Below are 59,236 nucleotides of genomic sequence, written 5' to 3'. Positions count from 1 at the left end.
CAGTAAACATGGTTGAAATGCACAACTTGACAAGTTTTGACATAGGCAAACACCTAGTGAAATCATCACAATCAAAAGAGTGGGCACATCCACTACCCCAAAAGTCTCTCATGCCTCTGTGTAATCCCTGCTCCCCTCCTCCTCACCCTCCTAGCCCCAGGCAACAACTGATCTGCTTTCTGTCACTATAGATTAGTTTGCATTTTTTAGAGTTGTATATAAATGGCATCATACAGTATATTCTCTCTTTTTTTCTGTCTGTCTGCTCATATTTTTGAAGAGCAATAAGCACTCACCATTGAATGCTGAAATACTGATCTTGGAGCCCAGAGTCCAGGACTGTTGTTCTAGTTAGACAGCAACATGTTGTTTGACCTTGGACAAGCCATATAACCTTTCTGTGCCTCAATTCCCCTTATCTGCACTATGGTAGGGAATAATTGTGTCTGCTCTACCCCCCAGATTTATTTAAGGTGGAAATACTGCATAAGGTATAATACTAAAAAATGGATAATGCACAAGCCATAAAATATTTATGTGTAAGTAGCTAGATGATATTTGGCAATATTAATGTGTGTGTGTGTGTGTGTGTGTGTGTTTTCTACCTAAAATTTCCTATTTCCTTTCCTTCAAGCAAATAGCTGATTCTGCACCTTATTTTGTCAGGCAAGGATTGTACACAGTAGAAAAACAAAAGTAGCCTGCAGATTTTCCTGGCTTTGGCTTTCCCAGACCTAAAGCCTTTAGAAGGGTTCAGGTTTACAGAAAAGGAAAAGGAGAAGGAATCTGTGGGTTCACAGAGATGGTATCTTAGGGAAGTGGAGGGAAGGGTAAAGTGAACACTTCTCAGTAGGCTCTGAAACAGTCCTGCTTCCATCAGCATCCCTCTTGCCCACCTTCCTGCTGATTCCTCCAGTACCTGAGCCTTTCAGGGACTCTTGAGGCAAAGAACTTGCCCCTTTTCAGTTAACCCCCACCTCTCCCTTCCTTGCTCACCCTTTGGGCTCAGGTTTGGCTTCCATCCTCTCTGGTGAGTCCTTTGTCATTCCTCCCTCTGCTGTCTGTCTTCATGTGGGTTACAGATGGTATCTAGTTTCTCTGAGCTACAGTTGATTTTACCATTTCTTATTCTAATTGTTTGCCTGTTGTTTTTAAGAAAGAAGGGTACAGAAAGGACTCAACTCTGCCTTCTTTCAATAAGAAATTAGTGATTTATTTGCCTAATATGTTTTAAAATTTGACTTTATTTTTTAGAGCAGTTTTAGGTTCACAGCAAAATTGAGCAGAAGGGGCAGAGATTCCCATAGATTTCTGGCCCCTAAACACGCACAGCCTTCCTCATTATCAGTATCCCCCACCAGAGGGGTACATTTGTTTTAACGGAGGAAGCTGCATTGGCACATCCTTATCACCCAGAGTCCATAGTTTATGTTAGAGTTCACTCTTGGTGCCCTGCGTTCTACAAGTTTGGACAATGTATAATGACATGCATCCACATCACAGTATCACACAGAGTAATCTCTCTGCCCTAAAAATCCTCTGTACTCTGCCTATTCCGCCCTCCAAAGCCTCTGGCAATCACTGATCTTTTGGCTATCTGTAGTTTTATTTTGCAGAATGTCATTGCCTAACATTTCATGTTGAGATGTAATTTACAGAAAGCAAAATGCTGGGATCTTAGCAGTTTTAATTCAAGAAGCTCTGACAAATACATTCATTCATATAACCCACCTCAATATTGATACATGGAACGTTCCCAACACCCCAGATAGCTCCCTTGTACCTTCTTCCAATTTCCCACTGCCACCCTGTCCCCAACCGGGCATCTACTTTCCTGATTTTTTTAAAACATAGATTAGTTTGCCTGCTCTAGACTTTGTACAGAATGTATCAAATTTGATACAGATACTGATAATGAGGAAGGCTGTGCATGTATAGGGGCCAGAAATCTATGGGAATCTCTGTCCCTTCTGCTCAATTTTGCTGTGAACCTTTCTGCATCTGGCTTCTTGCACACTACATGTTTTTGAGATTCACCTGAGTTGGTGCATTTATCAGTAGTGCACCTTTTTCCATTGCTAAGTAGAATTCCACAGTATGACTACATCACAATTTCTTATTCATTGTCTTGCTTGTTTGGGTTGTTTCAAGTTTTTGCCTATTGTGAATAAAGCTGTGATGAACATTTGCAGATATGTCTTATTGTGGACATACGTTTTTAGACCTGTGAGTGGAGTAGCTGGGCCATACCGAAGGCATATATTTAGCTTTATAAGAAACTATCAAGCTGCCTTCTAAAGTGCTTTGTACTATTTTACATTTATACCAGCACTGTATAAGAATGGCAGTCATGCTACAGCCTTACCAATCCCTTTGTTATCTGGATTTTCATTTTACACATTCTAGTGGATACATAGTGGAACTTCACTGTGGGTTTTGGCATTATTTTTCCTAATGGTCACTAGTCCCTGGAAGACCCTCTTATAGCTCTGAGCAGGGGCTCTTAGCACTCTTTTTGGTTGTCATTTATATTTCACATGTGCATCTGTTTATGGGCAGGAGAAAACCATTATGGTAATACACTAATAGTAATGTGCATTTCATGTTTACAGAGGGCAGTAACTGCAGCTCACTGGGAGATTGCTCCCTAGCAAAGAGAAATATTAATATGTCATTTGTGAACTTAGAAAAGAGGCCTCCAGGGCCGCAAGTGAAGAATTACATAACCATTGACATCTATGGAAATCTAGCTGTCTCCTCATGGCTTTAGTGCTGTAGATAAAAATAATTTGGAGGCAGAGAAGGGATATGAAAAACATTGTATAACTAAAATAGGAAAATGTACTTGGAGATCCATGGAACAGAGAAGGGCACAGGCTGTTTCCAATTCTGGCACCACTGTTTACAAAGCAAACTGTTGGCAAATTATCTGATTTGCATTCTTCTAACAAGTGATGGTGTTCACCAGGTTTTGATTTGGTTTATTGGCATCCATGTATATTATTTTGTAAAGTGTCTGTTCAAGTCTTTTGATTAATTTGAAAATTGTATTTTGTTTGTTTTATATTGAGTTGTAGGAATTCTTTACATATTCTTGACACAGGTCTATTGTCAGATATATGTATTACAAATATCTTCTCCCAGTCTGGCTTCCCTATTTATTTCAACAGTATTACATGATAAGTGGAAATTTGCATTTTTGATTTAGTATAATTTATCAGTTTTTGTTTGTTTTTGTTTTTGATGGAGTCTCACTCTGTCACCCAGGCTGGAGTGTAGTGGCACGATCTTGGCTCACTGCAACCTCCACCTCCCAGGTTCAAGCAATTCTCCTGCCTCAGCTTCCCGAGTAGCTGGGATTACAGGAGCCCACCACCACACCTGGCTAATTTTTGTATTTTTAGTAGAAATGGGGTTTCACCATGTTGGCCAGGCTAGTCTTGAACTCCTGACCTCAGGTGATCCACCTGCCTCAGCCTCCCAAAGTGCTGTGATTACAGGCGTGAGCCACTGCACCCGGCCAATTTATCAGTTTTTTTTTTTCCTTTTATGCTTAGAGCTCTTTACATCCCAAGAAATTTTTGCCTCTCCTCCAACCATTACAATATTCTCCTGTTTTCCTCTAGAAGCCTTATGGACATTGTTGCTGCTTGAACTGGCATGGCCTCTGAGAAACCCATGAAGGGCCTATGGGGGCAATGGTGAGGTCCAGCCAACAGCACTCTGGCCTTCCTCCTCCTCCCCTACCTTCTCTGCCTCTCCCTTCTTCTACCTCCACTTTAATCAAAGCAGCTCCCTTTTCATTTTAGGTATTGGAGTTTTAACTAAAGTTTTCTTTAACGGAAAGATTTCCACCTTTTTAAAAGTCTCTCCACTGAACTGTAAATTTCTTGAAGGTAGGAATCATGCATATATTATTCTCCTTTGTATCTTTAGCTATATACGGTGCCTGAGCACATTGTGAACACTTAATAGAAGCTTTTAATTGAAATAAATCAACCCAAATGTGGACTGGAAAGATGGGCTCTGTTCAGTTTAGCCAAATCTTACGTAAGATATATTCCTGAGTGTCCAATCTGGGTCGGGCTCCAGTGAATGGAGAAAGGCTCCTATTGGGAGTGAGATCAGAGGCCTTCTCCTGCAGCCGGCTCCATAGGAAGCAGTAATGAAAGCATCGCCTTGCTCTTACGTAACCTTTTACTATTTATAAAACACTTTCATATACTTTATCTCAAAAAAGAGCTCCCAAATATCATCCCTACTCACAAAGACACAAAGACAAGCAAACATCCCAGAGTTTCAAATATATGGGAGGGTAGGGGAGAGGAGAAGGCAGGCCACATTTTCAACTAGGACGAAATTCAGCTCTTCTTGCATGGTGAGCAGGGCATCCAAAGGGCCTTTTGATTAAACTCTCCTTTCTCTCCCAAATTCTGACTGATGCTCAAAATCTCACCAAGTATTCTTCCCAGCTTGCTGTAACTGAGGTTTTTGTCTCAGCTAAATGCAAATGTGGCTGTTGTGATGGGCACATGTTAGTCATCCTCCATTTACCATGTAGTGTGGCAGGACTGGCTCTGTGGAAAGGTCAGTAATGAATGGCAGGGATATTTCTAACTGAGCTGGGGACCTCCAGAGCCACCTTCCCCTCCGAAGTCTCATAGCTGTGCCCTGGTCAAAATCCGCAGACACCACCCCCGCCTCTGAGTTAGACAGGCAGGGGTGACCTAAGATACAGGATGCCCTCACTTCCTGTCTGTGGCAGTGGGCAACGCCCACCGCCATCAGTCACCTCCACCCCTACTCCTGGTTTCTGCACCCACATTTTCACTGTTTATCTCTGGGTAACCCCATCTGACCTAAGAAACTATGGCAAGTCTGTTTCTTACCTAGAAAAATGAATATTTGGAGACATTCAATGGTTAGATATTGTGAAGATTTTTTTTTTTTTTTATGTGTATAAAAAGCTTAGCACCATGGCCAGCACATAGTGGGTGTTCAGTATATCTCTGTTTTGAAAATAAATGGCAGCGTTCACTCCAGGCTTTCTGTCTGTATCACAGACCGAATCATGCTACTGGGCTGGGCTAAGTCACAGTTTTGGTAAAAAGAGGTAACTTTCTCCAGCCAAGCCTAACAATCTTTAAAAGGCTTATGGTTTATAAAATCACCAGTGCCCCTAATCAGTCCTCTCTCCCAGCTTCTCTCACCATCAGGGCTCTCCAGAATTGCTGTTCAGTGATCTCTTTTCCCTCCTGGGACTGCTCTGATTGTCCCATTCCCTTGGTTCCATGTGGCACACGGTTGAGAAAAGAGGCACCTGTGTGTGTGACTTGTCACATCTTTTCCCGGCGTTCTGCTCCAATAGCTATGGGGCTCAGGAGGCATGGATGGGAATCAGAAAACTGCTTCCAACCCCATGAAAAATGTCACCTATCTGTCCTACCAATTTGTCAGCATTGAAACTCAAAGTAACACTTTCCCGCCAAATCTAGATAAAGCCATTTCCACTCCAGTTGGAGTGAGTGTACCAGCCAATCTCCCAGAGGGAAACTAGGGCTCTGGAGAGGATATGGGGTTCAGATTCAGCAAATGTTTTTGGAATGTCCACTCTGTGCCCAGCATTGTGTTGGTTGTGAGTGTGTGGGCTTAGTTTACATTCCAAGCATTCCAAGTTGCATTACACAGATGAGAAAAGCAGGGCTCAGTGAGGCTAATCAACTTGCCCACCTACAGCCAGTGAATGAGAATCTCAAGATTTTACAAGATTTTGCAGCTCCAAGTTCAAGTCCAGGATACTTTCCGCCCACAGATGTCATTTCAGGTGCAACCTCAGGCCACCTTCTCCAGTATCCTCCTAGAATATTACAGATCACAGAGTCTCTCTCCCCTCCGAACACCAAGAGCATGGCCATGTGTCCTTTCCATCTGTGAGTGAGCCTCACAAAGGACTGGAAGTCACCTAGGCTCAAGAGTTGTATCTTCTTCTTTCATCCACTGATGGAATACAGGGCACACAGGAAAATAAGAGTGTATTGGGGGCACTGAATAGTCTCCAAGCCTCCTCATATATCCTGTTCCCACAACTCTTAACATAGGACAGAGAAGATTTATTTGCTCTGGGGTGGAGCAGGAGGGTAGAGGAAGGGAGGGAAGAAATGAAGGAAGTTAGTGGGCGATTTAGGATTCAGCCCTAAAGGATCAAAGCACTAGAATCCTGAGTTATAAGAAGCATGATAAGGTCCCTGCTTGGCTAGGAGAGTAGAGAGATTAACTTTATTTTTGAACACCTACTGGATGACAGCCAGTGCATTAGTAGGTCATGATGTACATTATCTCATTTAATGCGATCTCACAATCCCTGCAATCATATTTGTTAATAGACTTTAGTGCACAAAATTGAATTAATCTTTATAATCCTTGGTTCATTTCATGCTATACTTATTGGTGCATGCTTGGGTCTTAAATATTTATTTGTTCTCTCTTTCTATCATTTATTTTAGTGATTTGGTGAATAGCCTTGAACCTATACCCAACCCAGGAATTACACTGATGGTAACTTACATCTATTCATCTGCTTCTTCCCTCCCTTCCCTTACCCAAGCCAACCCCATCCCCAATCATTTCCTTGCTCTCTTTTAGATTTATTCCATGTATATGGAAACCTTAAAATATATTGCTTATTTTGATTATATTTAAATTGTAATAAAATAACTTGCCTTTTTCCAATATTATTTTGCTAAGGTTCATCTATGTGGTTACTATAGTGTCCCTAGAGTTCATTCATTTTCACAGCTTTATGATATTCCACTGTGCACATGTACCACACTTTATCCTTCTCATTCTTCTCATGAGAGCCCTTTGTATGGTCTCCAGTCTTTTGCTATTGCTAACAGTGCTGCTAAGAGCATGTTTTCTGGTGTTCACATAAAAAAGGTTTCTGAGATTTACATATTTAGGAGTGGAGTTGCTGGGTCCATTTTACAGATGAGGAAACTGAGGCTGAGAGAAGTTAATGAGACTGTTCGAAATAATACGGCTAGTAGATAACCAGAATCAGGATTTGAATCCAGGGTTGCTCTGAAGAACAGAAGTTGAGGAAAACATTGGAGCTGGGGGATATAGGGGGAAATCAGAGTGATGATTTACAAACTATGCAAGCTTGAGACAAGATTTTCTGTTTACTGAAGGTTCTGGGCACTTGTATACCTGTTTTCATGTGCCTCTGCCTATGCTGGGAAGCCCCAGAGGTTAGGAAACCTCTGGCCTTGGTTCTGAACAAGAACCCTTTGATCTCCAGGACTGAGGGCTTTGTTACAGAAGGGGCAAATCTTTCCGGGCTTCAGGATGAGCCTGTTCCCAAGACACTTACTCCCTCCCATCAAATAAGGTATTCCCAGGCTCTTCCCCAGCCAGGCCCCACCCTCCCCCACAGTACACTGACACAAAGCCTGAGGCTCCCTTGTTGGAGACCTCTGGCCCTCTAGCCTGGGCTGTCCCCAACCCCAACCCATACATCCACTAACCAGGGTGAGGCCACCCACAGAGCCATTTAATTATCCCTGAGTGCAAGGCCATGCCGCAGGCGCATGAAACAGGAAGGAAAAACAAGACCTGCAGCTGCACTATGATGTCAGCGATGGGGCAGATGGGCATTCAAATAAAAATTAAAATTACCAGGCAAATATGCCCTTGGCACACCAGCTGTCCACTGCCCTCAGGCTTACAGAGTTCACCAATCTGTGTCTATTTACGTCATGGCAGGGCCTATAAAACTCCTCTTAGGAGTCCCTTCAGGCTCAGGGACAGGAGTCTCACTCTTTCCCAAGGCCACAGATCTTCCCTCAGCCTGGCCTTCTTCTTCTGGTGGAATTTACTGAAGATTTTAAGGGAGATAAGGAGAGAGTGTGGATCATAGCTGGAAAAATGACCTAATATTGAAGCCCTACATATAGAGGGTCAGGATATCATCTTCGCACAGAAGGACAGCCCCGCAGAGCATGTAGGTGTTAATCATGCATCCTGTAAGTGTCCCGGCCAGGAGGTATCAGATTTGAGTCTTGTCCTCTGAGAGTTTATAGTCTGGGTAAAAAGGGAGAGAATAAACATTAGAGAGGCAGTGTGGCAACTGTTGGCTCTGATCGGGCCTGCAGGGTAGGCTGCATGTGTCCTTCTGGAGGAGAAAGGAGAGTAGGTTGAAACCCCGGAATTCCTCCAAAGTGGCCTGGCCTCACTAACCTCTGCCCAGCTTCCCGCTAGCTGGCCCAGCTCTGCAACAGTTGCTGCCTCTGGTACAAGGAAGTGGGAGCATGTCTAGGTGTTACTGAGACAAAAAGGTCAGCAAGCAAGGACAGCTAAGGGGTCTCTATGCATGGAACCTCAGCATGCTGAGGGTTCCCTGTGTATGGGACCTTAGGTGGGGCAGGTACCCGGGCCACCTTGGGAAACTAATGGCCCAGGCTAGCAAAAACACACCATGCTCTCTCAACACTGTACCTCCAGCCCCGTATTCTAGGGATCAGGCTCCTATTCTCCTGCTCAGAAAAAGGCTTAGCCTGGGCTGGTGAGCAGGTGGCCAGCAGCTGCTCCCTCGACAGAGCAAGTTTGTCTCCATGACTGCAGAGCAGGACCAGAGGCTGCCCCTCTGCATGAGGATGTGTCCTCCAGGCTGAAACAAGTCTCTCCACAGAGCCACCTGCAAACAGTCATTGGCCAGCAGGATGAGCGAGGGTGCCATAGCTCCCTTCCTCCTCTGCAAGTCACTTTATCACAGCAGCTGCAGTCCCGGAGTCCAGAATGCAAGCCTATTTTCCCTCTGGTCTTGGATCAGTCCTCACTGGGCCTGCCTCATTTCAACTAGGCCGTGGCCAAAATGAGGGCCAAGACTACTTATGAGCACTTGCTTTATATTCATTCCCCAGAAACCAACTCTCCTTCTCCCCATGTTGCAGGGAGATGGGAGAGGAAGCTTGCCCTGACCCAGCATGCCACTGTCTCCTAGGCTGCTGTGATTTGGATGTGATTATGATACACACGGTCCCACAACCCCTTCCCAGCTCCTCACCCTCTCCTCGCTATTTCCTGGGAGATGCTGCCAATCTAGGCTCTGAGGAGTTGCAGGTTTCAATCAGCCTTGTTTATTGGTAAAAACTGACCTAATAAAGCACCTACTGGAAAATCCTGACAATTTCATTTTTAGAACATATGATTAAAACCATTTCTCTTAATATCCAGCAAACCGGCTGGGCACATTGGCTCACTCCTGTAATCCCAGCACTTTGGAAGGCCGAGGTGGGTGGATCACAAGGTCAGGAGTTTGAGATGTGGTGGCGGGCGCCTGTAATCCCAGCTACTCAGGAGGCTGAGGCAGGAGAATTGCTTGAACTCAAGAGGCGGAGGTTGCAGTGAGCCAAGATCGTGCCACTGCACTCTAGCCTGGGTGACAGAGTAAGACTTTGTCTCAAAAATAAATAAATAAATAAATACAAAAACCCCCCAACAAACCTACACACAGCTATTCTGTCATCAAGGTGGGTTCCATTTTAACCTATTCCAGAGCCGCTTACAAACTCTACACCTTGAATGAGAACATCCACATCAGTTATGTTTCCAGTGTTTCCCAAAAGTCAAGGCAAAAGTACAATCCCAGTCCTCCCAGGATAAATGAGATAACAGCATGTCGAAAGTACGTGATCAGTTGATTTGGCTCAGGGATTTTACGGTTTTTTTTTAACTCTGCCAACTCAAATATCCAGTTAATCTGCTTGCATTTTGGGGGTTGCAGGGAAAAGCCTGTGTGAGCAGTGCATCATCCCTGTTATATTTAGCTCATAGGGCATCTAAGGAGGGCTGCTAATACCCTAGTTGGGGCAGAGCACAATTCTGAATGAAAGGCATTTTGTTTTGTTTCTCTCTGACAGAGGGCCTCCTTTTCTGCAAGTACACTTATATTCAACCCAACTCCACTGACTGCTGCTAACTGCTCCACAACATGCTCTGTCCCCCAGACAAGATTTAGAGACCAGCCGGGTGTGGTGGCTCACACCTGTAATCCCAGCACTTTGGAAGGGAGAGGCAGGTAGATCACGAGGTCAAGAGATTGAGACCATCCTGCCAACATGGTGAAACCCCGTCTCTACTAAAAACACAAAAATTAGCTGGGTGTGGTGGTGCGAATCTGTAGTCCTAGCTCCTCAGGGGGGCAGAGGCAGGAGAATCGCTTGAACCTGGGAGGCAGAGGTTGCAGTGAGCTGAGATCGTGCTACTGTACTCCAGCATGGCGACAGAGCAAGACTCTGTCTCATAAAAAATAAATAAATAAAATAAAGATTTACAGACCCAGTGCCAAGATGTCTACAAGCCAGGATATCTCCAATACTCACAGCTTCTAATTTTTGAGTACCTACTCAATACCAGGTCCTGCTCCAGATGCTTCGCACATCATCTCTTATCCTTGGTGATCCCCCTTTTTCTAGTAAGAAAACTGAGACGATGAGCGGCCAAGTACCATCCCCAGCATCTCACACACACCGAGTAAGCAACAGATTCAGGATTCGAACTCAGGCCTGTCTGCATCCAAATCTCACCTCTATTCCTACATCACATGAATCTGGGGAGAGCCCCCTGCCACTCATGGTGCCTGTGAGCTGGTATTAGTGTGAGAGGAGATGGGGGCTACTTCTCTCTCCTTGAGAAGGGCATGCCTGCAGCCTGCACCCCACTGATGTGCTCTCCTTTTTGCAGATTCAGGGGATGGACCAACACTTGTCTTCGGAGTTGTGGGCATGGCCAGGACTCTGCCTCCCCAGGAAGAATGACATGCTCCGAGGATGTGGGACAAACTCGCATGGCTGCACCTGTACCCGCTGCCTGGAAACAAACATCTTGGGCGGATAATTGGCTAGTCCAATTTCCAGCGGGCTTTGCAGCATGTGTGGAAGAAATGGAAGGAAGTTAGCCACCAACATTTCCCACCAGGCCTCCAGCTTCTCCGGGAGCTCACATTTCTGAGCGAGAAAAAGACAGACAGAACTGACCCTCCCATTTCTCCTTCTACCTTCATCTCTAGCTGACCAGCATTGGTGTGGACTCATCCATGACATCCTATGAGCAGTTTAGCTCCAGCACCCCTGACAACACCCCGCCACCCCCATTTCCTTGCCCCCTGGCACCTAGGCACCTGCCCCACTCCCACCCCTTCCCCATATTTACATCTAGTCCGCAGCACAGTAGAGGTTCAGAGCACCAGCTCTGGACTTCTATATCGAGGGTTTTAAATCCCAATTCTGCCCGTACACACTGTACAGACTTGGGTAGATCACTGAAGTACTTCTCTGTGCTTCGGTTTCCTCACCTGTACATGGGGATTAATAACAGTGTCTATCTGTGATAGGCTTAACTGAGTCCCCCAAATTCCTATGATGAAGCCTAACCCTAGCACCTCAAAATATGACTGTATTTGGGGAGAGGGCTTGTACAAGATGATTAAGTTAAATGAGGCCATTAGGATGGGACTTTAATATGACTGGTGTTCTTACAAGAAGCGGAAGGGACACCAAGGGTTAGGGTACAGAGGAAAGATTGTGAGGACACAGCAAGAAGGCAGCCATCTACAAGTCAAAAGGAGAGACCTCGGAAGAAACCAACCCTGTCAGCACCTTAATCTTGCACTTCTAGCTTCCAGAACTGTGAGACAATAAAACTCTTGTTTAAGCCACTCTGTGTGTGATACTTTGTTTTGGTAGCCCGAGCAAACCCTTACATTGCCTCATATAATTGTTGCAGGAGCTGGGGTTGGTGGCTCATCCCTGTAATTCCAGCTACTTAGGTGGCTGAGGTGGAAGGAGTGCTTGAGCCCAGTTCAAGACCAGCCTGGGCAACATAGGGAGAAACTGTCTCTACAAAACAATTTTTTAAATTAGCTGGGTGTAGTGATACACACCTGCAATCCCAGCTACTTAGGAGGCAGAGGTGGAAGGATTGTTGAGCCCAGGGGTTTGAGGCTGCAATGAGCTATGATAGCACCACTGAACTCTAGTCTAGGTGATAGATGAGACCCGTCTCTGAAATAATAATAATAGTAATAATAAACCGTTGCAGGGACCCAACTAGATGAACCATCTAAATTGCTGGTAAAGTACCTGGCCCCTAAGTGTTTCATATTAGTATAGCAGCTTCTCATTACACAGCCATTTACTTTCTATACCACTCATTTGGAAAGTGCCAAAGCTTATAAAGCATTAAGTCTTTCTAAGAATCAAGTAACTTCTACGAGGGTCCAGGTTTTAGATTTCTTGCCTCCACCCCCAATCTACCCCAGTGACTATAAGAGGTGAGGCCGGGCGCGGTGGTTCACGCCTGCAATCCCAGCTCTTTGGGAGGCCAAGGTGGGCGGATCACAAGGTCAGGAGATTGAGACTATTCTAGCTAATACAGTGAAACCCCATCTCTACTAAAAATACAAAAAATTAGCCAGGCGTGGTGGCGGGCACCTGTAGTCCCAGCAACTCGGGAGGCTGAGGCAGGAGAATGGCGTGAACCTGGAAGGCAGAGCTTGCAGTGAGCTGAGATGGCGCCACTGCACTCCAGTCTGGGGGACAGAGCGAGACTCTATCTCAAAAAAAAAAAAGGTGCTCAAAAAATATTTGTAGATGTAATGTTCTTCCAATAAATATTTAGGAACTAGGGCAGTAAACAACAGAGACCCAGGGAGTCTGGGTCTGGAATTACAGTCTCTCTACCTTCAGGGATTTTAGAATTTAGTAGGGAAGGGATGTGATGTTGATTCTGTAATACCATTTGCTTTGAGTGTTTTTCTTTTGCGTTTATCTGAGAAGCAAATGAGCTATGAATGAGGTGCTGGCTTGACTCCCTAGTGATTCCAATATGAGAGAATGATGCCACTTAGCACACACTGTGTGCCTACTAGGTGCCTCGTTCTTCCTTGCTTAATGTTCATAATGACCCCAACCAGTTGACTCTGTTATTATTTTAGTTTTACAGATGGGAAAACTGAGGCACAGGGAAGTAAATTCCCTAGGATCACACAATGTGTAAGAGTTAAAGCTGAGATTCAACCCAATTTGGCATCACAGCCCAAATGATCAGGAACAGTGTGCTCACATAACCCTAGTCAAAGGCTCTCAGGCTTATGGCTTTTCTGTTTCCATGACTGGGCATCCAGCCAGTGACCTGGGGTGTGGACTGGGATGTCCCTCTGCTCTGTGGAATGAGGCAAGAACAGGGGAGGCATGTCCCCACCCTTTCCCTCCAGCTTTATTCTCCTTTCTGGATAGGGGACCAGGATAGACTCTAAAATGGACTGAATATTTGTGCCCAGACCCCAAAACTTATATACTGAAACCATGAACCCGATGGGATGGTATTAAAAGTGGAGCCTCTGGGAGGTGATTAGGCCATGAGGGTGGAACCCTTGTGAATGGGATTAGTGACTTTTATAAGAAACCAGAGAGCTAGGTAGCATTCTTTCCACCATGTGGGGATACAACAAGACATCGACAGCCCACAACCCGGAAGAGAGCCCTCCCCAGAGCACAACCGTGCTGGCACTCTGATCTCAGACTTCTGGGCTCCAGAACTGTGAGGAACAATGTCTGCTGTTTATAAACCACCAGTCTATGGCACTTTGTTACAGCAGTCCAAACAGACTAAGACAGGCCCAGACTAAGAAGCACATCCTCCAGAGGGAGTTATCTCAGTGACCTCTTCTGCCTCTCTCTCTCCATGGCTTTGTTTGTAGATCCTAGGATCAGAAGGGACTTGGCTTGTGTTTCTCTACATGTGCTGCATGTTAGCGAGATGCCAGGCATAGTGCTAAGTGTTTTACATGTGTAAGAGCCTCTGTCAAGGTCTAGGAGAGTGATCTCAGATACCAAAGTAGGTTCCAGACCAAGCCTACACTGCAGGGAGGGAGTGGAGAGCCAGTGAGTGGCACTGAGAACCTGTCCCTCAGCTAAAGATCAGGGGCTGGAGAGAACTTGTGAAGGTTTTCGGAGAAAGCTGTTTGTGTGCTGTGAGTACCAGCCCCCTGGAAGGACGGGCAGGGTGCCTACCTCTCACCTCATTCCAAGGGAGTGTGAGTTCTGTGGGTCCTTGGAGCCTGACATGTGCCCCACTGATGCTTGAGGACCCGGGAGACTGGTGTCTATTCCAGCCTGGAAAATAAAAAATGTGAGCAGTGGGCTGGCTGGTGGCTCAGGCTGCAGAGCAAGAAGAGCAGCTGCTTTCTTCTAATTCTAGGGAAAAATAAGATCCAAGTGGTGCCAATGGGCCTGCTATGGGCCTCTGGAGAGGAGACTACCATGAGTTCAACCTAGGACCTGTCCAAGTGGGCAAGTGGACAGCAGCAGAGAGAAGCTGGGGCACTGTCAGGAAGGACCAGTCCACCCGCCAGAGGGAATCATTCACCCTCACCGGGAGACTTGCAGGGAGCAGATTCCCAAGACACAGGGTCTCCAATGAACCAGGAAGGACTTCCCTTTCCCCTCCATAGAGTCCTCCAAGGCTGGAGAGCCCACAGCCTATTTCAGATGGCATCTACATCAGGCCTGACCCCCCGCCCACACCCCTCATCCCTGGCCTCTTATCCTTCCCCTTCCACTCTCTCCTGCAGGGGTCAGGAGCCCCAGGTGGGAATAGGGGTAGAAAGAGTAGAAGAGCAAAGCCAGAAAGACGGAAACCAGCCACACCCCGTCCCCAGTGGTGGACTCCTGTCTGCAGCAGCCCAACCTGCCACTACACCTTGCCCAATTGGAATTGAGGGTGATCATTTGCTTTACAAAAGGACTTTTCTTTTAACCCAAAGGATTCACCTTTGAAGAAGCATCAGCTTTCCTTTAAAGACAGACTTTTTCCAGAGTATTTTCAATTATTTGGATGGTTAAGGTTTTGTATATCTCTGTCTTATCACCCCACTTGAAGAATGAGCTTTTGTGAGCAGATACAGTGCCTTATTCTCCTTCCTCCCCTCCACAGGACCTGATCACCAGAGGCACTTAAAGATCTGATGACTAATACACACTTTTCAGGGACACATTGATTGTATAAAGTGAGGTACAGCTCTAAGCAAGATCAACCCACTGCATTTCCAGATTGCTCCAGCTGAACAAATACACAAACCATCCTCACCCTTTTTTTCCTCTCTGCGTTTTCAAGCAGCAAGTGGTGGTAATAAAAACACCACCTCGAATTGGGACAGCACTTTACAGTTTCAAAGCAACTTTCATAACCCAAAGTCACTCTCCACCCCACGCTCATCCCCAAGCCAGGCCCATCCATTTCCACCCACACCCCTGCTTATCCTGATGGCCAGCCCTGTGCCAGCTGCTGCCAGACGGGGCCACGTGCCCTCCCTCCAGCAAGTCCATGTGTGATGTGGAGAGTTTCCTCATAAAGAGTCAGCTGGGCAGAAATGCGGGCAGAGACCAGAGGGCAGCTTGTTCAGGTTCTGTTTATTATGTTCTCACAGCCTTGTTTATAGTAAAGGTGAAAGACATGATTCCACTTTACATGGTAATGAAACAACTCAATGAGGACTCCATCAGCCAAGCGGTTTATATGGCAGATGAGCTGCTACAAATCTGTTGTGTGCTCGCCGCGTGACTCAGCTAATGCTACCGGGGTTGGAGCGCACACCCAGCCCAGCCACCTTTTCCATACCTGGCAGAGGGAAGGGAGCGGAAGGACCAAAAGGGAGTAAGAACCAGGAAAGGAACAGTTTATTAAAAGGACCCAGAGCCCAACCTAGGAAGGCCAGTGGCCCCATCCTGAGATCTCCCGTCTTGGTCCACAGCATCTTGTGGAGTCCTGAGAGGCCACGGGAACAGGAAGGCATCTCTGCTCTTGGCTTCTTCCTCCACCATCTCATGCCGAGTGGCACGTTGGAACAGGCTCTCAGTGCCAGGGAGACTTTGCCACCTCTCTTGCTTCTAACCCAGAGGGATGCAGATTTAAAGAGGCCTGACACTTGGCAGGGTGGCCTGGGATGGAAAACCGTGATGCCTCTGCCTTCCGTGGAACTGGGCACAGACAGGGTCAGGAGAACTCTGGACGCTCTTGTTGCTGGGAGACCATCCTGCCTCTGCATTTTCTACTCATCCCTTCTCCTCTGGTCCATGGAGAAGCAGACACCATGTTAGCGGCTGGTCTCTCCCACCCGCTCCTTCCTCTTCAGTCTTCCCCATTCTACCCTCCCCAGCTTTCAGCACAGTTAAGTTCACAGCTTCCCCTCACAACAGAGCCAGCTGAGCTGCCCAGCTCAAGCGCCCAGGGCCTGCACCCAGAGGCTGGTCCCACAGCCTGCGCAGAACGCTCTTTCACAGCTTTGGTTTATTCAGAGCAGCAGTTCTGGGGAGAGCACCGGAGATTAAAATCAACTAGGACCTTCCCAGCTGCCCACCCAACCTGGGACCAAAGAGGGAATGGTGAGGGCTTGGAAAGGCCTCACAGATCTTGATATCCCCAGGATGTGACACTCTCCATTGATAAATTTGGAAGTTGTGTTACTACTATTATTATTACCACGACGCTCTTCACTCACCGCGTGAGTGGGGGTTCCAACTACCTTGTCGTGTGGCCTTGGGTACAGAGACACACCCTAATGCAAAAATGGCCAAACACAAGGGCACAGGAAAACAGACAGAGGAAACAGCCTAGGAGACAAGCTTGGAGGAGACAGGACTTGGAAAGCATGGCAGAGCGTCTTTCGACCAAGGATCCCTTCAGCTACCACCTTCGGCATGGCCGCTGCCCAGCAATGCACGCAGCTTGGGCCAAATCACCTTTATCTCAAAAGAGCAAGTCAGACCCCGAGGGCATCGAGGCAGCATCCCGAGTCAGGTTCCAGGACTGGCCAGGTTCCTCAGTATCTACGTGCTTGCATCTGGAAATGTGCCAGCCCCCTTGGTCCACACAGCTGTGTTCCCCCCTTCCCATCCCCCATGCTGCGTTCCTCCTCCCTCCTTAGACCAATGCTTCCTAAGTTCAGCTGCACATTGGAGTCACCTGTGGAGCTTTAAAAGTGACTGATGCCTGGGTCTCTACCAAAAGCTTCTGATTTGGCTGTTCTGGGGTGGGACCTGGACATCTGGGTTTTAAAAACTCCCTAGGTGATTCTAAGGAGCAGCCAAGGTCATGAGCCACTGTCTAAGACCATCCTTTTTCCAAGTCCACAGGCCACTAGCCACCTAGGACTTATTAAATAAATTGATTTCTTGGCCCCATCTCAGGTCTATCAGATCAGCATCTCTGGGTGTGCACCTGGGAATTAGCACTTGTCACAGGCTTTCCAGGTGAGTCCTGTGCATGCTCAAGTTTAATGAGAAGGCCTGCCTCAGAGGATTCTTCCTCACCCCAGAGATGCCCAAGGCCATGAATGGTTGATACTGACAGTATTCTATTTAGTTTGCCAAGGGCAATGATGAATCTCACACCAGCCCCCAAACAAGTTAGCCCTCCAGTGGGGCAAGGTCACTCAGGGATGGAGAGCAATTCTGGAAGTCACAGCTCTGCCTGGACTCCTGCCCTGGCTTGCCTGGAGCCTGCACAGGCCCAGGACCCAGCAAGCCTTGAGTCCAGAGAGCAAGTCTACAGCACAGGCCCGGCTTGAGGAGCAAAGGAAGACAGGCAATAAATGGAAGTGATACCCAAGGACATGAGCTTGTGGAAGAGGCAATGGGAGAGAGGGCAGGACTGGGAAACATGGAAGCTCAGGGATGAGGTATGCTTGGATATTGCTCTAGATGTTGTAAACATTTCTCTTTGTTTTATCACATACCAAAATCTGGGTTGGCACAACCAGAATGCCTAAAACTAGGCATCAGAGTGGAGAGCTCCGCGCCTCTTGTGGGAAGCAGGGCATACAGGGTATGAGGAAAGCTCCACCCTATGGGAAGATCATGTCTGCCATGTACTAGTCTAATGCTCACAATTGTCACACACACACAAACACACAGAGACGCTCCACAGGAGTACCATAAATTTAGCTATCACGTTCCTCTACACATGGACACACGCCCACATACCCTTGCTTAGCTGCAAAATTCAGGATCCCCAAGCTGGGTCTTTCATACCTCCCGATTGCGGGAGGAAGTCACCAGGGCGCCATGATACCACCATCTGCAGCCTTCGTTTCCTCAATAGTTGGCAAGAACTCTAGGCCCCTCTGTGAGGCCATAGCACGACACTCTCATTCAGGCTTTTCTCCTTGGGATAGTGGAAGTGGTGAAAAAGGCCCCTTTTAGAATGTTTCACATTTCTATAACTCTGTGCAATTCCAATTTATATGCACCTCATATTCGACAGTAGAGTTGGCAGCAGATGCACATTTCATATGTAAACAATGTTTGAAATACCCTGTTAGAGAATTTAATCATTAAATTAATTCTGGCAGCTTTATCTAAAAAAGAATGATGATTTTTTTTTTAACCACGGTTGGGAGGATACTACCTGATCTAACTAGGATCACCCATTTGAGGCTTTGGAGTTCTCGAACACAAAATTCCACAGGTCTCTTCGGTGTGAGGGCTAGGAGACACGTGTTCTTCTCTCCCCTTGAGGTTCACACAGTCACACCCACCCTCACTCACAGATAACAATGTGCCGTGGCAGTGCAGTGGGCCCTAGCACTAGTGGGACTCAAGGGCCTTCTTGGCCTGGTCTAGCTATAGCTAAAAAAGCAAGAGATTCTCAAAGTTAACGGAGAGGAACACAAGCACTAGGACACCACCAGCATAACCTTAAAAGGCCCCTCACCCCGTAAAACGAGAATGGTTCAGCTCAGTTTGCAATCGCCTGCACAGAGCTTATGCCTAATCATGTGCTGTTCCACTTAGTCAAGCTGAAAGTTTTGTAGATCTGCAGTGAATCCAAATCCATTGGTCGTGAATTATTCCAACAGTAACTCCACTCTGTTATCCTCTCCACCTGGAAATCAGCCTCTTGCATGCCCCTCTTTCACTTTCTGGTCTCTCTGCTAAAGGTTCATCTCCTTGGCACTACTCTTGTGCCAAAGTCAGCTTTTTCCTGGGTAGCTAGAGTAGGTTCCAGGCTGCTCACTCATCCTCCAATGAAGAGTTGCCTGACACACTTCCAACAGCAGCTGTAGGATACCATGAAAGCATTTTAGGAAGGTTCTCCACGTCCAGATGTTCACAGTGATCTTCTTAGCCACACCTCCTATTTCATGCTCAATTCCAAAAGGTCAAAGATCAAGAAAGAAGCTGCTTCATGGTATCCAAGAGAGAGATCTTTCTAAGTAAGCATGTTCCCAGGAAGTATGCTGGAAAGAGTTTCAGCCTAAATTCCCATTCTCCCCCATCATAATTACATGACCGGCATGGAAGGGGGGAGGTGGAGATACAGGGAAAGTACTAGGCACCATGGGAGCACTCCATGTTACAGGAATTCACCTCCCTTTGCCAAGTTGTCATCCTAAGAGATCAGTGATGTATGATGCTGCAGAGAGGTGAGGGCAGAGAAGACACAGAGCAACAGACAGGTTATATGGTACCCTTTTGAATAGAAGTCTACTGGTGCTACCTTCTCTCGTCTCCTGACTTCTGGAAAAGTTCTTCGTAGAATTGAGGAAGATTTGTAAGCTGTATCTTTCTTAATGGCAATTCCACTTCAGAAGTCATGAAGGACATGTCCCAAGACTCTTTCTGGAAATGTAAGGGTAGGGTAGTCTTGTGAATTTCCTAGGCCAAGATGGAAAGTAATCACAGTTTTTCACACTGGTCCAATGGAAATGGAAGAAACAAACAACTCCATGGATTTCACTCCTTCTCCGAGAGGTCACCTGTCAATGACAGCACTAGAAACTGGGAATTCCACAGAAACCTCTCTCCTAAGCTGTGAGGTCCCAGTGAGCAGAGCTGGCCACTACAAATCACAGAGTGGAGCCCAAGTCTTTCAGCTACTCCTCCCAGGGATTTAAAACAAGTGGAGTCAGGAATCCTAACTGAGGAGGGTGTGGAGGTGGTGGGAATTGCATTTGCATTATTTACAGATTAGCCTAGCACAGCAAATCTGCCCTCTCAGCAGAGGTGACCCAAGGCATTATGAAGGGCAAGTTGCTGACCCAGAAAAGGGTGACAGCGGCAAGGCGCTACCACTAACCAAAACACAAACATGGGTAAATGGAATAGAGTCCAAGCTCCAGCAGCTGGGTCATACTTTGGAATGGCCCTTCATTCCCTCCTCACCCCCAGCCTCCCACCCCCAATGCCACCGCTTTTGAACACCTATGACATTTCACATTAGAATATGATCTTGGCAGCAAGAGGGGGGGAAAGCCGGTGATTTCCAGGAGTCCACTTCTGAGGTCTAACTGAGCCTCCTCTGGCTTTGGGACAGCAGATCTAAGTACATTTTGGACCTCAGGAACCTGGGGTAAGAGTCTTTCTCCATGAGGCTGTGTACTTTTCCTTGGGCTTGGTCAAAGCAAGTCAGGGACGGCTCCTGCATGTTCTTCCTCGTGGCTTCTCGGGTCTGGAAGTCAATGTTTACCTAGAGATACAAACAGAGAGCAAGGTCATAGGCCTTCAACGGCCAAGGTTTCTGGCAGCTGGCCCTAACTATGCAATAATTATTAATGACAGCATCTACATGTTTAAGGCAATTTTGGCTTTTCAAATTGCTTCCATGGAGGTCATCCCTTTTGATCACAGCAAGAATCCTGCGGGGTCTGACGACCAGATATTCTCAGTCCCAATTTATAGACAACAGTACTGAAAAGAAGAGACTACAAAGCTTGTTTAAAGTAGTATGGAAAGTTAGCAACAGAGCCAAGGCAAAATCCCAAATTACTTGAATCCCTAATCCAGGGACCTTCACCCTGGCAGGCAAAGGGATAGATCCAAGCCAGTTGTTAATGCAAGTCCCCTGAAGTAAGCTTTTTCTCCTGTCTTATCTTGTCTCCTAAGGAAACAAATGCCTTGTGGAGGGAGGCCCTGGTTAGAATGTACATCTCTGTTCCAACCAGCATTATAAAGGGCCTGTAGCATCCTAGACAACTGGTAAAGACTTCTTGTATCCCAAGTCAAAGCATAGTTGAAGGAATCTAAAAATGCACTGCACCTAAACTGGTAGCAAACATTTTTCTTCATGTAAACCCTCCCCTCCCAAGTAAAATTCTGTATTATAACTCAGAACAGCAATAAAATAGAAATTCATCCTATTACTATAAATCATTATAATTAAATAATATAAATAATTATAATTACTCATTAATGAGCAGTGGCAAATACTGAACAGGTGCTTCATTTCTCATCCTCTGAAAGGTAGGTACCCTTTTACATTGGGGAAATTGAGACCCAGAGAGGTTTAGTAACTTGACCAAGATCTCCTAGCTAGTAAGTGGTGGAGCTAAAATTGAAACAAGATTTCAAAGCAGATCCACATTTCATTAAGCTATGCTGCCTTCCACCGGAAAACGAACATAGACTCGGTAGCATTTATTCTTGCAAAATCTCTGTAGCAACATAGTTCCTGCTAGCACATGCTTAACTGACAGACAACTAAAACACTCCTAATGGAGCTCCTCTGATGGAAGCCCTGGGTTTCTGTTTCTTAAAAATGATTCTTTTTTTTTTTTTTTCATCAAGGGCCACCAGAGCGATGAGGTTCAGTTTTGTATAAGAAAGTCCTCATCAAGCCTGGCTCAGATCCTCTCTGAGAGAGAAATACAGGCCAGAAGCCATGGACAGACAGGATGGTCGCCGCTGCCAACACACCTCCCGTGGAGCCTGCACATCCACAAACTCCTCAAAGATCCTATGGGCCTTAGAGACCAGTTTTGCTGTTGACCTGGTCTTCTTGAACTCCTCACAGGCCAACCAGAACTCCAGGTTCTCCTCACTGAACTCCGTCTTCAAGAAGGCACGGAATGCAGCCACCCCATCTGTGGATGTGGGAGGAAGAAAAGAAGAGAGATAGGAAGCAGCTTAAGTTTAAGAACTGTAGAAGAAAGAAAGGAAGTAATAGTGTGAGGGTGCCCCTAATTGTCCAAGCTCACTGCTCCTCCACACCCTCTTGAAGACCCCATTCTCATCTGGGTGCAGTGGTTCATGTCTGTAATCCCAGCGCTTTGGGAGGCCAAGGCAGGTGGATCACCTGAGGTCAGGAGTTCGAGACCAGCCTGGCCAACATGGCGAAACCCCATATCTACTAAAATACAAAAAAAATTAGCTGGGCATGGTGGCACATTTCTGTAATTCCAGCTACTTGGCAGAGAGGCAGGAGAATCACTTAAACCTGGGAGGCAGAAGTTGCAGTGAGCTGAGATCACGCCACTGCACTCCAGCCTGGGCGACAGAGTGAGACTGCATCTCAAAAAAAAAAAAAAAAAAAGACTTCATTATCCTAGACACACGAGTGTCCTCAGAGGCAAGTCATGCTTCTTACTCAAGTCATGGGGCCAGGCACGGTGTCTCACACCTGTAATCCCAGCACCTGGGAAGGCAAAAGCAGGTGGACCATCTGAGGTCAGGAGTTCGAGACCAGCCTGGCCAACATGATACAACCTCATCTCTACTAAATACAAAATATTAGTTGGGTGTGGTGGTGCATGCTTGTAATTCCAGCTACTTGGGAGGCTGAGGTGGGAGAATCGCTTGAACCCAGGAGTCAGAGGTTGCAGTGAGCCGAGATCACACTACTACACTCCAGCCTGGGCGACAAGAGCAAAAATATGTCTCATTAAAAATAATAATAATAATAAAATAAAATAAAATAAAGAGTCATAATGATATTACAAAGCCACATTTAGGAAGGTGTAGTAATGTTTGGGGCACAGGTGTCTGTTCCCTAGGTCTATTGGTGAGCTATGTTGCTATTTAATAATTAGGTCAAATTATTTGTTCTCTAACCTAATCCAAGTCAACCATCCTGAGGAAACACAAAACTTGTTACAAGATGAGCTAGAGGGAATGTGAATGTCTCATCCTTTGCTACTACCAAAAAATCTGAAAGTAAACTACCTACTGAAATGTAGTCAGCAGTGTCATTCTGTTACCTGGATGGGGTTGCAAGCCTCTTTTTAAAAAAACATTTGAAGTGCTGTATTTTGACGTTTTTCTTCCATATATACTTTATTTTAAAAGATATTGCCTATCAAATTATGTTTTAGTTAAGATTGATCATAATTTTTCTGCCAAGTGATTTAACAAATTAATATGCCTTTTCATTTTTGTTAATCAATATCATACATATTGTCAAGCAGTGCTTCCAACCAACACAAGATGAGCAGGGTTATCATGTCGAGTTAGAAAGGGAAATCACATTTATTGATAGCTTGTGCATCCAGTTAATGTTTTTACTTAAAAATATTTTTTACAAGTTATTTCAACCTCAACACACTCCCCTCTAATCAAATAACAGCTATAGTTTTCTGTAAACCGTCTTCAGGCGAAGGGCACATACAACCTAGAATAAAGAAGTGTTCTGCTGGTTATAAAAGATGCTGGCAATAATCTTTTATTTCTTTTCTAAAATTTCCCAGAAGAACAAAATGTTAACAACTCTTAATCCTAGATGACAGGATGACCTGGGCATCTGACGTCCACCACTATCCACCAGGACTGTGCACTGGCCAGGGTCATTTGATGGATTGCTGGTGCCAGGCTGTTGATACATTCAAATGCTTACTTTTACTTTCTTGAAATGTTTTCATTTCTCTGAATAAAAAGTCATTGTATATCTTTGTCTTTCAAAATAGATATTTTAATGTCTATACTAGAACAGTATCATAAAAGCCAAGACCTTTACTTGCAAGAGCCAGGAACTTAAGAGAAAGGTTTTTGGGTGGCTCCCAACACTGAGTTTTAAGTCACAAGGAGATTTAAGTTTGGAAGCCTGAGCTTAAACTCATTTTGAAAAGTAGGACTGGCCAGGCGCAGTTGCTCACACCTGTAGTCTCAGCATTTGGGAGGCTGAGGTGAACAGCCTGCTTGAGCCCAGGAGTTCGAGACCAGCCTGGGCAACATGGCAAAACCCTATCTCTCCAAAAATACAAAAATTAGCCAAGTGTGGTGGCATGTGCCCAGCTATTCGGGAAGTTGAGGTGGGAGGATCACCTGAACCCCAGAGGTTGAGATTTTAGCAAGCTGTGATCACACCACTGCACTCCAGCCCAGGTGACAGAGTGATACCCTATCTTTAAAAAAAGAAAAAGAAAAGAAAGATGACCATGTAATTTACTATCCAAACCAGGTCATTTTGAGAGTGAAGCCTGCATTACTGTTAATTACATGCAGACAATAGTTATAAACCATGACCACCACAGGCAAAACCCAGAACACATGATTGATCACCTTAACTCTAAACCATAAAGTATAGAGAAAGTAGAATATAATGTAAAGTTACTTCCTGTCAGGCAGGTGGAAAATAAAATTGTTCCTGTACCGAAAGAGAAGAGGAGAGTAACGTAGTTTAGACTCATATGAGAGGTCTGCTCAGGGCACCTCCTGCTCCCATTACTACACTGGATTCAAAACTCTGGAAGAAGGGATTAGAAACCTGAGATAAACTGAAAATCAAAATGAAACAATGACACAGCAATGTTTAGGGAGAGATGGACTGAGAATCATTCATTCAATTCAGCAATGTCTTTTAAAGCAGCTACTAATGTAACAAAGCACAGATGCTTCTCAACTTATGATGGGGGTATGTCCTGAAAAATCCATCACAGATTGAAAATACCAAGAGTCAAAAATGCACTTAATAAATCTAACCTACTGAACATCACAGCTCAGCTGAGCCTACCCTAAATGTGCTCAGAACACTTTTGGTACAGTATTTAGTAAATTACATGAGCTATTCAGCACTTTATTATAAAACAGACATTGTGTTAGATTATTTGGCCCAGCATTGCAAGAGAGTATCACATCACATATTGCTAGCCTGGGAAAAGATCCAAATGCAAAATTTGAAGTATGGTTTCCACTGAATATGTATCACTTTCACACCATCATAAAGCTGAAAAATCGTAAGTCGAACCATAGTAAGTCGGGGACCATTGGTACTGTAAGAGAACAAAATCTTAAAATCCTTACCCATGAAATCTCTCAAGGAAACTCTCTTTGTCACCCCTCCCTCACTCTGTCCCCTCCATGGAGAAGATCCAGAAGTCTCCACAGGCTCTAGAGGGAACTTGGATTAGAGAACCAGCCTCCCTGCCAGGAGATCCCAACTGCTTGCAGGAGGGGCCCCTGAGGCAGAGGCTATTGGCAGAGGTCGAAGGGAAAAACAGCTGGAGCTGTAGAAGCCTCAGTGCTCTTGGAGGAGGTTTTCTCCTTTCAGAAGACCCAGTGCCCTTGAGAACTCAGTGAAGGGCTGGTTTAGCAAGGGGGGACTCTGAGCAGTGACCAGTCCACAATTTCACTATCAATGGACACAGTGAGGACCCGAGGGACCGTAGGCCAGAGGTTCCCTCTCCGCCTCCATCTTAACACACTTTCCACTGTATTCAGTGAATGAGGAGGGGAATGAGGGGGCCCTAAAAGACTGTGTGTTTATCTAAAAGAGTAACTGGAAAGTGACTTGGAAAAGCAACTCAGAAGAGCCTGTGGTTGGTTTTAAACCAGAAGAGACTACATTCTTCGAATGGGAGAGTTTAAGGTTGTTTGTGTCAGATTTTAATTTCTAACCGAACAGAAACAGGTGCTTATGAGCAAGGTGAATGTAGTTACAGACAAGGAAAGAATATTACCTTTCTGCCTTCTTTCATGGTACAGGTAAAGATAGCCTTGCTAAGGAAACTGTCTGGCCCTGTGCTAGATGAGGTACAGGCATCACCTCCTTAAATCCAGGTTTCAACTCTGTTGGGTCTTTGTGTGGATGAGTAGAGATAACTTCTGCAAAGTGCTCTCAGGAGGCTTTGCTTTACATCTCATCTTACAGATGAGGAAACTGATGCTAAGAAAAGGGACTTGCCCAGTTTTAACAAGTAACAATATGTAGCATTGAAAACTTCATATAAGGTACATTCACCTTCAATCCAACATAGCAATAATGAATGAATCTTCATTCATTCACTCACTTGTTATGTGACTCAGGCTATGCTATGCGCTAAAAGCAGATATAATCGTGGCTTCACAGAATTTGCCATCAAGGGCAAGCTTGAGCCAAGAAAACATAATTATGATGATTATGCTGTAGTGTGATAAGTTACATGATAGAGAAAGCAGAGGGGTCATGAAGGACCCAGAAGGGGTGCCTTTGCCAGCCCTGAGGAGCGAAGGGAAGACCTGTGGGAGGAAGAGGCTTCTAAGCTGACATGGGAAATAGAGGAGAGGGGAGCTAAGCAAGGGAACGAAGGAGAGGAAGGAGAAGAGAATTTCAGTGAGAGGGAACCACAGGAATGAAGGCCTAGAATTAAGAAAGTTTACTTGAGTAACTGGAAGTAGTTCACTAAGACTAGCATTTAATAATAATACAGCTGAAAATGACTAGGCCTGCTTATAGGATAGGATACACCAAGAGGCCTGTGAAAGAGCCAGAGAGACAGAAGAATTTTGCAGGACTACAAAAGGCCAGGAAGAGAACATTTCAAGAAGGAAGTGGTCACTGTGTCTAGTGCTGCCCAGAGGTCAAGCTAGATACAGTCTGAGAAACAGTCACTAGATTCAGCAAGCGTTGGCAGGAAGAGTTTTCATGGTGTAACGGGGCACTAGCTGTCCCATGGTATGTATGGTGGTGAATGAGACTGAAGGAAGTGGAAACAGTCATTCAGATGATGCTTGCAACAAATTTGGTAGATAAAAAAAGTAGAGAAATAAGACAGCATAGCTGGAAGGAAACATGAGGTCAGGAAAGAGATTTTTTTTTTTTTAAGATAGACTTGGGTAGGGCCGGGTGCAGTGGCTCACACCTGTAATCCCAGCACTTTGGGAGGCTGAGGAGAGTGGATAACGAGGTCAGGAGTTTGAGACCAGCCTGACCAACATGGTGAAACCCCATCTCTACTAAAAATACAAAAATTAGCTGGGTGCAGTGGCATGTGCCTATAATCCCAGCTACTCAGGAGGCTGAGACAGGAAAACCACTTGAACCTGGGAGGTGGAGGTCGCAGTGAGCTAAGATCGCACCACTGCACTCCAGCCTGGGCAACAGAGTAAGAATCTGTCTCAAGTAAACAAACAAAAAAGATAGACTTGGGTATGTGTAAATGTTGATCTGATCAGAAAAGACCAGTTGAGCAGCAGGAATTGAAGTTCAAGAAAAGAATCTAATTGACAAAATGTTGCACCCAGGAAGGTAGAAGAAATATGATGAGGAGCAAAAAGAAGGACTATGTGTGAATGCAGGGAAGTCTCTCATTTCAGGCAGGAACCTGAAAGTCTGTCTGACGTTAGCTGGAGAAGACGGTAGGGCCTAGGAGAGGTAGGTGTTGTCTTTACTTATTTATTTAGGATTTGGGGCAAGGAATTTTACTTATTTACTGTACACCATGCTCTTTGCTCAGGACTTTACAAAACATTAGCCCAATTTATTTTCACAACACTGATCCACAGATAATATCACTCCACTTTCCGCAGGAAGAAATTAAAGCTTAGAGAAGTGGAATACATGGCCCAATTACACAACCAGCAAGAGCAGGGCCAAGATTCCCAGCCAGGTCCGTATGACTCCAAAGCAAGGTCTCTCCTGATGTGTGTGCAGACAGAAAGGAAAGGGCACTGAAAATAGGAGGTTAAAAGAAGCAAAAGAATAGTATTTGCTGAAGAGAAATTTTAGAGGAGAGGGACCAAGAAAAAGTGAAAGAACTTCTTTTCCTTAAGGACAAAGGCAAAGAGAAAAAGAGAGAGGTAGAGGAAGATAGAGAAAAACAGCCAGAAAAGGGACATATTTGAGATATGTCAAGTGGGACAGCCTTAATCTTTGTTATTAATTTGGGATAAGGTCACTGTGAATGTGGGCTGCACCCATGTGCTAGGTTTCGGGGCTATGGCACAAACAAATGAGATAAAGTCACCACCTCATTGAATTTAGAGGCTAGTCTAGTGTAACCAACATTAAGTGATAATTTAAAATAATCAATTGAGTAATTATAAATGCAGAGTAGGCTATAGTGGGGAAATCTAAGCGAGTGGGAAGGGTTTGGAACAGCGACCTTGGAAAAGTAAATAAGAATGTGATATAAAAAAAAAAAAAAAAAACAGTCAAACAATTGTAAAGGCTTAGACTTAGATTCCTGGAGGAGTTACAGTGCATCAAAAAGGGAGCAAGAACTTTTAATTTGATGGTGCATCAATCATTCAAAGAGAGGACCCATCAGTTCCAGGCCAGCAGATGGTCCTTGAAGCTGAAGAATAGCAAGGATTTAGCAAGTGGCAATTGGGACACAGAGGACAGGGAGAATGATAAGAAGAAAGTTAAAAAAAAAAAAGTTGAAGCCAGAGAAAGAATTTTAAAGTAACATCATCAAGCATTGATAGCACACTTACTTTGGGCCCGGCACCACACCTAGTGGTTTATGAATCTTACAGTACTGGCTTCTCATAGCACATCTATAGCTTAGGTCCTGATGTTTTCACCACTTTTTAGGAACAAAGAACAAAGCTTAGAGAAGCTAAATAACTTCCCCAAGGTCACACAGTCAGTAAGTGGCAAGGATGCTAAACTGCAAAGCCAGCATTCTCATGCATGTAGAAGGTCTAGCCTCTAGCTCTGTGTGACAGTAGCCTGAGGGATGCCTGTGCCAGTGACCACTGAAGTGGAGGGAGAGGATCCCCACTGTAGGGCAAGACAAAGAGGTCACAAGTAACACTATAGATGGTGACATTTCCAGGTGGGGTGGAGAGAAACTGAGAAAAGTCACTGTGGAAGGCGGAGGGGTATCTGAGCATATGTCAACATAGAAACAGGGTGTACATGGGCAGGAGAGTTCAACCAAGTTACACCGTAAGCAGTTAAGGCTGACTCAGCGGGGATGGAGATTTGGAGTTGGAGATGTGTGGTGAACTCATAGCCAGCTCTCATTACCTGGCAGCCTGCTGAGGCAGAAGCACCACGGGTCTCAGCTGGCAGCACCAGTTCTGACCAAAATCAGCCCCATCATTAACTGTGTGACTTTGGACAACACACTCAACTTCACTAGGCCCCAGTAATCTCATCTGTAAACTGAAGGGGTTGAATATGATGAGCTTTCCCAGGTAGAGTTAGCACTCCGTTCCATGTCCTCATGGCAACTTAGATTAGCCCATATTAGACATAGCTCTTAGCAGATTGATTTTCACAGTTCCACGACTCCATCCTTCTCCTTGTCAATGTCAATGTCAATGTCATCACTGAGTTCTGTGCTGCCCAGTTTATACACATTAACTCAATCCTTACATCATCGCTCCTAAGCAGACAGAGGCTCTGGAGTCACATAGCCTGGGTTTGAATTCTGCATGACCTTGGAAAAGTGCCTTAACATCTCCAAGCCCTTGTGTTCTCATCTCTAAACTGGGAATAATGAACAATGTCAGAACCTACTGAATTGGGCTGTTATAAGGATTAAATGAGGCAAGCCATGTAAAAGTGCCTAGTAGTTCATTATAAGCAGTCAATAAGTGTTAGCTCTTAGCAAAGTGTGTTTTATAAATAAGGAAAGTGAGACATGGAGAGTTAGTCTGTAGTCACTCGACCAGTAAAAGGTGAGAAGTGGATTTGCACACACATGTGCTTGACTTCATAGCCACCTTCCTCTCTCCTCTGGTGATGGCTGGCAGGCCTCCAAAGGAGGGATAGACAGTAAGCCCAAATCAGGCAAACACATCACACACATACCACGGCCCAGCAAGTGTACCATTTGGCTCACAGACCTAGAGATTCTCCAGCAAAAGGACACCTGCTGTCACCTTTTCTGTGGCGAGAACTGAGGCCATTATGTGCCACCAATAACTTGGTGCCTAAAGTCTCTTCTCTTCCACAGCACTGATGGCCCAGTGGAGTGGCTTTTTCATGTCAAAAGAGCTGAAGTGTGAGCAGAAAGGCATCCTTTCCAACCATGTCCAGGGGATGCTGTAATGAAGAACAGCTGAGTGGCCTTACAAAGATGCTATGTTCTCTCAGGCAGCCTCAGCCCAAAATGTGGTGGCCTGCATTTTCAGGGCAGGCTCAGAAAGAGTAAGAGGAAAACCAAAAGAAACTTGAAAGTTGCCTGGAATTTCAAGGGAAGTGCTTGAGAGATGGGAAAGGAAGGGAGAATGGCCCTGGCCTCATGGGCCCTTCCTGGGAGGGTCTGGACCTGAGATGCAACAGAGAACAGATTGTGGCAAAGACGCCCCAATAGACACAGATCACAAAGGCTTGTGCAGACTGCACCTGCCCTCACCCCTCCTCCTCTGCTCACCCACTTTCTATGCCCACCCCTCTCAGCCCCAATCTCCCCCAACCCTTTTTATATTCCCAGAGCCTGCACTGAACAAAGAGATACTTTAGTCTGAACAATGGAAGGGAGAAGGTGGTAGAGGGCACTGCTGCAGGAGCACCTCCTCTTGCCTGGAGCAGATGGCAGCAGCGGGCTTCTGTAGACAGACCACTTGTTTCCCCACCCACCCACCTGGCCCACCTTTCCTGCTTATGTGACCAAGCAAACAAATCCAAGCACAACTGTGTAAAATCCTAGCCTATTGCATAGAATAGAGCCAGCTCCACACTGTTTCTCCCCTTCCATCCACCTCCCACCTCCTCCCAGCAAGCTTTTCATCTGCTCCTTTCCCTGACTCCTCAGCATCTTTCCCTGCCCCTCCCCCTGTTCTCCTGTTCTCTTTCCTTTTTGTCCTCTTCCTCTATCTTTCCCCTTTCCCTCCACCGGGACCCTCCTACTTGTCCATGAACTGCAGTTGGTTCCAAACACAGGATGCTGGTTTATTTCTGACAGGCTCATTTGTGTCTCCCAGCATCTCTCAGGGTGACGTGCTTTGCATTAGCTGTGTTTCCTTTGCCAGGGCCCCATGTACCCCAGACCCTGCTCCCTCCCCAAGCCCAGGCAACTGGAGTGACCCCCCCCCACCAGTTTCCCCCAACAGACCTCAGGTAGTTGGAAAGAGTGACTACTCTTTGACCCCTGAATTCTGGGATTCTGTCCTGGCTCTAACCCATACCAGCTAAGTGTGAGCTTGGGCAAGAGACTTAACCTCTCTGTGCCTCAGTTCTCTCACTTGTAAGATGCAGGTCCTAACAGCATCTGCTCCATAGGGTTGTGGGATGCGGTAAGTTCATACGTGTAAACAACATGCAGGCCTGACACAGAGACAGTGATTGCTCAATCCAGGTTAGTGACTATTATTCCTGTACTTCAGTGGCTTAAGGAGTCATCATACAGAACATAATATACCCAATACAAAACAATCCTGAGTAACTGAAAGGCAAGGAGGTGGCGAACAGTTTGGGAAAATGGGAAGAGAAATGACAGAAGGACCTGCTGTTTTGTCATTTCATTTTTATTTCACTTTGGTTTTTTTTTGTATGACTCTTCAAGAAGTCAAGGGTGCTAAGAAAATTGTAATTTTTTGAGATTGATACACATCTAATGACAGAAAGGGAAAGACCTGTGTCCGGAATTCTTGGAACAGTGAGCAGAATATTGCCATCTACCTGAGCATCCACAGAACCTCCAAGAACACGCCGCGGCTGTACATGCTGCCTGCGGCTGACTTTCTCCCTCTAGTTATTTGATGGAGGATGCTTACATAAGAAAGGAATCTGGGTCACTATGAATGAGCAGTGCAGCTGGTACAGCAGGGAGTGGAGCGTAGGTGACAGTTCAAGGCCCAGGAGCCCTGATGTAGCTGGCATCAGGGTGGGCTTGAGCCTAGCTCAGTTCCCAGGCTTGGAAAAATACAAGAGCACAACAACAATTTATTTTAAGTTCTCTATTTATGAAAAATGCTGTCCCAAAAACCAGAGTCCTCTTGCATCCCCGAACAACTGGAGAAAATAAGCTGGTGAATGTGTTCCAAGACTAGATAGAGGAGAAGAATGGAAATTACATTTCTAAACTCCAGGATACATATACTAATAGTGATGCCAAAACTTCTTTGATCCAGAAACAAATCACTGCTTTGAAATTCGTGATGAGAATAGCATCAGGATCAGAGCTTTTCTTTTGCGAAATCTGTGAAATAAATGCTTTTAAACAAATAACTGGAGGTGGCCACAGTGGTTTGTACCTGTAATTCCAAATATTCAGGAGGCCAAGGCAGGAGGATCTCTTGAGCCCAGGAGTTCAGGGCTGCAGTGAGCTATGATCATGCTACTGCACTGCACTCTAACCTGGGCAACAGAGCAAGACCCTGTCTCTAAAATTTCTAAAAATAACTGAGGCTAAGTAAGATTTATGTAGAGAGATTACGTAGAGAACAAACTATTTCCAGTTGTGACATTTTATTGGCAACCATTTGATATGCTAATTATACTTCAGTAGTGTGATTAACGTAATATTCTTCAATGATCTCTACTTCATTAGTATATACATAGCAAGGTGACATATTATAGTTGTATTAGGACTTGAAGATTCTTAAAGTCTTTGCACCAGAAAGGACATGAGAGAGCCTATGATCAAACCCTACACCGGACATAAAAATGGTGAGCTCTGAGATTGCGTGACTTCTTGTTCCTAGGATGTGATAGCAGAAGAGTAAGGAGAGCCTGAGTTTACAACTCCTATTCCAATGTTCTTTCCTATTTTATCAAGGAGAAGCTGAATTAAGTAATCAGAAAATCAAGGTGCAGCCTGTATCTGCAACTATTATAAGAAATCAGCAAGAAATTTCCATTAAGGGGTAGACAAAAGAAGTGTGCCCCTAACAGGGTGAAGGTTTAGCATTCACAAAGGAATCCTTTAATATAGGAGAAGTATTATAAAACCTCACATAGCCGGGCACAGTGGCTCATGCTTATAATCTCAGCACTTTGGGAGGCAGAGGCGGGCAAATCGCGAGGTCAGGAGTTGAGCCTGACCAACATGGCGAAACCCCGTCTCTACTAAAAATGCAAAAATTAGCCAGGTGTGGTGGTGGGCACCTGTAATCCCAGCTACTCAGGAGGCTGAGGCCGGAGAATCGCTTGAACCCATGAGGTGGAGGTTGCAGTGAGCCAAGATCATGCCACTGCACTCCAGCTTGGGCGACAGAGTGAGACTCCGTATCCCATCCCCCAAAAAACCCCCATGAACACCAGTCCATAGTCTAAAAGATTTTGAAAATCAAGTATCCAGAAATATTGGTCTAGTTAGTTTGATATAGAAATACTGCAGGGACTTACACACACAAAAAAGGGAATATATGAAATTTACCTTCTGGGCTTTTAAAACCTACATCCTCAATGGAATTCCTGCACATGCACGGGGAGGTTTGAAGAGGGGCTGCCAAAAGTTCATGAGGCAAAGGGGACAAGTATTATGGGATTCAAAGAAGCCCTATTGGCAATTCTAATTCTACCTCCAATCCACAAACTCAAGCTCCCTGTGGGATCAAGAAGCTGACACCATCTCTGGCACATAAGAGGCATGAAATGCATGTTTTCTCAATGAATTTAATATTATGTTAGAGCAAAAATAATTAGAATCGCTATTTTTTATTGAGTGCCTCTATGGAGAAGTCATCATGCTTAGCATCTCAGAACCATGATCACACTGAACTCTCACAACTGTACAAGGTAAGTTTCATCATTCCCCTTCTACAGATGAGGAAAGTGAGGTTCACAGAGGTTAAGTAATCTGAATATGGTCACATCGCTGGTAAGTGACAGAATGGGTTAGAAGCCTGTCCAGTTGCTTTCATTCAGACTTTTCTCAACAGACTTTTAATAGTTGCCTAATATATTCCAGGCATTCCTTCAATAAAGACCAAATGCACCCACATTTCTGGGTCCAAGTGCTAACTACAACAATGTGAAGATGATGGCAAGGAAGCAAAGACGTTTATTTTCCACCCATCTCTACTTCGCACATCTTTTTCTAGCTCTTATCCTCAATCTATCCAGAAAGCACACCTGCCATATTTGTTTGTTTACTGTGGAACCCTCCTCCCTACATATGTGGAAACTGGGATACACAATGCACCGCTAGGGACGCGCTGCCTGAGCACTTTGAAAAGCTTCCATACAAGATACAGTCTTTAGTGTGTTTCTTGGAAAGCACAGGCCACCTGCCCTGCCAGGATGCTCCAGATTCCTGGTTTTACTTATGTGCCTTTGAGAACAGGGCTTCTCAAGCTGAGATGTGCATAAACCTTCTTGGAGGGCTTACGGGAAAAAGATCCCCAGGCCCCAGCCCCAGGGATCCCGATTCAGTAGGTCTGAGAGGATCCCCAAATTTTTATTTCTCACAAGCTCCCAGCAGATGTTGGTACCACATCCCTTGGATACCACTTGGAGTAACGCTGTTCTAGAACGTTTTGGCTTGGAGAGGGATGTGGGGAGGGCTGTGCAGTAAACAGAAGCCTGACTGTTCAACTGTACATTCTAGAGCTACAGGCCATTTAGAAGAATGATTTAAGAAATTTCATGAATTGATCATTTTAATGTTTGTTTATTTGATTTTTGGGGTCTTCTGCTTGGTTGCTGTGTGACCAGCTCCAGTCATTATATTTTTACATCTCAACCATTATCTCAAAAGGGGCTAGTTTTTAAAAACTAAAACTTTCTCTGTGGGTCTCCTGTTCTCAGAGGTGGATAACAGCTCTGCAAATGCAGAAGAGCTTTTAACTGTACTATCCATTAACCCAGCATCCGCTGGGCCTGGTGGGATGGGTCAGGGAGAGCCTCCACGCTCTGTTGAAACAGTGAAACAAGGCTAAATACCAAGTAAATGACTGGGGTGAGGTGCTCATTCACTCAGGTGTGTGGTCACACATAAGAAGTGAGAGGGAAGGGGAGGGAACCCTGCCTTCACCTTCACCTTAAAACTGGAATAAGCCTAACTTTTTATGTCCAAAAAGTATCAAAGGACAGAGGGATGCAAGAAGGAAGGGAGAAAGAAGGGAAGGAAGGCAGGGAGGAAGGGAGGAAGGAAAGAAAGAGAGAGAGTGAAGGTGAGGAAGGGAACACCAACTCAGAGTTCAGGACTTAATGTCCCACTAAAAGCTAAACAAATAAAAAACATTTGCATGAACTTCATGAGGAATAAAGAAGAATACACAGCATTTTGTGCCTGTTTCCCAGCGATCTGTCAGAAAAGACCTTCCACAAACGAGGAATCTTTTCTCTCTTGGGTATGAGCTGCAGAGCAGAAAGTCTCCTGAGTGTATACACATTCTCTTTCTCTCTCTCTCTCTCTCTCTCTCTCTCTCACACACACACACACACAGACACACACACACACACTCTTGGGGCCAGACTACGTGCACAACTCATAGACATGGAGACTAATTGTTACTAGTGGACAGGAAAAAGATGCCAAATTAATGCACGTTAGAAATCCTTCCCTACTTAATGAAGCCATCAGCAATTTCAATTTCATTGTTCATTTGTTAGTGTTTGTCTGTTTTTAAGAGTGCTTAGCTAGTGGTTACTTCCCGGACCTCCATGGGTACTTCTTCCACTTTGTATGGCGTTTGTAAGCAAATATAATTGGAAATAAAATGGCTCCAAACATTTGCCCTCCAGATTTTTTAAATTCTAAGGTTTAAAAAATAGCAAAGTTGCTTTCTTTTGCTTGAGATTTCAGCCTATGAAGTGCTCAGTCAAGGAGAGGAGCAGCGTTTTAACGCAGGCACCATAGCCCCTCTTCTGGTGCTGGAGCCATTTCAGCTCTGAAGCAGTCTTTTACATAACCCTGCAGGCAGCGCTGAGTCAAACTACCTGCCAAAGGTGATTGGTTATTGCCCAGCCTCTCTGTTTGCTACAGAGAGCATCCTGGATCCAGCTTCTGACACCTCCTCCTACTCCAGATCCTTCATTATGTAGATGAGGAAACAGAATTTCTAAGAGACTGAGCGACTCCATCCCGATCATCCAGATATCCAGTAACAGCTGGGTCAAAATCGAGAACACAGATCTGACTACCAGACAATGCTCTTCGCTTAATTGTCCAAAAGCATGTTCCCCAATTAAGCGGAAACCATGCTGTAAACCAAAAGCAGCCTCTACCCCCAGATCAGTTAGGTCTTCTAATATTGACAAGACGGAATTGAAGAGGAGCACTGATGTCAGGATTCTATTTGGCATCTTGAGGCCACCCATCGTGCAGTCAGCACACTGCATTGTTTCCTGTGTTATTGGTATGCATGCCTGTTCGCTCAGAGGCTGCGTTCTTCACCAGAGATGGACCGTGCCTTGTTCATTATTGTGCTTCCCCTCCTCCAGCTGCTTACCATAGATTTTGCACATAATGAGCACTCGGTACATCTTTTTAAACATAAATGAGTGCCTAAAACACCCAACAGAACAGGGATGGCAAAGATGTACTATAGATTGAGAATGGGGGGGATAAAATAATCATCTGTATTTTCTGAAATAGAAACCTTAAGGGGGACAGCTGCCTACATGTATAGAATTACCAGGGAGTGGGTTCTAGACTCATGTACTTTTTTTTTGGAGCCCAGTCATTCAGGGATTCTTCACTCTTCACTTCTTAGGACATGTTATTGTCTTAATTGCAAGCTCCACAAATCTCTGATCAACAGTCTCTCCTAAGAGACCTGCACACGTGCAATCCCTTTGGAAAAGCTCAATCAGCCCTAATTGAGTCACAATACCAACCCAAATTAATTAGACTTTCAGAAAGTTGTCAACATCCTTCAAGATAACCTGGGCTGACTACTCCATAGCCTTCACAGGGGAGTACATGCTCAAATTCTAAAAGCTTGAAATTCTACCAGTGACTCCTGAATAAAGACCCCTTTCTTTTCAAAGACATTCACTCCCTTGGCTTTTTACTTCTATACTAAACAGAAATATAAACAGAACATCAGACTCCAAGAAGGATCACAAAACTTCAAAGCTCAAAAAGCATATTTCTGCAGTAGTTTTACAAAGAAGCAATCCGGTGTCAGCTTGTTGTTTTGTTTTTTAAGAAACAGGGTCTCACTCTGTCACCCAGGCTGGAGTACAGTGGTGTGATCATAGATTACTGCAGCCTCTACCTCCTGGGCTTTAGCAATCCTCCAGCCTCAGCCTCCCGAGTAGCTAGGACTGCAGGCATTCACCATCACACTCCACTAATTTTTTATTTTAGTAGAGACAGGGTCACTATGTTTCCCAAGCTGGCCCTGAACTCCTAAGCTCAAGTGATCCTGCCACCTCAGCCTCCTAAGTAGCTGGGACTATAGGCACCTGCCACCACATCCAGATAATTTGTTATGATTATTACTTTTTTAGAGATGGGGTGTTGCCATGTTGCCCAGACTGGCCTTGAACCCCTGGCTTCAAGTGATCCTCCTACTTCAGCCTCTAAAATGCTGGAATTGTAGGTCTGAGCAACTGTACCTGTCAGCTTGTAACTCCTTATCAGAGTCCCCATCTCAGAAAAGTGCCATTGCATTCCTGAAAACCAAAAGCATCCCTGACAGAAGTAGAACCAAGTGTCTTCAGATTTAAAAGTCATCAAATCAGACAAATAAAATTAAACTTCTTACATTTCTAGGTCTTGCTACTGCAGCAATCTAAATATACCCTAAGCTTCCTATCACTAATTTCAACACCATAAACTCTGACCATAATGGCTTAATATTAATAACTGGCAGCAAAATTTGTAATCTTATTCTCAAGGCACATTTATTTTGCATTTGATAAATAAAAGTATCATTTTTTTAAAAACCCACCATATCCTTACAAAAGATTCTTAAGTAGAGAATCTTTAAGTAGAGAACTCGAAATCAACTAAAGGTGTCCTCTTATTAAATTTCTCATATTCAGTGACAGGTAGCAAGCATCTCCATCCCCATTTTAGAATGAGGAAACAGCCTCAGGGACTTGAACTAAGTGAGTCAGTTGTGAGGCTAAAATAGAAACCAAACTTCAAGATGACCTTGAATGAAATCCAGCCAGAAAAGAAGGCGAAAATTGGTAGTGACACTTGTTTAGCCTAATGTGACTCCAGAAAAAAAGTCAGAATAGCCTCATAAAAAAAAAAAATAGCATTACTGCAAATCCTAAATATTATTATACATTTGCCATTACCTTGGCAAATTCATCACATAAGCTTGCTGTTTGGGGTGTAGCCATATGTTACATATGCTATATCTATGCTGTCTTATTTTCCTTCCTAAGTGCAATCCACAGAATACTAAAGTGACTATTTGTCTCACAAAACTGCTTGCTACAATATGTACTTATTCTTAGATTTTGCATTTCATTTTAAAATCTATTCAAACGTATTTATTAATCAGTGTATCCAGATCAGTAGCATGGTTGGAGGGAACTGCTCATCAAATTGAAAGCAAAATCACTTCTAAAGACATCTGAAGACTGAGAGTTTCTATCAAGACCACCCAACTACTTAGTAACAACGCTGAGTCAAAATCAAGAACGCAGGTCTTACCCCCACCCAGTGCCTTTCACTTAATTGTACCAAACCATTTTCTCCAAGTAAGTGGAAACACTACTCCAAACTAAAAGCAGCCCTCTGTTGCCAGATCACTTAGGGCTTCTAGTGTCACTGCGACATATTTAAGAGGAACAGGAAATGTCTGTTTGAAGCCTTCTTTCTCTTTGCAAAACCCCTCCCTCTTCCTCACCCCTCCTCTGCCATCTCCAGGTATTAAATGCCACTAGTTTCAAAGGCCATTGAATTTGAACTTGCACATAATGAGAAAAAGCAAGAGATGAAAAGTTTGGCTGACATCAAATTGCCCTCTCCACACCACAATATGCACAACTATTTCTGCCTTCGTGGGAAACAAAAGGCATTACAGACGAGGAAGGGAAAAATGGAAGAGGAAGTATAGCAGAAATTGTATTCCAGTAAAATGTATACTTAGTAAGAAATTGAGAGGTAAAATGCAGCTGGGATAGCAAACCCTCAAAACAAAAAGCAACAATAAAACTCAAAAACTGTCAACTCAAGTGAATAATAAAATGCACAAAATATTCATTTGACTGATGCATAGCCCAAGACTCTCCCATAATTTGGGGGGAGGCCATTCAATTCTACAAATGAGATCTGGCTGGAACCTAGCTTCTCTCATTCCCAAATGAGCCCATCATTCCAAACCTCTAAGCTAAACTCTCTCTTGCTAAAACTGCTGAGAATACAAAGGCTTCTTGGGATCATACTTTGAACCCAGAAAACAGAAAAGAAGGCCCTCATCTCACTGCATTTAAATCATTCATTTTCTTTTCTATATGCTCCTCTAGGCAGGAGGCTCTGTGACAGCATGGCCCACAGAGGTCTGGAACACCTAGTACATACCTGGATCATCACAGGCCTTTGGTACATCTCTCACTAAATGGATGATTTGCCATGTCATGATATGACCTGAATTCTACTTACACTTATGAGAGAGAAGCACATCAAAGGAATCTGCCCACCTCGTAGCTTCTTCTGTGGATAATCTCCTAGAAAAAAAGAAACATCTGTCTTGAACGTTTCTGAAATAACCTCCTTGCCCTCAACAACCACTAAGATTTTCTCAAAAAAACAAATTGGAAAAATGTGGGGAGTGGATGGGGGGTGGCGGGTAGCAAATGAAATGAAGACTATACCTGGATTCCTGCAATTCTGTCGCTGTAAATTTGTACACTCTTAAGTAAAAAAAACCCTCAAGACTGGAATCCAGTGAATTTTGTCTGTTGACTTTTAGTCTAAAGAACAAAGCTAAGTAAGTACATAATTTAAAGGTGTCGAGGTAACGATGGAAAGAAACTGGTCTTAGAGTCAGAAAAGTTAGACTCAGCTCCTGACTCCATTCTTACTGTCACCTAAATGTCTGCACTCCTGAAATGGGGATAATGATGCCCATTACCTAGTTGTGTGAGGGTTACACAAGGTAACATCCATGACATTTAATACAGCACCAGCACAGAAGAGGTGCTGAATTCAGGTTACTTGAATCTAAGCATATTTTTAGAGTAAGTTTGAACATTTATTTCCAAATTGAGAGCTCAGATTGACAACTAAGTAGAACCCAGAAGTATCCTTTGCCACCCACAATTTTAAGAGTGATGGATGATATGGCTTTCTTAGGGGAAAAAAAGAGATCTCTAAGCTATACATTTTGAAAAGGAAAATAAACAATCCTTTCACTCATATCCAGTGATATAAAAGGAGCTGCCAAGAGACAGGATTTTTCCTGTGGCTCCTCTGGTCAGCAACTCACTAAAGAAGTGAGCTATATTACTCGCTGTATTACCCAGGGAATGGCACGTGGCCGTACTACTCACTTGAGAGCGCGGTTGGGTTTGTCTGGAAGAATAGCTGTGAAATCACTACACGAGTCTGACTTGTGAGACAGGCATCCCAGTCGAGTCCTCATCCCTTTGTTCCTGCAACAAGCACAGGGGCAGAAGGACGGGGAAACTCTCATGATCACAGCTGTCAGCTCTATACAGGGCCCCTGGAGCTGCTGCTACGGGAGCCAGCACTGCTCCCACCCTTCCCCAGGTGGTCTCTGAAGACTTCATGAACAGGAAGAGAACACCTAGAGAATCAATAACTACCTGAACAGTCATAGGTACCCTACGTGGCCCCCTAGAGGCTTAATGCTTTTTAAAGCTGACACGGCAAGTTGATGGTAAGTCAATGAAGGTCATTAGCTTGGAAGAATTTCTAAATTAGGATTCTCTGTAGGGAAAGAAAATACAGTGATAACAAAATAACAATCCATATTTTGCTTTTCCACAAGGAGGGCAAAGTAACAGCAGCAGCAGCAGCTCCTGATTGCAAAGACCCAGAAGTGGTACCCACACCAGGAGCAGAGGAATGTTTGCAAGGTGCAGGGTGCATATCAGAGTCTTAAGCACAAAGTAGGGGGCCTCAAGGCAGGTCAGTTCCAACTCAAGTTCTCCCCACTCATCCCACAAATCTAGCTATAGTCAACCCATAGGATTGATGCTTGCAGGGGGAGAAGAGTAATTGGTACAATCAGCAATTAAGAACCAATGTCCCCTTTGTCAGTTCTTATGCTTGCCTAACTAAGCTCATGTATTCCTATTTACATTTAGGCTTATCTCAATAAGCATAATTAAATTTTTAGCATGTATGTTTATATTTCTCATATGTTTTATTTCCCAAAGGATCCATATAATGACATCAGGCACTCAAATAGTTATCTCTTATAACAGATCCAGTGAGAAGTTACTCTAATGTCTCTTTCTGACTACCAACATTAGCCTCCGTTTACCAGTTTACTTTTTTTATATGTTTAATTTTTTTTTTAGAGACAAGGTCGTGCTATATTACCCAGGCTGGTCTCAAGCTCCTGACCTCAAGTGATCTTCCTGCCTCAGCCTCCTGAGTAGCCCAAGCCACCATGCCCAGCTAGCCTCTGTTAACCTTTAATCAGAGGTTGACAAACTGTAGCCCTGAAAAGATGCCTGTCTGTGTAAATAAAACTTTATTGGAACACAACAACACCATTTGTTTACAAATTGTCTAAAGCTGCTTTCAACTACAAGGGCAGAGTTGGGTTGTTGCAACACAGACCATACGGCCCACAAACCCGAAAATATTTACTCTCTAGCCCTTGACAGAATAAGTTTGCTGACCCCTGACCTTTAACTATGACAACTCCTTGTGTTGAGGGCAAAGGTAAGTGGGATGGGTTTAGTATAATCAAATCAGGACTTAAGAGTGACTTAGAAAAAGGAACTGCTGCTTGCACGTTCGCAACAATTTGCCACAGAAATAGTCCTAGAAGATGCCATTCTGCATGTTGAAAGGAGTCCTTCTGGCCTAGCTTTCTTTCCTCTTTTTCCTAGGGGTGGGAAGAGACCTTAGAGGTCATCCAATTCAATCTCTTTTACTTCAAATGGATTTTCATCCCTGGTAATTGTCTTCGTTCACAGAAATTTTATCCAAGAAATGTCTGCTGGGATGGTATTATATTTGGCAGGGATGGACAGCATTTGTATTCCACAGCACATCTCTGAAGAGCCTCCTAGGGCTGGAACATCCAAGTTCCCAGAAATATCCTCTCTCCTGCAAAAAATTGGGCCTGCACGTCCCCTGCTCCCACCTTGAATCTCAGCCAGGCTGCGTTGTAAAGCCATCCATTTCATGGCATTTCCAAACATTGGCTACTGCTATTCTCTCTCCTGCAACAGCGGGCATCTTATGTGTCCACTCATGCTTGCAAATTGCAGGGTGTCTGACAGCACGCCATGCAAGCAGCTGATTAAGGGCCCTCGAGTCATCACATTCCATGAATTCAAGTAAAGGTCCTGCTCAGGCTGCCCCATAGGCCAAAGCCCAACTTTCAGTGAGTTGGTTCATTCCTCGTGCCTCAGGATCATCAATCATAAAACACTCAGGTCACTGCCCTCAAAGAACAATCAAGAGGACTTTCGAAAAATGGCAAATCCACACAAGCCATTTAACAAGGTTTAGCAGGGGCCGGTGTAAAGGATGCTACTTGTTACCAAGACAACTGTGATTCTCCCAAATAGTTTGCAAAAATCTTCAACAAAATATTCTTTGGGACAAAATGGTTTTATTTTTCATCTTTCCAGCTAAGACCTCAATTATAATCTTCTTAGCTAGGTCTGAAATAATGAGGTTAGAAGTAGGAGTCAAAGGTTAAGGATACTTTTTAAAAAATAACGAGGCTTTCCCTTGTCTGTCTCTTTTCTACAGCCCCTATCCCAGTAACTCACAGAGATCCCTAAATGGTTCCATACAAGCTCATGCACAGTCCCTCATCCCACCCCATAAGTCACTGCCAAGCTGTCTCACCAGTCAATGGGAGGGCTTCAGCTAAGGCAGTTCCTGCTTGCAAGGCCACAACTTTGCAAGAGGCATACAGACAAGAACCGTGCAGTTCACACAGGAGGCCTATGGGGACAGATGCAATTAGACCACGCATGGGCTAAGGAGGCTTGGGCCAGGCTCAAATAGCAGAGGGGGTGACAAGGTGGAGAAAAGAGGAAAGGGTCAGGGGCAAGAAAACAGGCCATTGATTCATTACCTGCGTGGCATCAGTAAGGCCGCCATACAGGCATCCGCTTACGGTTAACCCTTGGACTGGTTTGCAGGGACGTCAGGGCAGCAAATAAGACTGCGGGGCTCAGGAATTTACCCTTGCACGTCCTCTCACCTAAAATCAAAGAATCTGCTGTAAGAGGGGCCACCCTCTCTCATCTGACTGCGCTACATTTCCTCTCAGACAGGCTTCCGCCAGCGGAACGCCTCCCCACACACATCCCCCCAGGCCCCACAAATGTCCACTTGTCCTTAGCGGGGGTGACAAACCAAGGATGGACAAGAACAAATTGTTGGTGGCTTCATGTTGTTGATTATTGGTTAGGAGTTCCTGATTCCCCAACGACTGGCCATCAAAAATAAAGTGGGACGTGTGCCTCAGGAGAGGCGTGGGCCTCGCAAACCAAAAATTACTGTTCTCTTTCTCTTACTAAAGTGGGGCCCAAGTGACCAGCCAGTGGGGTTGGAGGACAGGGTCAGCACTTGCTCCAAAATAACCTGATTGGATGCTGCTCTGATTCTCGCCTCCCTCCAAGGGCACCTGTCCCAGGTGGGAGTGCGTGGAGACTCGGGAAAGTGGGAGTGGGAGGGAGGTTGGAGGAACTCCAAAAGAGGCTTGTCAGGCACCGTCACCACACAGGCTTGCTCCTCTGCAGGGATCACAGGTGCAGGCTGAAGAAATGAATATGCAAGTCACCCTTTCTCGCCCATATGGAGCCTACATGACCTTCCTCAGTCTGGGGACTGGCCTATTCTTGACACGAAGCAGGAAGGACATGAGTGTGGGGAGACAGGGGTCATTGAGGTTGAAAGCTGATTGACTCACAGTCTTCCTCTCCTGAGGGTCCCATTCTCAGTGCTTCAAACCCTTTGTTCCCGCAGAAGACCTCTGATAGGAAGAAACACGTGAGGAGAGCAGCCTATCCATAAAGGGCTCCCCTGGGGAACTCTGACACCAAACATAGAACCCATTTTAAAAGAAACCTAATTTAGATAGATAAGACTCCTATGTCAGCTACATCATTTAAATTATTTTTATATTACCGTGACTATTTCACAAGCACTTTTTAAAAATAGCTTCTTTAATAATACTGCAATTAATAAAATTAAAGATTGCTTTGTGAAAACTAGAAAAAAAAATTAGTTAGACTGTGTATGAGGGCCCATCATCATGGATTGTGTTCCCTGGCTGCAGGGACATTTCCTTAATCTTTCTCCTAACCAGGCTTACACCTAGACCCCAGGAGTCATGAAGTCAAAGCTTTTGCAGTTGTGACGGTCCCTAGAAGTCATGTTTGGGGCACCTAGGCCTCTTGCTGTGGGATATGGCCTCAGGGGAAGGGGAAATCCACGCAGGGACCTTTATTATCCTAGAGCCAAGTGGAACCAGAGACGACTACCCAGCTACATTGCAGGCAAGGTCATTTGGGGCAGGGGATCACCCAGCCTTCTGTCCCCACCTTGTCTCTCTTCCCATCCCACTGCCAGCCCACACTAGCTTGCCCATGCTGTTCAGATGCCTGTCTCTCTCCTTCAAATCCAGCACTGCCCGAATTGCTGCTCAGACCCTCCACTACCCATTTGATGCGCTCAGCCACAGATGCCAGTAAATAAGAATCAGCAGGACACTCTGACCCAGCTGCCTTGCCCATCCCAGCACCTCAGGGCTTTTATCCCATTTGGCCCTGGACTTCTGAGAGTTAGAAGTTACCCAAAGCCCAGGAAGTTCAATGGTGTGATTGCCCGCACAGTGCATGTGCCCTCATAGATGGGCATCAAGTCACAGGTGCGTCTGGGGCAGACAGGACGAGACATAATGGGAAGAGAGGATACTCAAGAAAAAACAAAGGTTAAAAGCAAAGAGCAAAGATTTATAAAGAGGGGGAGAGAAACTAGAGCCTCTGCGGGAAGAAAGCAATCAATATGCATGAAGAGGCAAGTTAATTAAATATGGATAATGCAATCGGTGCACACAGACATCCCGGAGAAGAAAGAGAAAAGCAAAGGCAATACTCACTGTCTTTGGCCAGTCCTCATGGCCTCAGGGTCTTTGCTAACTGGGTGGTCAGAGAGGCTGCGGGTTAAGGCGCTCTGGGGAAAAAGTAGATCTTTCTTTTAGCAGTCAAATCCTCGGCGAGTGAAGGGCATGTGTGCATGAACACATAGGCACGCACACACACATATACACACACAGGCATGCACAACACACCTCCCACCACTTGAGCCAGGCAGCAAGCGGCCCCGCTGAAAGCTCTTCTCTCTGCTTGTCACATCCAGTAAATACTGAAGCAGCCTACACCCAGCGGGCGGCGGCTCAGCTCCCGGGCACGGTCTGCACGCCCATCCTCATTGGCAGGATGCAGAAAGTGCCCCTGAGCCGAGCTCAGCCTCACTAACCTGAAGCTCCTCTGGCTGCAGCTCAGGGAGAAGTCCCCACAGCCCACAGCTGCCTCCCTCTGCACCCAGAGGCTGTGCGGGGGGCAGCAAAGAATAGGTATTAACTCTTTCCAGTCACCAGTGAGCTGAAAATCAAGTGTCCAGGGGGCCCTCTTCTAATGAGCCCTGCTGCTGGCTGAAGGTTGGCTGCTGCACTGGCAGTGGAGAGCGTAAAGATCTTGCCCCAGACAGCTGCTGACAGCAGGAGCCACTCCAAATCAAATCTCCTAATGAGTCAGGAGGAGGGGGGCTGTCTTGCTGGGTGTGATGTGATGTGATAAATGCAGAGAGCAAGAAAGCTACAGGGCAGGTCACACATCTAAATTCCACCCCCTTTCTCCAAATTTCTATTGTGCTGCACTACCAAGCCAAACCACACAGCCCTGAAATCACCCTCTCTGCCACATCTCAGCTGTGCCCCTTACTCTACAGAGGCATTTCTCCCCCAGCTCATCTCCACTCCCATCCTAACCAGCACCAACCACACCACTCCCTACTTCTTAATGAGAAATTTCCACCTCCTCTGCCTTCCCAAACATGCATATTTCCAACTCTATGCTCCTGCCTCTCACCTGGTTTTTCCTACAGTAGAAACTCACCTCTCTCCCTCATCCATCACCTAGCAACTTCCCCCTACTTGCATTTGTTATGGAGTGAGACTTTCTCCTTTGTTCTGCCCGATCTACACATGATCCCTATTTTTCTGTCTTTTCCATTTTTTTTTTCTTCCAAACCTCCTTACCCACATGGGTCTTCACGCTGCCTTCTTCAGTTCCAGAAGGAGGACTCTCTTCCTGCTTGCCCTAGTGTAGTGGGTCTCCAAGCATGGTCCCTGGACCAGCAGCGTCAGCATCACCTGAGAAGTATCAGAAATGCAAATGTTCAGGCCCCACCCCTAGACCTACAGAATCAGAAACTCTGGGGACAGTAATCAGCCTTCCAGGTGACTCTGATGCATGCTAAAGTTTGCAAACCGCTGCCCTGGGAGAAAGCTTGTCTTCTCATTATGCTCTAGGTCCCTAAGGCTGAGTCTATACTCCCTCTCAGGAACTAGCTCTAAAGACACATAGCCTTAGCTGCAAACCATTTCTGAAACCCAGAAGGCAGCAGAAATCTCAACAGAAAGTGATGGCTTTATCATAATGGAAATGAATTCCATTTTTTCATCCTTTTTAAATGTATAAAGCATTTTCATGTATTGTCACTCAACAATCCTATGCCATCGTCACAGAGGGTATTATTATTATTCCCATGTTACAGATGAAAAAACCGAGGCCAGAAAAGGTGATGTACCTTTATCAAAGTGACGCAACGTACCAGAGGAGGCACAAGGACCAGAAATGGAGCCTCATGACTCTAACAGCAGAGCTCTTTCTACTGTATCATACCAGGACCCAGTCTTTCTGGGCAGATCTATTGGTGCATAACCTGAATTCTCTCAGTGAAATGATTCTGCTGCAACTGCTCACTGCCTGATGATAAGATGAAATAAAAATTCTGATGCTGCCTCCACAGTGACTCATTGTCTCTTTCTGATATCGTCCACAGTGCCCCTCTATTAAAGAAAGGGAACTTTGTGTTATAAAATGAGAGGCAAAAGAAAAGTTTCTCATTTCTTATTACCCCTTTCTTGAACCCTGTTGCTAATTGGGGTTTAGAACTTCAGCAGAAAGAGAACCCTTCATTTCTGGACATTTTCTTGGTACGCTGCACCCTAAGAAACTGGTACACAGATAAACTGATGAATAAAAGCCCATTGATAAGCACTCCCCTAATTCAAGGTATGTTTCTAGAATAAGGTGAATCCACATAGCTAATGTTTAATGAGCAGTTAGTATGTGCCAGACACTATGCCAAACATTGCTTTGAGTTATCTATTTAATTTTCAGAACAAATTTACAAAGCCAACACCTTTATCACCCCTCTTTTACAGATGGAGAAACAGAGACATGTCATTTAAAAGTGGCAGAGCTAGTATCTAGCACCAAACCTGATGCTTCCAGCCTCTGCTCTGCTCCTCACTTTAACACAAACGTAGTGCCATCATAGGACACTTCCTACCAGCACTAAAACAGTAGAACAAAGGTCTCCTCCAAATCTCTTACTGCCCAGGCCACTATCCAGGGGGTAAAGGCCCTGAGGAAAGAGAGCAGGGCTGCAAATGGGCCTGAGTCACAAGTGGAAGCTAATCAATATTAACCAGGCATCAGAATCTTCAATTAGCCTTTGGAGAAATAATATAGTCATAGGAAGTCAATAAGTCCAATGTTTAAAAAGAGCTATAGTAAACAAGAAAAATGTAAAAGAAGTAACAGGACTATAAAGAGCAGAAGGAAAAAAAGTGTGTGGACATGAATAATACAAGGAAACAGAACATTCAAACTAGTCCAAACTTTTTTTTTTTCTAACCAAAACACTCCTAAATGCCAAGGAGTAATCACAGAGGACCACAGTTTGAGAAGCACAGACCTAGCGCAGGCCCCTCTCACAAGAGGACACCAGCATAATCTTCCAAAGAGGCCAGTGCATAATTTCAAGGAGAATTAAGCTGAACCTAAAGTTAAGCATTCTAGCATTGTCTTCTTTCCTGAAATAAATAAACAGAAAAGGCAAGCAGGGTTAAGTGCTCGTGAGAAAGGAATTCATCACCTTGGACTCTGTAGTCCCCAGGCTTAGCGCTCTGCCCCAGGAATGTAGAGCTCTGGGTTCTTTTCTGGCTACTGCTCCTGACTTGCTAGCTGGAGTTGGCACAGGACATCTCAACTGGCCACAACTCACGTCTCTTACAGGAACACAGTGATTGCAAGCCCCGCTCCTGCCTCTGGGCTGTCCTGCCCCCCTCTGCACTTCCCAGTCTATACTCACTTGCCTTGGGAAGCCCTGCCCTCTCCAGGCACCCACCACTCCTCTCCAGAATCATGCTTCAATCTTGCCTCTTCAGCTCTAGGCTGCTTTTCCAGAGGTTTGCTGGACAGCTCCTCACATCTCAGACCCTGCACGCTATACTGGCTCTAAATAGACCCTGCATGCCGTACTGTCTCTAAACAACTACCTTCCCACATCCTCCTTTCCTGCTGGGCTCCCTGTGTTTGCTTGTGACATTACTCTGCCCAAGTCCCACAAGGGACCCTAACCGTAACCCTAACCCCAACAAGTACAGACATTTCTGCCTTCTTTTTCTCCATTCCCCTTCCTAAATTGGTTTTTAAATCTTGTCATATTTTTGAAATATTTCTCAACTTCATTCCCTCCCATCCATTGATGTTGACATATGAGAGGTTATTCAACCCCCAGCACCTGCACAATCCCCTGCCCTCTCTTAAATAACTGATCTCCCTGCCGTCATTTCTTTCTCTGTCTGCCCACAAACCTTGCCCACTACACTACTGCTGGAGTACCACTGAACAGATACCATAAAGTGGATCATCTGTGCAATCATCTTTGATGGGCCCCAAATCTAATATCCAAATGACTCCTTGTCCTGCCTGACAATGAGTTTGTCCCGTTTGCTTATCCCAGTTTTCTATCCCACACATACACATGATTCCTCTGCTGTCCCTTCTGCCCAGAATGTCCTCACCCTTGATCTGCCTGTTAACTCTCAGCTTCTTCCCTAAACCTATTACTTCAAGCTAAAAATTCTCCTTTCCAAACCTTTTTCAGAATTCTCCCAATCAGAAGGAACCCCCTCCATCCCAATAGCACCACCTTGCTGTAAGGCTCTCTGACAGCCCACATCACAGGCATAGTTTATTCTTGAGATTTATGTTTTATGATCTTCTCAATTGACTGTGTGCTCCAAAAAGACAGACTCTTTTACTTACTGCCCTTACTATTAATTCTCATTGCCTTGCAGAGAGCAGGTGTTGAGTAAATGTCGGCTAAATTTGATTTCGAGTTCATGAACAAAATCTGAAAAATCACAAGGATTCTTTATGGCAGAAACACGTTAGACTTCTGCAGCCTTCTGGTCAAGACTGAAGTCAACAGAATGCTAATGACACTCAGGGTCAGCTGCACAGGTATGTAAGGCATTTGCAAACTAACCCAATAGCCGGGTCAGAGCAGGGTGGAATTCATCAAGAGCAGAAGGAGCACCTGGCATTGTCACACAGGCCATGAGAATGTAATTAAATTGAAGATAAAGGGAGCTTAAATCTGCAATATAATATTTTAAAAAGCCACGAGAGTGGAAGAGGAGGTTTATTGCCAAATGCCCCTGTGTGTTTATCTAACCAACATACCACCTAGGATAATACCGCATTTAAAGCTTTTAATAAAACAGTCATTTGGATATTAGATTTGAATTCTGGTCAGCATGCTAAAGCTCTTCCGTAAATCTTTTAAAAGCAATTTCCACCTCGTAGCTTCCTAGTAACAGTAGAAACATGAATCAACATATGCTGCATTGATTTAGGGTTTCCATGGAGACCGGAAGGACACAGGGAAGGGCAGGACAGAAGGAGGCCACTTGGCCCAAAATTCTACTTTAAAAAATGCATCTCGATCTCATTCCTCTGAGCATTAGCAGCCTCATTTCCTGTTCATCAGTTCAAGCATCCACATATTTAATTTGTAATAATGCTGCTCAGCTCCTCATAAGGAACATCAGAGGGGACATGGAGAAAAGTCAGCAGTTAAAGCTGTGTGCCCATGAGGTTTGCAAAGAAAACCAAGAAGTACAGGATTTGGAATCAGAAGAAAGGGCCTTTGGTACTAACTCTGCTATTAACTAGCTCCATGACACTAACTACTTCTACTAGCTCTGTGATCACCAACTAACATCACCAAGACATTTCAACTTCAATTTCCTCATCTGTAAAACACAAATTAACACACCTGCCCAGTCTATTTTTCAGGGTGATTATATGCAAAGAAATGAGAAAGTGTGGGGGGGAAATGCCCCGTAAATTCCAGTACATCACACCCTATTATTATATTTGAAGATGATTTTGGCTTCCCTTTAAATGGGATTTTGCCAGTGAGCAAGGAGATGAAAAAAAAAAAAAAAAAAAAGAGATTCCTGATTTACTGCAGAGTAGACTGACTGGAAAAGAAAGTATGGTGGATTTGACAGCCCTGAGCTTCAACCCCAACTCCATAATTTTCCAGATTAAGGGCAGATCCAGAATTGTGGGCAAACTACTCGCCCTCTCTGAGTATCATTTTTATCGTGGGTAAAATGAAGATAATAACAATAGCAATGTCATAGTCTTGTTATAAGGATTGAATATGATAATGTAATGGAGTCTTCACCACAATTCTTGACAAATGTCAAATAGCTGTTCTGTGTGAGCCACTTTTATCATTATTCGTAGTCTTTTCAACTATATTTTATCATCTGTAAAATGGGAATTAAATTTCCTGGTACTTCCTCATTTTACGTAGAGGATTACTTAGATGTCTGTTCAGCTATTTAATAAGCTGTTTGGGGAAAGGTGCTATATAAATAGAATGTCATTATTTAAAGATTCATTTTTTGCCACCTGCTCACCAAGGTGAGACAAAAATGTATAAGATAGCACATCTGTAATGATTCTTGAGCTGCTCAATGGCTGGGGGTTACGTAAGTCTGTGTTACCTTTCTCATTTCCTTTTGTTCCTCTTGAGCATTCATTGTCTCCTCACTGCTCACTGCAGGGTTTTCCTCTTGCCAGCCTCTTTTCTTTATTCACTATCTTTATACTCCCCCTTCTAAGTGTGTCTAGAAAGAAATTTCAAAGTTAAATTTTGGAGGCTTTGGTATCTAACCCTGCAATTCTTCCTTATGTCTCCTGAAATGAAATGGTATAGCAACAGCAAGGAAAATGAAACAACATCAGGAGACGTTAGAGGATTACACAGTGCTCCCTCACAGACAATGGCCATCGGGTTTAAAAATAAAGCTTAAGAAACACCTCAGCCAAATGTAATACATGGACTTTGTGTTAAACCCTGATTCAAATGTAAAATTTTAAAAATAATTCAGTGCAGTTGAGAAAATCTAAACACTGATTGGATATTTAATGGTATTAAGATATTATTGTTAATTTTTAGTGCAATTTTGATATTGAGGTTTTTTTAAGAGACCTTATCTTTTAGAGGTATACTCTGAAATATTATAGTTGAAATGATATGCCATCAGTGAACTACTTCAACATCATCTTGGGTGGGAGGCTGGGTGGTAGGTACTACCACCCAGGGACTCACTGTTCTGTTCTCCTGACATGTGTATATTTGAAATTGTGCCTAGAATGTGTAGCTTCGGTTTATAAGCCAGTAAAGTGCAACAATACTGAAATACAGAAGGAGGAGACTATTTGAATGGAACTTGATTTTCTGTACATTTTCCACTGTAAGTTTTTCTCACCTTGAATAAATCTATTTTAAGAAAAATCTATTATTTTATGCCTAAGGAGCAGGCGCTAAAATTCACAGAGGTTTAGAGTGGGTATAGCTCCTAGACATCACCTACAGAAACTAAACTTTGAAGACTTTGTCCAATGTCGCATTTCTTAGAGGCATGGCCAGGACTCCGACTCAGAGTTCCCGGGTGGAATCCAGCCACATCCTTTATTCCCACTGCTGAGCTGCCTATCTACACATGCAGAATCCAGGGCCATATGTTAATACTGGACAAGGAGACAAATGATGGCCTGTTTGCTCACCTCCCCAGCCCTTCTCTGTTCCTACTATGATAGCAACCTTAAACACTGAACTCCGGTTTTACAAATGACCTTTATAGTGACCAACTAGTTTCTGTGAGGGCAGCTGAAGGGCAAGAAGGTAGAGTGGAGAGAGAGAGCTCATGCAACACACACAACTCTTCACACCCTCACAACCTGATCTCCTTGTCCCATCAAGATCATCAAGGCCTCGGGTATGAAATACCTGGACCTCGTTTTGCTTCCTAACCCTTACTAATCTATCCATGTTACACACACTCTGACCCACTTCCAGCTGCTCTCAAATATGTCTATTTAAGGAGAATCCTTCCTCCTGTGGCCTTCCGCTTATCCTTTCCCATGGACCCTGCTTTATGAACTCTCTATCTTTATTTTCTCTTTCTCACATGTTATTCTGCACTTAACAATAACAATGTTCATCTCTTCTATTAAAAAAACAATTCCCTTTGGGAAACACGTTGGATGTTTCTCCTTTTATCAGCAAAACTGCTTGAAAGAGTCTCCTCTGCTTCCTCACTTCCTATCCCTCCTAGCTCCTTTTGCCATTTGGCTTCCATTCCCACCATTGCCCTAAAATATAGCTTCCATACTGTGAGGTCCAGTGGAAATGTTCCAGTACTTGTCTTTATGAACCTCTTTGCTGCCTTTGCCATGGTGGCCATTCATTTTTTGCACCTCTCTCCTTTGACTTCCCAACATTACACTCCCCTGGCTGCCCATCCCCTTGGTCTCCTTTGCTGGCTCCTCCTACTCCTCCTCTGTCCACTCCATAAACACCGTTATTTTCCTTCCTCTCTAATTTTAGCTTCCTGCTCCTCTCACTTTGCCTGCTACTTGGGCAATCTCATCCTTGCCCATAGTCCTAACTACATTGGGTATATTGACCATTTCTAAATATTTTTCTCCAACTCTAGCACCTCTCCCAACATGTAGACACCAATAGCTCCCAGTCATGTAGACTCAGATAGCCCTTGGGATGCTGAACGTACCCCTCAGATATCCTACAGGCCCAACAACTGCAAGTATATCTAAATAATGGACACATCATATTTCCATCTTTTCTTGGCCCATTTTATCTGCCACCCTCACCACGCCCACCTCCCACCCCACCCGCACCCCCTACACACACATACAAACCTTGGCTTCCTCTGGAATTGCTGATCTCAGTTTCTGGCACCACCATCCACTGAGTAACTCAAACCAGAAATAGGAAAGTAATTACAGGCAACTCCCTTTCTCTCATCTCCTGTCGACAACCAATTACCAAATCATACTGATTAAATCTTTCATAGTTTTCAAATCTGTCTCCTTCCCTCCATCCCCACTACCACTGCTCTGGCTCATGTCCTCATGGTCCTGGTTCGTGTCCTCACAGTCTCTGGTCTCCATGAGACAGCTTATTTTCTTAAATTCAGCTCCAATCTGCAGCCATAATCACCTGGTTAGTCACAAACATGACTGCATTTCCTTCTTCTCAAAATCTTTAAGCCCTCCTACTCTAGGGGTAAAGTTCCAGCTTAAGAAGGATCCTGACACACAAACTCCCCAAGGTCTGGCTACCTTGAGAGTCACCCACCACTCGCCTGGCTTGTCCTTCAGGCCCCAACAACTCTACACTTTCCGCAATCATGAGCACACATCACAGGGTTCCATGGCTTTGGGCCTCCTTTGTTTCATTTCCTCTGCCCAGAATGTCCTTGATCTGAGTCCTGCTCATCCTTAAGCTGCACTTCAGGATGACTCCTCCAAAAGCCTCACCTGAACACCTAAGTTCAGGAAGTGCCCTCTGTGCTCCTACGGCTTCCAGGCACACTTCTCTATGTCAGCACCTGGCATAGCCAGGTACCTGCAACTGTCTTCCCCTAACCAGACCCTAAGTTCATCAAGGGCAGGGAGCATGGGTTCATTCATTCATTCACTCATTTAGTCATCTGACTAACATTTAAGTGTCTCCTATGTGCCAAGCAAGGTCCCAGGCATGGGTACATTATATTCCCTACGTACATTGCCTAGGTAAAAAATGTATTTTTCATCTCTACACCTCCAAAATGTAGCACAGTCCCTGGCAACAGGAAAAGGCTCAGTTAATGTATGTTGAGCTGACATAAGCCCCCCAGCAGGTAGGTGAGGAAACTATGTTTGGTGTAGGATGCTGGCCAACAGAGACAGCGTGGAGTCACAGTGTGGCACAGGCTCCAGGGTCAGCAACAAGGGTTCAAGCTCCAACTCTGCCCTGTATGGCAGGTTCTCCTTGGCTTAGGACCTTGCCTTCTCATCTCTGAAATCAGAATTACTAAGGCAATGCCCACTTCCTGTGTTACTGCAAGAATTCAGTGAAATATATAAGTAAACATTGGATGTAAATCACTTAGGCTTACAAAAACATTAAGTCACAGGGAGAAAATCAGAGTTAGAGAAGGCAGAAGCCCCACATCCAGTGGGGAGAGGTGTGGAAGCTGCATGGACAGGACAGCAGGGCCAAAGGTGGAGAAGCAGAGGGATGTAGTTTTCAAAGCCATGGAGCTGAGAGGCAAGCATGAAGCCCTGCCACAGCTGAAATGTGGCTTTCCCTCCTATCTGTCAGTGCCAGGGTGCTGGTTATCAATCTCTTCCCCTTCTCAGATAGTAACAAAAGCTTTACCGTTTGCCATCAGAGTCTACAGCTGTGGGCAGAGAGCAGCTTCAGCATTCTCCCCCTCCTCTGAATATAAAATAAGCTCTTTCTAATCCTCCATTTTTAATGACTTCAGGCAATGGCTTTCATGTCCTCCCTCCCAGCTCCATTCTAGCCAGACACCTAGAATCACACAGCAAGGAGAATCCACAGCCATCAGACCCAGGAGTGGGGTTAAGCCACAGCAACAGGAGCAGGGAATAGTGGAGTGGAGCCTGGGACTCTGGGAACAGTTCTCCCACTGGTATCTGCTCCGAAATTCAGAGAACTGAGAACTGAGAGCACTCAGTGAGATGCCTTGCTTGCGGGCATGTGCTGGTGCACGTTAATGTCTGTGCTGGGGGCGGGAGGAGGGACGAGGGCTGTGTGGGTGAGTGCACTGTGATGCACAGAGATGCTGAGCAAATTCCCCCTGACACTTTTCCTTGAGAGACAAGGCCCTGGGAGGAATCTACCTTAAGTCACTTAGCTTTTCCAAGACCCTCTTCCTTCTAGAACCTTTTACAGATGAATTCAAAAGCCTTTGGGAAATTCCATACAGAGAACATTGACAAATTCCATGCAGAGAACACTGGCAAAGGTTCTGATGATGATGCTGATGTTTCTTGGACAATGAAAAATACCCCCAGGCACAGAGGGGAAGCAAGGAAGCATTTCTGACATCTCTAGAAATGTAGGTGTTTGGACAAAGAAGAAACCAGAAAGCACAGACAGCCTGGAATAGAATGGACAGGAAAATTGTTCAAAGCCATAAAGTCATTATATGTAACAAAACTTACATTTGTATAGCACAGTCACAAGTTGGGGTTGTGCTAAACAAATGTGAGTTTTGTTACTTATAATCACAAGTCACAAGTTGGAGTTGGGATTGAGAAAGGAAGATGGAGAACAAAAAGGACATTTGAGGCTTAGCACCTGCTAACTAGGAAGAACAGGTAAATTTCTGCACCCTTGCTCCTGGCAAGAGTGGCGGGTTTAAAGGTTCTGAAGAATCTGTTAGAGAGGAAATGGGGATGATGATACAAGGACAGGTGCTTTCACTTCTTTGGCTAAACTTCATCGAGTTTTTTTTTACCCCCCTTGAGCCTCAATTTGTTCTAGGAAGTTGGGAGAATTAAACAGCATCATGTAGGGCAAGCACCTAGTAAAGTTGTTCAGCACATCTTGACCACTGGGAGCTATCATTCCTTTCAGCTGATCCTCACAAGCTCCTTTAAAAGTGAGCCAGGCACTTGTTATTGCTCTCATTTTACAGATGAAGCTGCTCAGTGGCCCTGAGTGGAGGGCCTAGGGTAATTCACTTAATGGTCCTAGGAAGACTTAAACCCAGGACCTCCAGTATTTTTTCCACCCCAACTCTGCCTATTCAGCTCATGCTGCTGCTGACCCATGGCTGAGATCCACACTTGGAGGGGTTTTCTTAACAGAAAGATGAGGGTTTGGCTCAGCTGTCCATCCACACTCTTGCCCTGTCCTCTAAGAGCCCCTAGCAGTGGTAGCATGGCTGTTGTGACTAAGGAACCATGTTCTCCAGGTCAGAGTTCACAGACCCATGGAAGAAAGACCTTCACCTAACTGGCATGTTTCATTCACCTGGACAAAGAATAAGAGCAAGTTTTCAGATCCCCTTGTGTGTTAGAAACTATGTGGAAAAAATTTTTAAACAAAGAAGAAGCTAAAAGGAGGTGATACCCAAGGGAGGCTTACCTTAGCCTGGCCATGGTGAGATGTGAGCCACACTACATGCTCTACTCCCCACTCACTCATCAACTTTCCAATCTAACACACACTTCTTTCAGGAAACCTGCTCTAAGAATGGGGGGAGAGCAAACAGTTAATAAAGACTAGTTTACAGGAGTGAACACTCACCGAACTCTCATTCTCAAAATAATAATAGCCATCATCAGTGTAATACCATGTTGCATGTTCAGAGTTTTAACTGTAAACAAGCACTACTATGATCTCATGAATACAGTTATCTCACTCCCACTTGGCAGCACCTCCTTCATTTTCCAGGAAAACTCTAAAGTTCTTCAAATCTATAGGAACATATAATCCAGAATTAACCCAGACTTCAGGATGGGGTAAGCTTGCCTTCATTATTTCATTAGATTGTAAGCACCCCAAGGTCAGGACCTACAAACACTTGCAAGCCAGGTTCTCAGTATGTAGTTCAACAATATGTTGATATTGAGTCACCACTCACTCACATCACAGAAAGAGAAGAGCAACCCTCCTCCCAGTGATCAAAAAAAAAAAAAAGTCACTAACTAGACAGTGCTGAGAAGGACCCATTTAGCTGATGCCATGGACTCTTCAGTCCCTGTAGGAGGTAACTGTGCCCTCAACTCACTGCTTAGAAATTGGTGACCTCCAAATTTAATCTCCCTCTAACTCATTGTGATTGTGAGTTCTTCTGCATCGGAATGTGTCACCAACGCTAGTCACCAGCAACACGAAAGACCTGCACATGTACTGGAAACAAAACAGATTCTGTGTGCAGCCAGACTGCTGTGCAAGCAACCCATTTAAAACAACAGCAGAAAAAGACATGAATGAAACTAAAAATAAAGAGACAGTGTTATCGTCCAGATATCAACCTACAATATTTTCAGAGCCCCCTAAGGGAGCTGAGAGAAGAAACAGGATCACCTTTGAACAGAAAGTAGGTTTTAGGGGACCTGAGGAGTTGGGGTTGAGGAAGGAGGATGGAGAACAAAAAGGACATTTGAGGCTTAGCACCTGCTAACTGGGAAGAACACATATTTCTACACCCTTGCTCCTGGCAGGGGTGGCGGGCTTAATAGCTGTGAGGAGTCAGAGAGTAAATGGGGACAATGACAGGAGGCCAGAACCTTTTCTGCCCTGCAATGTCCTGCACCTCTCAGCAAGACTTATAGCCCGGGCTGACCTGCCCAGGGACCCACTCAGGACCTGCTGGAAGCAGCTGCTCTCTCTTACCTGCCTGGCGGTGGGTAGCGCAGCTGGGAAGGTGTGGCTGGTGTGGTCCCCAGCTGGGCATGGTTCAGTGAGGCCCTGAGTGACAGTCAGCCACCTCCTCCTGGCACCTGGGAGAGGGTGGCAGAGGGCGGCCCACTTCACCCAGCGCCCCTAGAATAGCGGCTGCAACATGCTGCTCCCGCCGGCTCCGCTCCTCTCCAGGCTCTGCATCTCATGAAAAGGGAAAGAGCGAGTGAGCGGCAGGGGAGGGGGTGGGGAAGTAGAGGGAGGGGAGAGGGGCACTCTGACAGATGATGCGCACTGCCACGCAGAGTTGGGGGAGGACCACAGGCTCCAGCAGGATGGCACTGCCTGTGTGGCTCTCCCGCTCCCAGCTCACTCACGGGCAGCTGCCTCCGAGGGGCTGGTGGCTCTCCAGAATTCAGGGAGAGGCAGAGCTCAGAGGGGATGGCAGAGGGGGAGGTGAAGGAGGGAGAAGATCACCTGGGACACAAGGAAGTGAAGCAGGGTAACTGGTTTGTGGGAGAAAAGATAACCTGCTTTTGCTCAAAAACATTCCAGGGTGAAAGTGGTTGCTTTATGAGAGATGATGAAGGGGGAAAGATAAAGCCCTATATTCCTGGTCTGGCTTCAAGGTTGTCGCTCTCCTTTCATAACCAACAAGGCCACTTTTGATTAGGATTTCAGCAATGGCTAAGGCAATTTATATCACGCACAGCTCCAACTTTCTCAAAGAGGCAAAAAAAAAAAAAAAAAAAAAGACATGAAAGAGTGTAATGCATGAAATGTTCTGTGTCATTTGTCACCTTCTGCTGCAAACAAGCCTGACTGTCCCCTCGACCACCTGCCCATCCTGTGGCCAGGGGGTCATGGTGTCAAGAACAGGAGCAAGAGGGAGCATCGTGGAGAAATGGAGAGAATGTGATGCTTCTATCTGTAAAGGTCCATTTGGAGAGTCAGGACAAAACCTCCAGGACAGCTTGGGCCAGAGCCCAGAGCAGCTTTGGAATGGAGAGGTGACCCTTCCCATGGATCCCACGGTCTCCTGGACCTGCCATGCATATGAGGCAGGTTCACTGCACAGGCCCGGGGCTTACAGTCACCAGCTCTATTTACAACCACAGCCAGAGAAAGAGGATGACAGGGAAGTAAATCAACAAACCATGGAAGACAGAGAAGACCAAAGGAAACTGCAGCTGGGGAACTCTCCACAAGCACAGCTAATGAGGGGAAGAGCGATCTCAAGCAAGGGCCTTCTCTGGAGGAAGGGAACAGGAGGCAGAGGGAGCACAGAACAAGACTGCCACAGGTCTCCAGGGAACCATTCTTCCCTGCTGCACTCTGGGTGTTCTCAGTCAAGCCTAACTCCAGAGGTCCTAACAAGTGCTGACCCACGAGATGACCCCTCAGGGAACA

At 45.1% G+C, this 59,236-nt stretch overlaps 1 protein-coding gene across 5 annotated transcripts; it reads right to left on the bottom strand.

Annotated features, from left to right (window-relative positions):
* Positions 1 to 15,455: 15,455 nt before the first annotated feature.
* Positions 15,456 to 58,054, bottom strand: RGS8 (regulator of G protein signaling 8). Of its 5 annotated transcripts, XM_007989268.3 has the most exons (8): positions 57,821 to 58,054; positions 46,263 to 46,376; positions 45,102 to 45,175; positions 43,071 to 43,199; positions 40,330 to 40,431; positions 39,440 to 39,504; positions 21,753 to 21,919; positions 15,456 to 20,526 (listed from the first exon to the last, which is right to left on the bottom strand). In XM_007989268.3, the coding sequence occupies exons 4-8, from the start codon at positions 43,094 to 43,096 to the stop codon at positions 20,344 to 20,346; spliced, it is 543 nt and encodes a 180-aa protein (XP_007987459.1). In that variant the 5' UTR covers positions 43,097 to 43,199; positions 45,102 to 45,175; positions 46,263 to 46,376; positions 57,821 to 58,054; the 3' UTR covers positions 15,456 to 20,343. The 5 variants fall into 5 exon arrangements, with proteins under 5 accessions (XP_007987459.1, XP_007987456.1, XP_037841779.1 ...); XM_007989265.3 differs by lacking the exon at positions 43,071 to 43,199; XM_037985851.2 differs by lacking the exons at positions 46,263 to 46,376; positions 57,821 to 58,054 and adding an exon at positions 45,482 to 45,684.
* Between the last annotated feature and the right edge of the window lie 1,182 nt (positions 58,055 to 59,236).

The sequence above is a fragment of the Chlorocebus sabaeus genome, chromosome 25, assembly GCF_047675955.1.
Source record: "Chlorocebus sabaeus isolate Y175 chromosome 25, mChlSab1.0.hap1, whole genome shotgun sequence".
Classification (NCBI taxonomy): domain Eukaryota; kingdom Metazoa; phylum Chordata; class Mammalia; order Primates; family Cercopithecidae; genus Chlorocebus; species Chlorocebus sabaeus.
This window is presented reverse-complemented; position numbering and strand designations above follow the sequence as displayed.

Bases quoted from the DNA above. Each gene is read 5' to 3' on its own strand.
- RGS8 (XM_007989265.3), bottom strand. The intron at 39,505-40,329 runs GTGAGTAGTACG...CTTTTTTTCTAG, and splicing joins AAACCCAACCGCGCTCTCAA to GAGATTATCCACAGAAGAAG. The intron at 20,527-21,752 runs GTGTGTTGGCAG...TTGTATCTCTAG, and splicing joins ATGTGCAGGCTCCACGGGAG to GTAAACATTGACTTCCAGAC.